The sequence below is a fragment of the Vombatus ursinus genome, unplaced genomic scaffold (assembly GCF_900497805.2).
Source record: "Vombatus ursinus unplaced genomic scaffold, bare-nosed wombat genome assembly UNPS02014775.1, whole genome shotgun sequence".
In the NCBI taxonomy this organism is placed as follows: domain Eukaryota; kingdom Metazoa; phylum Chordata; class Mammalia; order Diprotodontia; family Vombatidae; genus Vombatus; species Vombatus ursinus.
In genome coordinates this window covers 7,711,803-7,783,891 of record NW_020954553.1, presented here as the reverse complement: position 1 = coordinate 7,783,891, position 72,089 = coordinate 7,711,803, and the positions used below count along the sequence as shown (strand labels likewise).

Here is a 72,089-nt window from a genome sequence, read left to right as displayed (position 1 = left end):
TAAATTTTTTATTCATTTTGAACTTAAATACCAAAAGACCAAAAAAAGAGAACATTTCCATGTACACAGCAAAACATAAAACAAGAACTCAATATAAAACCATGAATTTTCATTTCACAGTTTACTTTTTTTTAAAAAAACTATGTAATAAATATGACTCATCATTTTCAAAGCTACCCTGCTCTTCGTGTTTCCTTCTAAGTTTTTTTTTGTTCTCTGTTGTGCACTTTTTTTTCCTCCCTCCCTCCGCACCCTACCCTAAAGAAGGCTACTATTAGACACAAATAAGTATATATATGTAAAACCATACTATACATACTTCTATTTATCATTTCTTTCTCTGGATGTAGATAGCATCTTCCTTCATAGGTCTTTTGCAGTTGATTTGAATATTTATTTATAATACTCGAAATGACTTAGTCATCTAAAGTTGTTCTTAGAACAATGTTGCTATTGCTGTGTACAATGTTCTCTTGGTTCTGCTCATTTCAATCTTCATTATTTCATGCAAGTCTTTCCAAGTTTTTTTTTAATCAACCTAGTTCATCATTTCTTATAGCACAGTAGTATTCCAATGATATATATATATATACATAATCACATACCACAACTTGTTTAGCCATTCCCCAAAGGACAGGCATCCCCTCAATGTCCAGTTCTTTGCCACTACAAAGAGAGCTGCTATAAATATTTTGGAACATATAAGTTCTTTTCATTTTCCCTAATCACCTTGGGAAACAGACATAATAGTGGTATTGCTGGGTCAAAGGATATACATGGTTTTATAACTCTGTGCATAATTCCAGATTGCTCTCCAAAATGGTTGGATTAGTTTATAGTTCCACTAACGGGTACATTAGTGTCCCAATTTTCCCACATCCCCTCCAACATCTGTCACTTTCCCTTTCTGTCATTTTAGCCTGACAGGTATAAGATGATACCTCAAACTAGTTTTAATTTCCATTTCTCTAATCAATAATAATTTAGAACATTTTTATATGACTATATATAGTTTTGATTTCTTCATCGAAAAACTGCCTGTTCATATCCTTTGACCATTTATCAATTGGAGAATGATTCATATTCTCATAAGTTTGACAAAGTTCTTTACACATTTGAGATATGAGACCTTTATCTGAGAAACTGTCTATAAACATTTTCTCCCCATTTTCTGTTTTCCTTCTAATCTTGGCTACATTGGTTTTATTTGCACAAAACATTTCTAATTTATGTAATCAAAATTATCCATTTATACCTCACAATGCATTCTATCTCTTGTTTATTCATAAGTTGTTCTCCTGTCCATAAGTCTGATAAGTAATATGTCCCATGTTCTTGTGATATTTTTCTTGTGATATTTCTCTTTAAATCTAGGTCACACATCCATTTTGACGTAATGTTGGTAAATGATGTAGGATATTAGCCTATGCCCAATTTTTTCCAGACTACTTTCTAGCTTTCCCAATAATTTTTACCAAATACTGAATTCTTATTCCAAAAGCTTAAAAAAGCTTCAAACACAAGGTTAATATAACCATTTACTGTGTATAGTAGTCTATGTCTACTTTGTTCCACTGATCTACCTTTCTATTTCTTAGCCAGTACCAGATAGTTTTGATAAATTATTGCCTTACAGTTTAAGATTTGATATTGCTAAACCTCCTTACTTTATATTTTTCATTAATTCCTTTGATATTCTTGACCTTTTGTTCTTTCAAATGAATTCTGTTAATATTTTTTCTAGCTCAGTAAAATTTTTTTTTGGTAATTTAATTGGGATGGCATTGAATAAAAGGGTTAGTTTAGGTAAAATTGTCATTTTTATTATATTGGTTCTACCTACCCAATTATTTAAATCTGACTTTATTTATATAAAAAGTTTTAAAAATTATGTTCATGTAGTTTCTGGGTTCATTTTGGTAGGCATATTAACAGGTATTTTATACTGTCCATAGTTATAAATGAGGCATCTCTTACTATCTCTTCTTGCAGGGTTTTGTTGGCGATTTTTGGAAATGTTGATGATTTATGTGAGCTTATTTCATATCCTTCTACTTTGCTAAAATTATTAACTATTTCCACTACCTTTTAGTTGACTCTTTAGGATTTTCCAAGTACATCATCATATCATTTGCAAAAAGATAGTTTTATTACCTCTTTGCCCACTCTGATTCCTTCAATTTCTTTTTCTTCTCTTATTACTATTGCTAGCATTTCTAATAGAATATTGAATAATATTGGTGACAATGGGCATCCTTGTTCCACGCCTGATCTTACTGGAAAAGCTTCTAGTTTATCCCCATTACAAAAAATGTTTGTTGATAGTTTTAGGTAGATGCTTCTTATCATTTTAAGGAAAAATCCCTTCATACCTATGTTTTCAAGTGTTTTTAATAGGTATTTTATCAAAAGCTTTTTCTGCATCTATTGATATAATCATATGATTTTTGTTACTTTTGTTATTGATATAAGCCATTACGTTAATAGTTTTCCTAATGTTAAACCATCCATGCAATAATTATTTTTGTAAATATGGGAGCTTTTTCTTTTTCTTTGATCTCTTTGGGGTATGTCAGACGTTGTTGTGATATTGCTGGGTCAAAGAGTATACGTGATTTTATAGTCCTTGTGCATAGTTTCAAATTGTTCTCCAACAGTGTATTAGTGTACCTATTTTCCCACATTCCCTCCAGCATTTGTCATTTTCTTTTCTGTTATCTTAGACAATATGACTTGGTGTGGGGTGGTACCCTAACAATTTGAGAGTTGTCTCAATTTTTTATTTCTCTATTAGTGATTTGGAGCACTTTTTCATTTGGCTATCGATAGTTTTGATGTCTTCTTTCGAAAACTGTTTGTTCATACACTTTGTACATATACAATTGAGGATTCACAGCCATAATTGTGAAGATACTTCCTTCTATTACCGTCTTTCATTCACTACCCAGGAGGAAACTTCTCTCATGGAGCCCTGCTGCTGTCCCAATTGATTGGTGACTGCCATTATATAGAAAAGTCCTAACTTTCATGCTCCAGTTCACTACTAGTCTCACCCTCCCAGCAAGACTTCTATTCCACAGCCCTTCCTCCCTCTAATTCTGATACTATGAATTAGGGTCAAATTTGTTCTGTTTTTACTTTCGAATGAGGTCTTGTCCATCTCCTCCATTAGAATATAAACTTTTTGAGGGGAGTCTTTCTGCTTTCGTTTTTGTATCCTTAACATTTAGCATTGTGTGGTGCATAGGTACTCAGTGAATGTTTTCCATTCATTTTTTCATGTAACCTTTTATATTAAGGTCACCTCTATTTGGAATTTATTGTAGTATGTATGCTACTAGCCTAATTCTTGTTTACTGCTGATGAGAGAATTTTCAGGGTCCTGACAGCAGAGGAGACAGATAGGTAAATTGCAGTTTATTTATCCACTCAAGAGTGGACATACCATCAGTCAGGTAATGGACATGTGTGTCCTACAACTCCACAGATGACTATATCTATACACATATGCATACATACATATTTATATATCTATTTTTTTCCTCTCTCTCCTTCAGAGTTAAGTGACCCAGAGAGAGTACTAGAAGAGAAGACTTTCTTATAAAGCATTTTGAGTAAGACAAGATTGGTTAAGTACTCTGGAAAAGATACTTATTAGAATGTTTAAATTGTTTCAGAGGAAAGAATATGTTCTTTAACATAGTTAACTATGGGGACCAAAGAAAATAGTATCTTCTTTATCAGTCAATTAGCATTTGTTAAGCTCCTACTACAACTTTATTGGATAGTATAAAAAGAAGATGGGGAATTCCTAGAACTATTCAAAGTCCTATGAGTTTTCTTTTGTAATGAGGGAAAAGGAGGTACCTAAGGAAATACTGTCAAAGAAGTGTCATGCTGCAAGGCAAAGAAATATAATAATAGCAAATAAAATACAAAATGGTATTACTTATGTTTTCCTCAAAATCCACTTTCAACACTGCCAAACTGCTTTTCTAGCTTTTTGTTTTGTTTTGTTTTGCAGCAGTTCTTGTAAACAGGGAATACTTCTCCCAGTAGTCTACGTTTTGGAGTTTATCAAACATTGAGTTCAATTGTTTCTTATTCTTGCTTATCTAGACTTGTCTTATTTTGCCTAGGGGACAGATAAGCTAGCCTAGCTGAAGCAGCAAAGCATCCGGAGAGAAAGGAAGTAGTATATGCCAGAGAGGTCAAACCAACTTTTCTCAAACCCTATTGGAGAAAGCTTAGGACTCCGAGTCAAAGGGAATAGTAGTTTCCCCCTCTACCTTTACCCCACCCCCTTCTGTTCCAGACTTCCCCTACAGCCAAATAACGTATACTGAAGCCAGAAAGCTTATGTTGGGGTCAAATCTGAAAAGCTTTAAAAGGTAAGCAGAGGAGTTTATGTTTTATCTGGGAGCTATTAGGGAACCACTATAATATACTGAGTAGAGGAGTGACAACAGATCTGTGCTTAAGGAAAATCACTTTGGCAGCAATGTGGAAGATGCACTCAAATAACGAGATGCTTGAGGTATGGGGACCAATTAGAAGGCCTTTGTTTATTAGGCAGGTGAAAAGTGATAAGGGCCTGAACTAAATTGGTAGAGAAAAGGGGTCAGATATGAGAGATGCTATGTAGAAACAGCCAGATTTGTCTACTGATTTGACATGTAGGGTCCAGGAGAGTGAATTGAGGATAATGTCAAGGTTATGAACATGGGATATGGGAAGAATGGTGGTGGCTTCATCAGAAACAGGGTCTTTAGAAAAGGGACAGGTTTTCAGGGAAAATTAATGAATCTTGTTTTGTACATGTTGAGTTTAAGATGTCTCTTGGACATCTGGTTTGAAATATTCAATTGGCAATTGGTAATGTGGGGAACTCAAGGAAAAGAGTGGGACTGAAGACATGTGAGTCTGTGAGTCATCTGCAGAGAGATGATAACTAAACCCATGGAAACTGATAAGGTCACCTACATAGCGTATAAAGAGGGCCCAGAACAGAGACTTAAGGAACATCCACAAGTAGAAGCAGCAAGAGTGATGTCTAAAAAACCCAGACAGGAAAGATTTAGGAAGAGAAAGTAGTTAATAGTGTCATTGCAGCAGATAAATTGAAAAAGATGAAGTCTGAGAAGAGGTCATCAGATTTGACAATTAAGTTGATAATAACTGAAAGGCAATTTTAGTTGAATGATGAGGTCAGAAGCCACATACAAAGGGTGGAGGAGTGAGAGGAGAGGAAGTGGAAGCAACAAGTGTAGACAGCTTTTTCCAGAAATCTGGCTGGGAAAGAAAGGAGAGATGTATGATAGCTTGAGAGGATGATAGGATCTAATGAAGACCTTTCAAGGCTAGGGGAGATTTAGGCTTGTTAGAAGGCAGTAAGTAATGATCGAACAGATTGGGAGAGCTTAAAGATGAGGGAAAGAGAAGGGAAATGATTGAAGTGGAAATCTTTTGAAGCAGGGAGGGAAGAGGCAAGGTCTTCAGTGGAGGGAGGTGAAGGGAAGGTGTGTGGAACCTTAGGAAAGAACAGGTTTGGAACGCCTTCCCTAAGGAGTGAGATAGAGTATCATTGAGAAGAATAAAAGGTTTGTCTTTCTGCACTGAGTGCCCTGTTGAAATTGGATAACATGCATTTATAATGTACCTAGTATGCATGGCTGTGTAACTTATTGCAATTCAACTTTGCATTATGTGCATAAGAGCAGAGGAAGGGTATGGGTGGGTATAATACAGGACTAAGTAGCAAAAGGACAAGGGAGCAAGGAATTTGTCAGTATAGCACAATAAAAAGTAGAACTGGCTAACTCTGAAGTTGAGACTGGAAAGGGTGTAAGGTGAATTCAGAAGGGTCCTAGGAAAGTACTGAGGAGTAGAAGGATTGAAAATTCTGAGTACCAAGAATAGGTTTAAGAGGCAGGAGGGCTGGTACATCACAACAACCAGCATGATCTGAATTAGGTAGAAAATGTTAATTGAGTGAACTTCAAAGGAAAAGAAATTGCTGAGTGATGGCAATAAAGGGAGAGTCTGGAAGTGGCAGTGGGTAGCAAAAAAAATTCATTCCACAGCTCTAGGGTTTTGGGGGTATTAGTAAAGTTCAACCAATGCTAGAGAGGATGCAATGTCACTGTGGTGGTCATTTTTGTGGGGGTAGCCAGGTGTCAGTGAAGACTAGTAGATGGAAGAAGTGTGAGAGAAAGATCCAGAACAAAGAGAAGTTTATGCACTATGTAATGGGAATTCCAGAGGCCCAGTGGAAGGGTGTCAGGGTTAGAGTGGAACAATAGTAGAGTATAATTAAGGAGGATGGAGATGAGAGAATACTAAAATTTTCGAAGAGTTTGCTTCTATAAGGCCAGTGACTGATTAATATTAGGATAGGGAGAGAAATAAATGATGGGAGATTATTAGACATAGGGGTAGTAGTAGGTAGGATTATAGTAGAACTATAAAAGTTCATAGTATCCAAGGGTTATCTGTTGTTGCCCAGAAAGGACCAAGGTTACAGGGCTTCAGTCATTCCTCCTGCTTCTCCAGTGTGGCTGGGGAGAGTGGTACAGACGGCAGTGCTATGTTGGCCCGGTGCTGGTAGAGTGGCTGAACAGGACTTCCACATTTTCCATATTCAAAATTCGTATCATGTACACATAATATACTACGTATATAAATCATCCCCATCTCATATCATGAATTCCACAAGGACAAGGACTAGATCTTTTACCAGCTTTGTATATGACCAGTGCATTGCACTTAATGTTTGTTAACTCAAGTAAGAAATTGATACATGACTATCAATCAATAAACATTTTATTAAGTGCCTATAATTTGCCAGGCACCGTACTATGTGCTGAAGATATAAAGAAAGACAAAAGACAATCTCTACTCTCAAGGAGCTCACAATCTAATGGGGGAGGCAAACAAATGCAAACTAGGTACAAATAAGATATATACAAGGATAAATCTGGGATAATCAACAGAAGAAAAGCACTAACATTAAGGAGAGTCAGAAAAGATTTCTGTAGAAGGTGAGATTTTAGCTGAGACTTGAAGGAAGCCAGGAGGTAAGGAAGAGGATGGAGAGTAGAGTATTCCAGGTATGGGAGACAGTCAGTCAAAATGCCCAGATGGAGTCAGAGAAGTTAAGTTAAAATCTCGTATCTGCTACCTACTACTCAAGTAGCATTGAGCAAGCCACTTACCATCACTGGGTCTCAGTTTCTTCATCTGTAAAATGAGAGGGTTGGAGTAAATGTCCTTTAAGCTCTTTCTAGCTCTAAATCCATGATCCAATGAATTATACGCTAATGGGGTTTCAATAAAGTTTCCACATTTATAATTTTTTAGAAAATTAGGATAAATAGCAACACACCTTTAGTGCAATTCAGTCAGTGCAATCCAAAGGAAAATGCCAATGTTCTTCCAAATTCTCACCAATTACAAAAAGAAGCCCTCAAGATAAACAGATAATAATCTATGTAACCAGGTTCACTGATCAAAACGTTTCCCCAAGTTATTTCCACTGAGTATCATGTACTGATGTTTTGAGAGTTTAACTGAGTGTTCTTAAGCACATAAGTTTCCCTTCGAATGCAACACTTTCAGAAATTAAGACAGGCAAAACAATCCAGAGTTCATCATTTCCTAGAGAGTGTATCTGCACAAAAGTTCAATTTCTTTGCCTATGGTGTCATTAGAAGGGACTTTTTGAAAGTTATACTAATAGAGCACAAACTTGTAGATTCTCCTAAATTAGAAAGATTTTAAGGATGATCTCAATGAAAGCTAGTCTACTGACCAAGGACTAGACTAAGTAAGTATGACTAAGATAGTGGTTAGGTTACATATTATGTTGGCACCTATAAGATGTTAAAAGAACCTAAGGAAGGCCTTCGTGGTGTTGGGTAGATCCTTTATGGAGGATCTGTGAAAAGACATAGCTGAGAAGTAATGGAGAGTTCTCGGACATTGCATCAGGCACTTATGGAATCAGAGCTCTATTGAAGTTGTTTCTGAAATAAATTAGTAATTCAGTAATTTTCACTTTGGCCAAATCACATCCAGATGTTCCCTCTTCTAACTTATAGATAGACATATAAGGTAGGGAAGATATCAAAGAATCTTGGAATTGTAAAAGAACGTGGACTATATAATCCAGCTGTCCTACTTTTTAAAAATGCAAAAATATATATTTCAAGTTATTATCTTTTTTTTTTACCTTTTCTTTGATTACGACGAATAACTATATTCTTGTATTTCAACCCATCCACTCTACAATCTTCAAATTTGTTCTATGTAGGTTTAGGAAAGGGTTACCCAAGACTGAGGGCTTGCTCCAATAAAGGGGAAAAAAAACTGTACTCTTTGGAAACCATTTGTATTTGATTTAGATAAACTTAAGTATAGTAATGTCAAATGTATGTGCACAGTAATCTTGTGTATGCCTAAGTCCCTCCCTCTTTTCTAAACCCAACTCCCCATATCCTAGAAACCCAGCCCCTTCTGCCCTCCGGAGGCGCCTCATGCTGTGCACAGGGGTATTTTAAATTAAAGTCTCCATTAAACAATGGTTCTGCAGGCAACTGCTCCGGAATCGGGGCCCCCCAGCTTCTACGAAGGGTGCATCAGGGTGTAGGGAGGGGTAGGGGAGTGGGCGAAGCTACTGGTTGGTGCCTGGAATCAGTGCGTTGCCCCTTTAATTGTGTCCCCGGCCCTCGGGCGTTTCTGTCCAACGCCCACGTCAGCAAATACCTTTTGTTTCTCTCACGTTGGGGCTACTAGTTTAAGGGCGGCAGGAAACGGGATTCCAAGGGGCAATTCCCCAGCTCAGCCGCCGGGACTCCCCCCAGTCCATAGCCCGCGGTACCCGGTAAGTGGTGGCGCTGGGAGTGGGCAGAGGGCGGGTGGGGCGTCGGGCTTTTCATCCTGCGCTGGCCCAGATGCGACTGATTGCGGGAGAGGGAGGAGGCGGCGGGGGCGGCCACCGAAGAGGCGGCACGAGCACCACGGCTCAAGGCAGCCCCGGGAGCGTGGCAGTGGGAGCCCTGCTTAGCCGTGGACCCGCGCTGCGGAGCTGGGGAGAAGCCTTTGCCCCTTGACGCTCCCGCTGCCGGGGGGCAGGGCAGGCGAGGAGCCGGGCACAGAGCCGGGCGGGCGGGCGCCATTTGCAGCCCTGGGCGCAGCAACGGCCACTCTGAGGGGCTGGAAATGGCCACAGAGCCAGGAGGGAAAGCTGGAGACCAGAGCGATGTTTCGGCGAGGAGGTGGCCGAGAGGCTCGGTCCCTGTCGCGGGATTGTAGAGAGGCGATGGGGCGAAGCGGCTCCCGCAGCCCCCCCAGGGGCGCCCCCTCCCCTATCGCCGGGCGGGGGAAGGGGAGCGCAGCTTGGCCCCCTCACAAGCGGGGCGGGGAGCTGCGGTCAGCCGCGCGGACAATAGCTGGCTCCCCTCCTCCCCAGCCCCTGCGGGCTCCCCGCTTCGCGCCCGACTGTCTGCACGCCCGCTAGTCAGCCCGCCCTGACAGCTGCCGCCCGCGCCCGTCTCGTCCTGCCCCGCCCCGTCGCGCCCAGTCCCAGCTTGCCACCACTGGAGGCGGGGGTAGGGAAGAGGCGGGAAGAGTTGAGAAGCCTAGGAGCCGGCGGCTGTTGTCGTAGCCGCCCTTCCTAGCGCGGTGCGGTGGAGGGTGCCGGGCGGGTCTGGAACCGTCGGGCGTCCCCAGATACGGAAAGGTCGACGAGCGTCTGCTCCGCACTGGCTACATCGCTGAATGACAGTGGTGATTGACCAATGGGGCGGCGTCCGACGGAGCCCGGTTAGATAGCGCTAGAGAGCTCCGAGGGCCCCGCGAAGCTCCTGCTCGCTCTCTGGGCACTGTAGCGAGGAAAAATTTATCAGCACACCACCACTAGCTGGTAGAGGCACGGCAAAGCCCCTAAACCCACTTAACTCTCTGCATGAAAGCTCCGGGTTAGATCTGGCAACAACAGTACTACAGTTATATAGGGATTGGATCCCACAGATTTAGACCTGGATTGCTTGCTGCTGCTTGCCTGCTGTTCTCGAAGAGGACCATGACATCAGGGAGGTGATGCCATGACATGCAAGTGAATTGGATTTAAGTGACGGAGGGTTGTGCAGAGTCGCCAGCCTCACTTTCTCCTCCGGAGCCATCTGGGTCCAGTGACCAGATATGGATCAGGAATACCTGGAAGGGACTAGTCCAACCCCCTCATTTTACGGATAAGAAAACTGAGACCCTGAGAGGTGATGAGACTCATCCAAGGTCGAATTAGGTGAAATGAACCCAGCTCCTCTGATATTAAATTAATTTTATTTGTTTTAATTATTACCAAAACAAATACATGAAGGGAACTTAAAGCCTACCTTTTACAAATCTATTAGAGGATTATTTGCATCATGTATTATTTTTACAAATGTCTGTAAAAATAATCAGGGGCTGTGACTTGAAGAGAAATCCCCAAAGACAGACAAACATCAGAATAATGTGTACAACTTAAGTACCACCAAATGGGTTTTAAAGAAAAAAACAAACCCTACAACACAAAAATATTCCAAACAATGTTTTACATAGAAGTCTGTAAAAGACCAGATTTTGATAAAAAGTTAGTAAACATGTTATCCCCAGGATTCACGGCACCCCAGATGAAGCTGCTGAGACCTACAGGCCGATACTAAAACCTCATTTCCAGGCCAGAAGCACAGTCTTCTGCCCTTGGCACTTAAGATCTTTCATTGCCCTTGAATGGGGGTCCAAAACGGAACTGCCAGACATCAAGTAGAATTACAGCAAAACTATAGTATAAATGTGCTACAGTAGGGTGACCAGAGCCTGTAATTTCTAAGAACCACAAGTACTGTTACTTTTGGCAAATGAAGTGGTATAAGGAAGGAGTCTATGTGATGGGAGTTGACCTGGAACCTACCCTCCAAAACAGTAAAACTTGGAAATTGTGAAATACTGACATAAAATGTCAAATCCTGTTACCAAAGATGTGCTCCTTTGAGGTGATAGTCCTTAACAAAGCAGCTTAAATTAAAACAATGACATTGTTGAGATTGTTTTCTTCATCTTAAACCAAAATGGATCAGTCATCCCTGAAGCTGACCTCTCGTCAATCAACAAGAAAATGGGATCACAAAGATCGGGGTGGTTTGAGACAACTAAACAACAACAAAAGTAGGTTTTCCCCAAAACCACAAATTAATACTTAATAGCCAAAAGAAGGCTGGACATAAATCAGATGATCTATGTTCAAATCATAGGTCTTCTGCTTACTAACCTTGGGGGAAGTCTCTTCCCTTCTCTTGGGCATTAGTTTTCTCATCTTATAAGATGAGGGGTTTCTTCCAGTAATAACATTCTGTGATTCTGTGACTTAATACAAGTGAAATAAAGAAATTGGTTGATGTTGACAAGTTAATGATACAGAAATAATGGATCTTTTGGATATTGCTGACAAGTCAAAAAACACTTATACTGACCGTGAAGATTATCTGGAGAGAGAGCTCATTCAATCTTTTAATTCAGTAATTTCACAGAAAGGCAGCATATAAGCTATGAGAATTTTTGTTCAAGAAAGCAGATGTACGAAACTTAGGATCAGTACCTATTTGATGCTCATCTGTCACCATAGTACTATAACTGTTCATAATAATGATCCTGAGTCTTTGCAAAAAGATTAGATTTTGTTCAGTAAAATAAGGGAGGGAATGTGCAATAATACATTTCAGAAATCCATCAGAAATAATTTAAAAATTTTAGCCCTTAGGGGCTTTAAGCTTAATTGGCTAGAAAATCTATTCCTCTAGAATATGCAAAAACCTTCCGTGTTGGATAAATGAGTCATCACTGTAGGGTATTTCCAAATATTTTCTTTAGGACTGGCTCTAGAAGGAACCTAAGGTCCATCTAATCTAAACCCATTTTTATTTTACAGATTTGCCCAAGGTCTTTCAAGCTGTAAGCATGAGGGGTGGGACTAGAACAAAGGTCCTCTCTTTCCAGAGCCTGTTGAAGACACTTAACAATAGACCACAATTTTCTGCAGTCCTTTTTACTGCATGAATTGTTACAGAATTCCAGCAATATTTGAAATTTTAGCTTTAATATTTGGAATTATAGGTCCTATATAAAGCCTGCGTAATCAACTAACTTGTAATGAAATATGTAATAATATTTAATGTTCTGAGTAATGTTTTAGTCTAAATACTGAATGAGGAAAGGCTGGAAATCACAAGATGATAAAAATATCAGACATATATATTTCTTCGTTGGGGTGAGTTCTATAATTGTCTAACAATAAACTTTTTGTTAGACTCAGATAAACTCATAATTCTAAAAAACTCATTCTAGGTGTCAAAATATGATGAAACCAGTTAAAAATTCGGTTCATGCTTTAGCTTTCACTCTGTGAACAAGAAGTAAATAGGAGACTACTTGTAAAGCTTTAGAAAGATTAAATTTTCCAATCAACAAAGCCTTTATTTTATCCAAGAATACAGTCAACACCCTCAGTCATATTGCTTAAATGCAATAATGCTTGATTTGTTAGTACCTGCTAGGGCAGAATTTAGCTAGTACTACAATAGATACTTAATTAGTATTGCAGAATTGTTCAGGGGACAGACCATATTGGAAACAAGTTAATTAAAAATGACAAAGAATTGTCTGTTTGCCGCTGTGTTGAAATGAAAGGCCCTGTGGTCTATGGCATTGCTTGGAATACCCACCTTTAAGGCAGATCTACCATAAATAAATATCATGTCTTATAATGATACTGAAGTAAACTGGATTTACCTTGTACCTTATGACTATTCTCCAGTCTGCAGAGCTATTCTAATTGGTGTGTCTTTGGTGTTTTTATAGGCTATTAAAATATATGCCAGTGTTTGCCCCTAAACTTTTTCTTTCTCCCTCTACCCCACCAGTACTCTAATAGATCTGTGTTCTTATCAATATAGATACTCCCTGTAAAATGGAGAATGCAACATAGCCTTGTCTGCTTTATGCTATGGTACTATTGTCCACCTCCTCCATAATTCCACCTTAGAGGGTCCATCCAACATACTTGTATTCTCCTAACATTGTATGGTTAGTAACGGAATACTATTGTTTACCCCTACTCTTGCTATATGACACTTTTTTTTATTCCTAGTTATATGTTTCTATGTCATCCTTTATGCCACTTGTCCTATATAATTCCTCATTTATAGTGTTTTACAGTCTACCTATGTTCATCCTGTGTCTCTCCTGCATCTTCATCTTCAGCTGCTTAGACATATCAAACCAGATGTCCTATAGATATCTTCAACTCAACATGTCCAAAATTAAAATCATTACCTGTGCCCAAAAAAACCCTACCCCTTTCCGAATTTCCCTATTACTATTCCCCCATTACCATCCTCCCAGTCCCCCAGCTTCAAAACCTAGATGTCATCCTCTACTTACTATCTCTCTCCCTCCATATCCAATCTGTTCTTAAGGCCTGTTGATTTCACCTTTGCAACATCTCTATGATACCATCTCTTTTTTCCCTTGAGGTCAGCATCAAGGACTGCACTCTAGTGCAGGCCCTCATCTCCTCATGCCTGGACCTCTTGCAATAACCTGCTGGTTAGTGTTGCTGTTTCAAATCTCTCCCAGTTCAGTCCATTCATTCCACACTTATCAAAATGATCTTTCTGAAGCACATGTCCAACCATGTCACCACCTATTCGATAAACTCCAGTGGCTCCCTAATCATCTCCAAGATGAAATACAAAATCCTGTTGGGCATTCAAAGCCTTCTATAACCTATCCCCCTTTACTCCCCCATCCCCCACCTTTTCAGTCTTCTTCAGTCTTCTTACCTCCCTCCCTTCTTCACACCCCCTTCCCCCAGTACTTTCTGATCCTGGAACAAGACACTCCATCTCTCAGCTCTGGGCATTTTCATTGGCTAACCCTTTGCATGGAATGCTCTCCCTCCTCATCTCTACCATTTTCTTCAAGTCCCAGCTAAAATCTTACCTTCTATAGGAAGCCTTCCTAATTCCTTTTAATTCTAGTGCCTTCCCTCTGTTGATTATTTCCTATTTATCCTGTATATAGCTTGTATGTACAGAGTTGTTTGCTTGTCTTGCCCATTAGACTATAAGCTCCAGGACAGCAGGGACTATCTTTTGCCTTTCTTTGTGTCCCTAGAGCTTATCACAGTGCCTGGCACATAGTAGGTGCTTAATAAATGCTTACCGACTGACTTTTTATTACATTGTCTATTGATCTTTGGGTCATCCTCAGTACAATTCTTTGGAGACTGTCATTTTATGATTCATAAACATACACAGTCACTAGAATGATACTGGTGTGGAAAAAGGTGAGCTTTTGTTTCAGGTACAGGAATTTTCTAAGGCAGTCCAGCCTCTTCAACTCCGTTCAATTCTGGGCCATGTTCATTGTCCATTTGCAGCGTATATCCAAAATATATGTACGGATATACAATCTCTAAAGGTTTTCCACATAACTGTATATTGTAATCTAGACAATAGACATTCTTAGTTTTTCTTGAAAGCTTTCTTAAGATTTTCTTTTTAGTTTATACTTTTTTTTGAAGTGAGACAGTTGGGGTTAAGTGACTTGCCCAGAATCACACAGCTAGTGAGTGTTATGTGTCTGACACTGGATTTGAACTCAGATCTTCCTGAATCCAGGGCTAGTGCTCTATCCACTGTGCTACCTAGCTGCCCCCTTTCTTAAGATTTTCTTGAGGCAGCTAGGAAGCACAGTGGATAGAATACTGGGCCTGGATAGAATACTGGGCCTTAAGTCAGAAAGACCCAAGTTCAGATTTGGCCTCAGACACCTAGTACCTGTGTTACGCTAGGCAAATTTGGCCTCAGACCCTAGTACCTGTGTTACCTGTCTGCCTCAGTTTCCTCAAATGTAAAATGAGGGGTGATAATAATAGTACCTATCTCACAGGGTTGTTGTGAGGATCAAATGAAATAATATTTGTAAAGCACTTAGTACAGTGCCTGGCACATAGCTGGTGCTTAACAAATGCTTATTCCCTGGTTTGGGGACTCTTGAAAGATTATATCTAATTTAGAAGATTTGCAAAGGCTCTGGATCTTGATGCAATCAATACAATATCACCCACAAAAGGAGCATCTGGAAGATCTGCTAGTCGAATGCGTTTTATTAGTCAAACAGTAAGCATGGTGGTTTTTTGTCTTCTCTCTACATATACTTTTTTAGTCAATTTTGGGATTGTAAAGTTGTGGTATACTGTGGCAATATACATATCATTGGTAGAAGCCTTCCTGTTTTCTCTCAAGGTCACACAGCTAGTAAATGTCAAGTGTCTGATGGGAGACCATATTTGAACTCGGGGCCTCCTGACTCCAAGGCCAGTGCTCTATCCACAGTTGCCCCTCTCTTCTCTTTCAAGATGCCACTCAGTGCATGTAAAAATTATGCTCATGAAAATTTTGTCTAGATGGGGAATCAGACATATGGACTAGTAGTTAATGATAGTTTCTAAATTGCCTTTCTTGTTGATAAAAATGTCTGAGCTATTTTCCCTCATCTTGATTCCATTCCTCCCTTTCAGATATCTTAAGAATTGATCCCTCATTGCTGTTTTCTTCTGCTATCCTCAATAAGATTTTACAAATGACTATCTTCTAAACCCATAGTGCCTTTAGCTGCCAAAGCACTCTACTTAGTAAGAAGATCAAATGTTTGCTAATGAGGTGGTTTTTAGGCTCTGCTATTCTCCTTGTTATGGCAATTTATATTTAGAAGTTAAATTTTTTAAGAAATAGTGATAGTGTAATTCATTTTGTCCAATTCTCAACTTCAACAGTAAGGTAGATTGGAGATGCCTCAATTGCATGGCATATTTGATTTTTATTCCTTCTTCTAGCTTGGCCTTAATTTTGATCTTTTTTCTAACAAGCTGATGATAATGACTACACAGATAAGTGATTCAAAAATTGCTTCTCCATTAGTAACGAATTATTTTTTTGTCAGTTAGAATATAATCAATTTCAATTTTTAAATTACATTTTTTGGTGCTTGCCACATACAGGACTTTCGTTCTTTTTGAAGATAGTATCCATGGTATATAGGCAAAGAGGCTTCTGCAATCTATAAGTCTTTGACATCTCATTTCTTACTTCAGAACCAGGTTTTCGAATTTTTTTTAACATTTGTACCTTTGCCCACCTTTTATTATCATCATGGAATATCAATATACATGTTGATTTATTTTGCAGTACTTGGGGTGGGGGAAGAAGCAATCAGGGTTAAGTGACTTGAACAAGGTCACACAGATAGTCTCTCACACAAAGAATTGTACTGAGGAGGATCCCAAATCTGTCTGAGGCTACATTTGAACTTGGGTCCTCCTGACTCCAGGGATGGTGCTTTATCCACTTCACCTCCTAGCTTCCCCCTTTGCAGCATCTTAACAAGTTTTTCATAAAACTTTTCTTCATTTGCAACATAGTTGTTGCACAAGCCGCACTTTTCCTGATGGTCTTTTTTTCAAATACTTAGGAGAATTGAAATATGAGATGACCAAATATCCTATGAAATGGTGTTTTTTTTTGTTTTCTGTGGACATGCAATAAAACTAACTCAGCCAAGTCTTTTATTTTTCTATTCAAGGATATCTAGCAGATTCTTCTATTTAGTTGCAACTTCCTTCTGTGTCTAGTTTGATTTATAATGGAATGCCAAAATTCACATGATTCAGTTCCTTCATGAATACACCTGCTGATCAAAGATCCCATATTTAGTGTGCTAGAAGCTAAGTGAATGTTCCTCTCTAGTTCAGTCCCCCACCCCTGACACCCCAAACAAGATGGAAACCCCACTGCAGAGCTATTCTTGTTTCCAACTTTTCTTATTGTGTTCTTCCTACAGCCAATAGGTATTCAGTTTTGCCCTTTCTTACTATTTTTGTTCAGAACACCTGCTGTTTTTCACCTTGACCACCATTTTGTTTGAACATTTTCCCTCTTTTTAAATTCCCTTATTTTTCAGCTTTGGGCATCAGTTTAATTTGAGTCTTATAATTCTGACCAAGAGCAGATTAATAATTTTCCTTCTGGTTGCCTAGTTAACCTATGATACGTACTATGTGTAAAAGCTGTGGCTTTCCCTGACTATTTCTCTTACCATTATAATAATTCTTTATAGTATTAATGGTAGTAATTGTTTTTTCCACAACCCTGTGACTTAAGTAGTACAAATATTATCTCCATTCCATAGAGAAGAAACTGAAGCCCAGAAAGATTATGTGACTTGCTCCAAGTCACAGAGCTAGTGAGTACAGGATCTGCAATTTAGGGCTCAAGTCTCCTAAGTCCAAGTTTGATACTCTTTCCACTATACTACACTATCGGGCTTGTTCAGTGCTGGTCAAAAGGATTTTTTTTCCCTTCAGGATTTAATAGTTAAAGTTGCATGATTTCTAACCTCTGGACTTTTTTTTTTTAAAGGAAAAGAAGGAAACAAGTGTTTATTAAACACCTACTATATGTGAGGCACTGTGCTAAGTGCTTTACAAATATCTTCTCACTTGATCCTCACAACAACCCTGAGAGGTAGGTGCTTTTATTATCTCCTTTTACAGTTGAGGAAACTGAGGTAAACAGAAGTTAAATTACTTGCCTGTATACAGCTAGTAAGTATCTAAGGCTGGGTTTAAACTCATGTTTTCCTGACTCCAAGCCCAGTGCTTTATCCACTGGATCACTTAGCTGCCTCTTGAGACTTGGTCTTCCTCAAGCTAAAGTACAGTGGTCACTCATGGCTGGATTCCATTATCGACTGGCTTGGGAACTTGGATTCTTCTCTTCTAGTCAGTCAGCCAGTAAACATTTATTGAATGAATGAATATTAAGCACCTATTATAAGCACTAGGGCACAACAAGACAGTCCCTGCCCTCAGGGAGCTCACAGTACAATGGGGGAGAAAACAAGTAAATAAATATGTACAAACAAGTTATATACAGAATAAGTAGGAAATTTTAAAAGTAAGGCATTAGAATTGAGAGGTTGTGAAAGACTTCCTCTAGAAAATGGGATTTTAGTTGGGACTTACAGGAAGCCAGGGAAGGTACTAATCAAGTGGAGGAGGGAGAACATTCCAGGCAAGAAGGACAGCCAGAGAAAATGCCTGGAGCCAAGAAATGGAGTGCCCTGTTTTTTGGACAGCAAGGAGGCTGGCAGCGTCAGTGGATCAGAGGTGGGGAGTAGGGTGTAAATACTGAAAAGCTAGGATGGGACAAGGTTATGAAGAACTTTGAACAACAAACAAATGATTTTGTATTGATCCTGGAGGCAATAAGGAGTCAGTGGAATTTACTGAGTAGGGGGTGACATGGTTGAACTTGTGCTTTAGGAAAATCACTAGGGCAGCTAGGTGGCACAGTGGATAGAGCACCGGCCCTGAAGTCAGGAGGACCTGAGTTCAAATTTGGCCTCAGACCACACACTTGATACTTACTAGCTGTGTGACCCTGGGCAAGTCACTTAACCCCAATTGCCTAAAGAAAAAAAGAAAATCACTTTGGTGGCTGAATGGATTGAGCAGTGAGGGGGAATATTCAAGAGAGATTGTCAAGTTGAAATCAATAGGCCTTGGCAACAGATTGGATATGGGAAATGAGAGATAGTAATGAGAGATAGTAAGGAAACCTAGGTTGTTAAGTCTGAAGCTTTGAAAGTATTGTGTTGCCCTTTACAGTAATAAGGAAGTTAAGAGGGAAGGGGGGAAGATAATGAGTTAAGTTTTGGACATGTTGCATTTAAGATTATCTTCTAGATATCAAGATCTAGATATCTGAAAGGTAATTGGAGATGTGACACTGTAGGTCAGCAGAGAGGTTGGGGCAGGATAGGTAAATTTAAGAATCATCAGCACAGAGATGGTAATTAAATCCATGGGAGCTGATGAGATCATCAAGTAGTATAGAGGGAGAAGAAGAAAAGACCCAAGACAGAAAGAACCCTTTTGGACACCTGTGGTTAAAAGGCCTTATATGGTTGAAGATCCAGCAAAGGAGACTGAGAAGTGATCAGATATGTAAAAGGAGAACCAGAGGAGTGCCCCAAAACCTAGAAAGGCAAAAGAAAAGAGGGTGATCAAGTGTCAGAAGTTGCAGAGAGGTCAAAGAAAATGAGGAATGAGAAAAGGCCATTGTTTTTGGCAAGTATGAGATTATCTTTAACTCTGGTGAGAGCAATTTCAGTTGAATGATAAGGTCAGAAGTCAGATTGTAGTAGGTTAAAAGAGGGTGAGAGGAGAGAAAGTGAAGGCATTTATTGTAGATGGCCTTTTTAAGGGGTTTAGCCACAAAGGGCAGAAGAGATATAGAACAATAGTGAGGATGGAAAGAACAAGTGAGGTATTTTTCTGAGGATAGGAGAGATATGAGCATGTTTGTAGAAGTAAAGAAGGAGCCAGTAGACAAGAAGAGATTAAAGATAAGTGATAGAGTGGAGATGACAGAGGGGGTAATCTGGGGCTCACCATACTGGTGCCAGATTTAATGTGGACACCTGATCAGCATGTTTTACTGCAATTCAGAACTGAGCTTAACTGGGGTTTTAAAATAATAGAATAAAAGATTTATTAATATATGAAGAGTACTCTGGTAGGCACTGAGATACAAAGTTTGCATAAGAAATGGTCCCTGCTTTTAAGGAGCTTGCAATCTATTAGCATAAAACACCAACACAGATTGTTATAATAATATATATTGTTGTTATAATAATATAATATTATGTGATATATATTAGAAATAAGCAAATAACATGTTATGTGAGGTCCAAGAAGACATTACCATTTGGAGGAGCTCAGACAAAGCCTTGTGGAAAAATTAGCATTTAAGTTTGTCTTTATTTATTTATTTTTTTAGTGAGGCAATCGGGGTTAAGTGACTTTCCCAAGGTCACACAGCTAGTACGTGTCAAGTGTTTGGTCTGAGGCCGGATTTGAACTCAGGTCCTCCAGATTTCAGGGCCGGTGCTCTATCCACTGCGCCACCTAGCTGCCCCCTAAGTTTGTCTTTAAAGGTGGGAAGAAGGGTAGGAATTGAACAAAGCTAAAAGGACAGGGAAGGGCACACATTCAAGGCATAAAGAACGCTTTAAGCAAAGGCACTGAGGAATGAGAATGAAGCATCTGTTAGAAAGGAAAAGAGTAGCATAGTTTGGCTGCAGTGTAGAATGTATGAAAGGATCTGATATAAGACAATTAGAAATGTAGGTGAAGCTAGATTATGAAGGACCTTAAATGACAGGCAAAAAAGTTTAAACTTCTAATTAGAGCAATAGATAGTAATTGGTTTTTGGTTTGTTTTTTTTTTTTTTTTACTTTAACAAAGGAGTAACACAGGATCATAGATGTAAAGCAAAACAAAGATGTAAAATATCAGAGGTCATTTAATTCCAGCCCCTTCATTTTACAGCTATAGAAAATGAGGTCCATGGGGGTTAAGTGACTTGTCCAAGCATGAGAAAGCAGGATCCTCTGACTCCACACTTAGGTGCGCTTTGCACTTTTCACAACAGCCCTCCCATGACCACAGAGCTATGCATTATAAAGTTTATTGTGGCACTGGCATGAAAGATGGATTAGGATAGGGGTGGAAAAGGGAGAGACTGAAGCAGTAAGATCTGAAAGGATGTTATCACAACTTTCTAATAATGAAGGTAATAATGAAGGCCCTTATAGGATACTGACTGGATGGAGAAAGAGAGGGGAAGGATGTGAAATGTGTTTCAGAAGTAGAATTGACAAAACTTAGTAACTAAATATGAGAATTGAGGGAAGATTAAAGACAAACCTAAGTTAACAAATGTGAGATAATGGAGGAATAGTGGTAGAAACACTCTCGGTTATTTTCAATCTCTCCCTTTCTACTGGCTCATTTCCTTCTGCCTGTCTCCTTTATCCTGAAAAAAATCTTTACTTGATTCTTCCATTTGCTAACTGTCAAACTATTTCTCTTTCCTCTTTGTAGCAAAACTCTCCAAAAAGGATGTCTACAATAGGTGCCTTCCTTCATGTTCTCTCCCCTCACTCCCTTCTTAACCTCTTTCAATATGGCTTCTAACCTTATTCCACCAAAACTGCTTTCTCCTAAGTTACCAACTATCTCTTAGTTACCAAATTGAATGGCCTTTTCTCAGTCCTCATTCTCCTTGACCTTTCTACAGCCTTTGACACTATTGATCACTCTCCTTGATACTCACTCTAAGTTTTCAAGACATCACTCTCCTGGTTTTTCTTCTACTCATCTGACTGCTCTTTCTGTCTCCTTTGCTGGATCCTCCTATGGATCATACCTTCTAATGGTAGATGTCCCTCTGAGTTCTGTCCTGGGTTCTCTTCTCTTCTCCATCTGTATTACTACACTAGGAGATTTCATGAGCCTCTCATGGACTTAATTACCACCTCTATGCTAATGATTTTCAAATCTACCTTTCCATTCTCTCTGTTGACCTCCAGTCTTGCATCTCCAGCTGCCTTTCAGACTTCTCTGTGAAGAGGTGGGAATTATGTTTTATCATTGATCCTTTGGAGTTATGCCATTAATCAGAGTTCTTAAATCTTTTAAAGTTGTTTTTCTTTACAATGTTGTAAGCATTGTATAAATTGTTCTGCTCACTGTACTCTGCATCAGTTCATAGAAGTCTCCCCAAATTTATCTGATTACATCCTTTTCATGATTTCTTACAGTAAAATAATATTCCATTACATTCATATATCAATCTTTTATATTCATATACCATTATTTGTTCAACCATTCCTCACTTAATAGACACTCCTTAAAAGCCTGTACCTGTTCTTGGATATAATAAAAAGTGCTGCTACTAATATTTTTGTACAAATGGTTTTTCCTTTCCTTCTTTCTTTGATCTCGTTAGGCTGCATACCTAGAAGTGGCACCACTGGGTCAAAGGGTACCCACAATTCAGTGAATTTTACCAATAGTGCAGTAATATGCAAAAGCACTCCCAAAGCACAATTGTCATTTCCTTTTTTGTTATCTTTGACAATCTAATAGGTATAAGATGGAACCTTAGAATTGTTTTCCAGTTTTTATTTTTCTCATTAGTGTTTTGGAGCACTTTTCATATAATTGTTGATATCTTGCTCTTTTCTTTTGAGAACTGCCTTGTTCACATCCTTTTGATTATTTATCTATTGGGGAATGACTCATTTTCTTATGCATTTGATCAGTTACCCCTTTATATCTTTGATATCCAGAACTTGCTGCAAAGATTTTTCTCACAGTTAACTATTTCCTTTGGAAATTTTAACTGAATTGATTTTCTTGGTACAAAAGCTTTTCAATTTTATGTAATCAAAATTGCCCATTTTATTTGCTCTTACAGTCTATATTCTAAGAACTCTTCCCCTATCCATAGTTGTGAATGGTATTTCTTTACTTGTGCTGTTCTTTCTTACTTTACTGACATTTTGAATGATTTCTCAATACACCTCCCCCCCAAAAATATAATTCTTCCTTGTATCAAACAAGTACAGTTAAGTAAAACAAACCAATATATGCTTCAAAATGAGTAGACAACTTTTCCAAGAAGTTTAGTATCCAAGGGGTGGAGCCAAGATGGTGGAGAGATAGGAAGCAGTGCAGTGAGCGTCTCTTCACGAACTCCTCCTCACAGATATAGAAACTGCATCAGACTCACTTATTCAGTGCCATACAAATCAGCTCTTTCTGTGATGGCAAAAAAGTGGAAATTGAGGGGATACCCATCAATTAGGGAATTACTGAACAAGTTGTGCTATATAGTTATAATGCAACACTATTGTGCTATAAGAAGTGACAAGCAGGATGATTTCAGAAAAACCTGGGAAGACTTACATGAACTGATACAAAGTGAAGTGAGCAGAACCAGAAGACCATTGTACACAGCGACAACAATATTGTAAGATGATCAACTTAGCTATTCTGAGCAATACAATAATGCAAGACAATTCCAAAGAACTCATAATGAAAAATCCTATCCACCTTCAAAGAAAGAACTTATGGAGTCAGAATGCAGATAAAAACATACTATTTTTCACTTTATTATTTTATTTCACTTATTTTCATGATTTTTTTGTCTGTGATTTCTTTCACATGACTAACATGAAAATGTTTTGCATCATCGCACATGTATAACCTATATCAAATTCCTTGCCATCTCAGGGAAGGTAGAGGGAAGGCAGGGAGGGAAAAAAGGAGAGAATTTGGAAACCCAATTTTTTTAAATGATAAAAACTGTTTTTGTATGCAATTGGGAAAAAATAAAATATTAATTAAAAAAAAACAACAAAGAAAAGAAAATGTACCAGACTGAAAATCCTGATGGGGAAATGCAAAAAAAAAAAAAAAAGTCACAGTGAGTCCATTGTCCATCCCATTTGGCATAAGGAGATAAACAAGGGAGTCTGTGGACACTAGAGATGGGGGTCCAGCCAGGAGCATGCTGCCTATGGAGCACACAGTCCAGCACCTATGGAGAGACTGCTAAAGGGCAAGAGGAGGTCTCAGATCCATAATGAGTTATCCCTAGACCTACACCTGGGCATGGCAGCTGAGACAGGTGCCAATTGGCAGCTTTGTTGTCCACTACCTAGTTCTGGGTCACAAATTCAGGGTAAACTGAGGAGACCTGTAGAAAGGAAGAAGGTCAGAAGCCAGCCCCAATGCTCTGGCTTAGACGTCAGGCACAAAGCAGGTCTCACTTCGAACATCTAGCCCAGTCTGCAGAGGAAAAACTAGGGTAGCAGTCCCATACCAAAGGGAAGCCTGTAATTCTAACACTGAGCAAACATAGCTTTCTAACTGACTGATAGACACAGAGTCCAAAAGTATTCCACTCTTCCTTAGACAAACACAGATCAAGAACTTGCAAGGCTCAGACCAGGAAGACAGCAATCAGATATTGCTCTGGATCAGGCCACTTTGAGAGCACTAAAAGCTTACAGGTCCCCGGCATGTCCCCGACATGTTCTGATAATACAACATTCAGTACTCCAAGAAAGCAGCAATAGGACCAGCCCAGACTGTCCCTCCAAAAGTATAGCAGAGCCCAGCCCCAGTATGAAATCTGAACTCAGAAACTGGACTGAAAGAATGAGCAAACAGAAAATGAGCTACTTAATAATGAGCTATCATGGTGGCAGGAATGTTTAAGACACAAACACAGAAGATAATGACTCCAAGATATTTACAAGCATTGCTTGTAAATAGAAGAAAAACACATCTTGCACTCAACTGGAGCCTCACAAACTCAACTTAATTCCTTAAACAGATGAAGCAAGCATTTAAAAAAAAGTTTTAAAATGTTTTTATAAATGAAATGAGAATGCTAGAGGAAAAAAAAAACAGAAATGAGAGCTATGGAAGAAAGAATTACAAAAGGAATTAACAGCTTGGCATAAGAAGTAAAAACCTTGCCCAAGCAACAAACTCCTTGAAAATCAGAATAGACCAATTAGAAGCCAATGACTCAATGAGACAACAAGAAATATTAAAACAGAGTCAAAAGGGTGAAAAAAAAAATAAAGATGTCTCATAGCAAAAACAACTAACCTAGAAAACAGATCAAGGAGTAAAAAAATTTAAGAATCATCGAACTATAACCAATCAGGAAAACAATTTGGAACTATGCCCTAGAAGCTATTAAAGTATATATATATACTTTGACAGAGCAATACCACTACTAGGCTTATACCACAAAGAGATCAAAGAAGAAAAGGACCATATGTACAAAAATATTCATAGCAGCTCTTTTGGTTGTAGTGGCATAGAATAAGAAGCTGAGGGGATGCACATCAATTGAGGAATGGCTAAACAAGTTATGGTATATGAATATGATAGAACACTATTGTACTGTAAGAAATGATGAAAGGGGTGGTTTCAGAAAAACCTGGGAAGACTTGTATGAACTGATACAAAGTGAAGGGAGCATAACAAGGAGAACAATTTATATAGTAACAGTAATATTGTTAAAAAAAATCAACTTTGAAAGTTGATTTGAAAGAGAAACTCTGCTCAACACAATGACAAACCTCAAATCCAAAGTACTCATAAGGAAACATGCTATCCACCTTCAGATAGAGAACTGATGGACTCATAGAGCAGACTGAAACATATTTTCTTCTATTTCTTTATTTTTCTTGTTTTTTTGGGGGGGGGGGGGGGACATGGCTAAAGTGGACAGTAGTTTTATGTAACTAAGCATATTTGTAATGGGTTTTATTTTTCTGGCCTTCTCAGTTGGTGGGGGAGACAGAGATGGGAGAGAGAGAATTTGGAATTGAAAAATAAAGAACAAGCAAAGTAAAACCATTCCTATCTCCTTAAAAAGCCAAAAAAACAATCAAGGGACTATCTGAACACCATGACCCAAAAAACGCTACACATCATATTTCAAGAAATCTTGAAATTAAACTATCCGGATCTTTTATAAGAAACCAGAGGGCAGAATGGAAAGAGAAAAAATCCAATGGTCACCTCTTAAAGGAAACCCCACAAGCTCTTTTTGAAGTGGCAAAGAATTAGAATTAGAGAGTGGGCCATCAACTGGGAAATGGATAAACAAATAATGGTATATAAATGTGAAGGAATATTATTGTCCTGAACTGTTATCAGCTTAATTACCAGGATTCCAGAGAACTATTGAAGAAATGTGCTATCTACCTGCTGGTAGAGAACTAAATAAAATACTTTCAGAAATATGTTGGACAATTCTTAACCAAATAATGGTGATCACAAGAGACAAAATAAAGAATTTAGTGTTAGGGAAAAATATGTACATCAAATTTTTCTGAAATGGGTCTGATATCCAAAGTATTTACAGAGTTGACACAAGACATAAGACCAAGATCCATTCCCCAATGGAATAGAATCATAAACTATTAACAACTATACAAAAGACTGCTCCAAATCACTATTGAGAGAAATAAAAATTAAAAGAACTTCTAAGTTTGATCTGACACTCAGAAAACTGTCAAGGGTGACAAAAGATAAAAATAGCTTATAATAGAGAAGACAAGCATGCTAATATATTGTTGGTGGAGCCATGAATTGGTCCAGCCATTCTGGAAAGCAGTTTGAAATTATGTTAAAGAAATTACTAAAATGTCATACCCTTTGTCCCACTGACCACAGTGTTAGGCGTATAATCCTGCATGCCCCACTCCATATCTTCCACACTCCTGAATAGATCAAAAGAAAGGTCCTAGATACACAAAAAATATTAGTAGGAGCACTTTTTGTAGTAGCAAAGGACTGGAAATAGATGCCCATTAACTGAGAAATAGGAAAACAAATCATGGTATATGAATGTAATGGAATATTACTATTCTGTAAGAAATAATGAATAGAATTCAGGGAAGCATGAGAAGACTTTATTGAACTGAAACAGATTGAAATAAGCAGGACCAACAAAACAATATACACAATTTCAACAGTATGTAAATGGAAAACCAAAAATGAACACTGTTTAATTATAATGACCAAGTTTGGCTCTGGAGAAGAGTTGAGAAATTCACCTTCCTTTCTTTGCAGAAGGTTGAGTACTATGGTTATGAAATGTTGCATTTACTGTCAGATACAGTTGATGTGTTTGTTGTTAGTCTTGCTGAACTGCTTTTAATTTTTTTTTGTCATAAAGAATAGAAAGTAGAGGGAAAAAGGGAAATAGAAATGAATATGTTAAAAAGATATTAATAAAAATAAAAGTTATTCCATAAACGAATGTAAAAGTATTTTGGTGGAGGGTTCTTGGCCTAGCTAAATGCTATGACTCTATTGTGACCTGTGACTTTTCACAGAAAAGTAAAATTTAAACTTCATGACTATTAATAGATTTTTCATTTTCACTTTAAAAAGATACCTGCTAATTCTAATATTTTAAGTATTTTTCTCAGCACCTGTATCATCTATAGTAAAAGCATATTAAAAGTACTTATATTTTCTCTTTACAGGAAGTATAAGATAACCAAAATTGACAGATTTGGACAATCCCCTGTTTTGAATCTATTTCGCCTAACTGGTTTTTCAGGAGTGGTACCCATTAATTTATAGGTATGATTCTGTGTAATTACTGATACTACAGTTACTTAAATGTACAAAAAACCAGCAGATTTATGTAATGATAAGTCAGAGCATATATTCATTACTTAAAAGATTCACTTTATGAAGTCTTTAATATATGGGACATGTTGGCCAGGTCTTCCAATAAATGGTTTTGTTCCTTTGATATTCCCCTAGTTTGTTAACTTGTTATTGCATTTCTTACCATTGTATGTTTTGTTCTTTTGTCTTCTCTTAAACTCAGAACACTGACTTTGTTTTTCACTATTGGGATTCCTGCCCTCTTTTCTTGAAATTCTTTTCCTTCTTTGGTTCAGAATTTCAGAATCTGAAGGAACCTCTGTCCATTTAGTCCAACCCTTATCTAATCGTAAAATCCTTTTTACAACATCCCCAATAATACGGTCATCTACCCTCCATTATTCTTTTCTACTGACATTCCACTCTCCCAGTTTTTCTCCTATCTTTCCTGCAACTCTTTCTTCATCTTTTTACATCTTTCAATCCCCTAAACATGAATTCTTACCATAGCTTTTAGCTCTTCTCATGGTAGTCTATAGAGAACTCATCTACTTCCAGCTCCCCAGCTGTATGTAAATGACTTTAGAAATTATCTCTTCAGCTTTTGTATCTATTCCTACATTTCAAATCTGCCTACTGAACACTTCTACTTGGATATTGTCATTTCCTCAAATTAAATTCAACATGTCTGAAACTGATTCTCTCCCCTCCCCCACCAAAGCCAGTATCTGTCCTTGACTTCCCTATGTCTGTTAATGATGCCACCAGTCACCTAGACTCAAAACTTCAAAATCATCATAGACTCATCCAATATCATATCAATCAGATCCTTCTGATGATTTATTCATTGTATTTCTCTAATCTATCCCTTCCATTCAATTCACCCTGATTCCTACCTTACCAGAACTGTTAAAATCAGCTAAGTTATCTTCCTGTTTCCATCATTTTTCTTATCCAATCTATCATCATCTTAATCTTCTTAAACCATTTCAAAATCAGAGAATTCCAGACTTTGAAGGAAACAAAAAAAGTCATCTATTCCACTTGTAAATGAACAGAAATTCTCTCTAAAATATACCATAGTATTCCCCCATAATACAGAACTTGTACTTAAAGATGTATCTAACATCTTACACCATTTTACTTTTGGACAGCTCTAATTGTTAGGAAGCTTTTCCTTACATTGAACAGACAGCTTTGCAACTTCAACCTATTACTCCTAGCTCTAGCATCTAGGGCAAAGCAATACAAGTAAATTCCTTTTTACATATGACAGCTCTTCCAGATTCTGTACTTTGAAACACCATCATGTTCCTCTCCCTCTCCCCACCAAGTATTCTTTGTTCTAGGATAAACATCCCCCAGTTTCTTCAACTGAACTTCATATGGCATGGTATCCAAGCGCCTTCACTATTCTCCTGTATGCTCCCCACCTGTCAATGTCATTCCCAAATGTGGTACCCAGAACTGAACACAATAATTCAGATATGGTCTGACCATGGCATAGTACAGCAGGACTATGACCGCCCTAAATCTGGCAACTGTGTTTCTTAATGCAGCCTAAGATTGTTTTAGTAGCTTTGTCTGCTATTGTTTATTGAAACTGAGCTTGAAGTCTTAAAAACTCTCAGATTTTCTCACATCAGTGTTGTCCAACTATATCTCCCCTATCCTCTACTTAGGCAGTTGATTTTTAAAATCCAAGTGTAGAACTTTACACTTACTCCTATCGAATTCCATCTTATATTTGACCTATATCATTATTGAGGTTTTTTTGGTGCCTGATTCTGTCATCCATTAACTATCTGTCCCAACTTTTTATTATCTATTGAGTTTGAAAAATGTATTTATAAGCCTTTTTTTATACTTGTACTTATATTTGTACTTACAAAACTCTAAATATACAGATGTGATGAATGTGCCTTCATCCAAATCATTGACAAAAAAAGGTTAAACAGAATAGGGCCAAGGACAAGCTCCTTGAGGTGTACTCCATTGGAGATCTCTGTCAAAATTGATATTGATATTCAATAATGGCAATCTCTAACTATATTATCATCAATCCCACGTCTCCATCTAGTTGACAGTAATAAGAAAAGTCAGTGTTGTTTTCCAGATCTACTTCTCTAGTAATTCTGTCAAGGAGAGGAAATGTGTTTAGCCTGTATGACCTACTCTTGATGGAACTAAGTTGACTCTTGGTATGCTGCCCTTTCTAAATGCTCAGAAACTACCCATTTAAAACAAATTGTTTTTAGAATTTCGATAAGAATCTTAAGTCAAGATTACTAATCTATAGTTGTAGATCCCACCCGCTTCCTTATTTTGAAAACTGGGATATTTCCTCATCTCTAATCCCATAGTACCTCTTTCTCTAAAAATTTTATGATTGTTAGCAGCTCAGCAGTGATAACCACTAAGCTATCCTTTGCCTTCTGAAATATCATATACCAGCTTCTCCAGTCCTTTACATGATAAGTGCTAAATCATGTGTGATCCTCACTGTGACTCCTCAGTACTTGATTTTTTCTTTCTGCATGCTTGCATTGTCTTTTCTTAGCTCTGGATTTTAGGGTATCATATTCTTAGAAGTTTTCATTTAAGGGTTTCTTTCAGGATGTAACTGGTAGATTCCTTCTATTTCTACTTTAACCTTTAGTTCCTTAATAGATCTGGGCAGTTTTATTTTAAGATTTGTATGGGATGTCTAGGGTCATTTTTTGGTCATGGCTTTCAGGTAGTCCGATGATGCTTGAATTTTTTCTTCTTAGATCATTTTATTTTCCCAGTCACTTATTTTTGCTAGGAGATACTTTACATTTTTTTACTATTTCAGTCTTTTGATTTTGTTTTATTATTTCTTGTTTTCTTATGAAATCATTGGCTTCTACTTAGTCCATTCTAATTTTCAGAGAATTTGTTGTTTGTGTAAGGTTTTGTACCTCTTGTGCCAAGCTATTAATTCCTTTTCTAATTCTTCTATAGCTCTCATTATTTCCCAGTTTTTTCCTGTAGCACTTTCATTTAATTTATAAAAACATTTTCAATTAAAAGAAAACTTATTTCATCTCTTCTAGAAATTCTACTTCAGGTTGTGTCCAAGCTGCGTTTTTCTCTGAGGTTTTGCTTGTAGATGTTTTGTAGTCATTGTATCTTGAGTGTCCTTATCACTACAATAGCTTTTTATGATGTCAGTTTTCTTTAAAGAATTTTGTTATTTATTTATTTTTAACTTAAAAAATTTTTTTTGAGTTCCAAACTCTCTCCCCTCCCTCTGAGCCTTCCCCTACCCACTGAAAAGGTAAGCAATATGATATCAATTACACATATGAAATCATGTAAAACATATTTGCATATTAGCCATATTAGGATGAAATTCTTTATTTCTTTCCTCATTCTTCCTATTTCCTGGCTTTGGGCTTGATGTTTGAACTGGGCTTTGCACACTTTTAGAGGGAGGGTGTGGGCAGATCCTGTTGTTACTTTCTTGAGGTGTTGAATGTTGTATTATCCCAGTGTTTCCATAACATTGACAGCTCATACTGAGGACCTGCAAGCTTTCAGCGCTTACAAAGTGGTTTAATCCAGAGCACAGTCCAATTGCTGCACTCCTGATCTGACCTGGGTTTGGTTCTGAGTAATAGTAGACTACTGCTGGACTCAGCTACTATCTATCAGCTGAGAAGCTCTGCTGGGTCAGAGTGACAGAATGTAGGTTCCCTTGTGGTCTCGTATTCTTCCTGTGGTTATTCCTCTGCAGGCTTCAGACTAGCCTGGAGGTTAGAACCAAGACCTCACTTTCTTCCTGGACTCTGAGCCTCACTGTTGCTGCTTGCATCTGAACTTATTCCTCTTACTACACTTACTACACTGTGTAAGGCATGCAACTGCTTCTTTATGCTCCAGAATAGAATGGAATGCCACTCTTAAGCACAGGTCCTCTCCTCAGTATGGCCTCAGTCTGACCTGGAACTGGGTAGTGGGTGACACACCTGCCATTTGGCACCTTTTCCTGCACCCTACCAGGTCACAGTGGCCTAGTGTGATTTTGGGACCTCTTCTTGGGATGGAGCACAGCCTCTTCCTAGGATTCCTGACCAGACCTTGTGCCCAGTATTCACAAACCTGTCTGTTTCCCTAAGATATCCTGGGCTGGAAAAATGACTCACTGCATTGTGTTTTCCCTCTTGGATTTCAGTCTGGTATATTTTTTATATCTTTTTGGTAGAGTGGGGGGTGGAGAATCTTACTTTACTTTTTCCTGCTATTCCAACATTTTGGCTCAGCCTCACCAATCTGGCTTTAACCCACATTCTTTCAAAACTCAACCCAGCTGCTACTTTCTCATGAAACTTTTCCTGATATCCCATTTTCCTTCTCCCTTAATTCAATTCCACAGGAATATATTAAATGATTGTACTGTGATAGGCATTGGGGATATGGAGATAAAAATGAAAAACAGACCCTGTCCTCAAGACAGTCAGCCAACAAACAAGGAACTCCCTTTTAATATGAGACATCATATAAAGAGATAAATAAATGTAAGATAATTTGAAGAAGGGGCAGGAAATCAGAGGAGACTTCACGGAATAAGTGGCACCTAAACTGATCCTTGAAGGAAACTAAAGACTATAAGAAATGGAGGTAAAGAGGGTGTTCATTCTAGATATGAGAAACCATCTTGAAAATGAAGGTAGGAGCTAGAATACCAAGCTACTGTAATTTATATTTTATACTGCAGGTATTAGGGTACCACTGAAGATGCTTGGGCAGAGAAATGACCTAGTAAGATCATTTGTGCTTTAGGAAAATTATTTTTGGTAGTTATGTGGAGGATAGATTGGAAAGAAGAGAGCTTAGAAAGCAGAGAGACCAATTAAAAGCTAGCATAACACTAATAGCACTAATCCTAGCATTTATTTTGTGCTAAGGCACCAAATTTGCAAAGATTTGCAAATACTATCTCATTTTATTCCTACAATAGCCCTGTGAGGTGGGTGCTTTTATTATGCCCCTTTTTAGAGGTGAGGAAAATGAGGCAGATAGCAGTTAAGTGATTTGCCCATCATAGAGCTAGTAAGTATATGAGGCAGGTCTTTCTAACTTCACGCCCAGTTCTCTAATCCTCTGCACCATATAGCTGCTTATAAAGGTTTCTGAGAAAGACAGAATACAGGTATAAAATGAGGAGACACTGGCTGTATTGGTTTGTTTTGTTTCCCTTATACTTCTTTGTTACGAGGGAAGGGCACAATAAAGCATTTATTAAAAAGGAGTTTAACAGTTAAAGAGTAGAGAGATGAGTCAATAACTGGATAGGATAAAAGGATCAAGGGAAGGGTTTTTGGATTTTTTTTTTTAAGATTGAGGAGAACTGAGAGTGTTTATGAAGATGGGAAGGAAATACTCACAGAGGAGATATTGAAAATGTATAAAAATTTGCTAGGATGGAAATTAGATCAGAAATAAGAACTCTAAAAAAAAAGAAACATAACAAAGTATATAGCTTAGAATATATAATGAAGTATCTCTCCAAACTAGTAGAAGCTCTTAAAGACAGGATATGCAAAGATAATTTAAGGATTATAGGTCTTCCAGGAAAACATGATAAATTAAAAAAGGCTTTATTGCTATATTTCAAGAAACAATATAAGAAAAACCTGCCTGTAAGTTTTGAAAAAGACAGCAATGATTGCAGATTGCTGATAATGAATTTCAAAACAACAATACCAAGCAACAAATTTTGCAAGCAGCCAAGAAATAGGCCTTCAGCTATGAAGAAAAGCCAATTTGAATAACACAGAATTACTCCATCTACAAGAAATCAGAAGAAAGACTGGACTAGGTTATTCTAAAAAGCAAAGGAGATCAGGATGTTCCACCAGTAAGATATTCTATAAAGCTGAATCTAATAATCAAAAAAGATATATGCAAGCTCAATAGAAGAGAGATGTTTGAATTAAATTGCCTCTTAAAATTTAAGGATGACAGAATTCTGGCTAGAGAGTGAGCACAACTGATTAAAAAACTGGTAAGAATGTATTTACAACTCCAATAAGAAATTTAAAACTAAAGTGAACAGGGGAAGGAAGATACTATGTATATCCTTCAAGTTAATACCGTAGGGAGTATATCTACAGTGAAGCAAGAATAGCAATTGAGGTCCACCTCCCCCAGAAGAGAACGTCAAACAAAATCCAGGGGAGAAGACTAGAAGTAAAATCCATGGTCTAAAATGTCTATAAATAAATGTCCAAAGTTTAGGCAATAAATAAGAAAGTAGAAGTCCTAATGCAAAGAGGAAAATTTGATGTCACTGATATAATTAAGATTTGGTGGGATAAAACATATAACTAGACCATTTGTTCTATATGGGTATATATTATTCAGAGAAATAGCACAGGTAAAAAGTATGGGGTGAGATAACATTATATAAGGTGGTGCAGTGGATAGAGTGCCAGGCCTCGGGTCAGAAAGACTCATCTTCCCACGCTCAAATCTGGCCTTAGACACTTACTAACTATGTGACCCTGGGCAAGTCACTTAACTTTGTTGGCCTCCATTTCCTCATCTGTAAAATAAGCCAGAGCAGGAAATGGTAAACCACTCTAGGATCTTTTCGAAGTAAACCCCAAATGGGGTCACGAAGAGTCAGACACAACTGAACACCACCACCACCACCACCACCACCAAATATTTATATAAAGAAATCTAGAAACCAGAGCAGGGAAGCATGTTGGAGAATATTTAGGTGAGGTCAATGGAGGAAGAAAAAGTGATTTTTGTCAGTGGAGTGTACTATAGATCACCTGGACAAAAAGATGAAATTGATGAGAAATCTGGGAGATAGATCACAAGTGTAATAGAAAGGCATAATATAGTAGTGATAGAGGACCTCAGTTATCCAGACCCTCTGCTGACAAAAGCAAAGCAAGTACATTTTTTATTTGCCTTAATAATTTTATCCTTCAAAAGATGGGGAATTTGACATGGAGAGATTCAATTATGAATCTGATTCTGAAGCAACTGATTCTGGAGTAAAAATGATGGGAACCCTGGGAGAGGGACGAGAGAAGAATGATGAGTCTCTCCTAGAGTTTGTGAAAGAGAAGGATAGGAAATCCAGGAACAATGTGATATGTACCCTACATTTTGGCAAAGCAGATTTTAGAGGGTTAGATAGGGAGATATTCAAGAATGAAATTATAAAGACACAAAAGGCAAAAGAGGAGCAAAACAGGATTTGTCTGAAAAGACCTATGTGGTTGAACAGGGAACTTACCAGACAACTTAGATTTAAATGTACAAAAGAAGGAAATTTACAAAAGATGGAAGCCAGGCCAGTTAACAGAAGATAAATATAAAAGTGACAGTCCTTGAAAAATAGTATCAGGAGTTTTAAATATCAGAATAAGCTGAGGCTCTTGAGGGAAGGGTACTTTGGGTGGTTTGGTTTTGTTTAAAAGCTATATTAGGAGGAAAAGGAGAATCAAGAAACGGATAGGACTTTTGTTTGGGGTCAGTGGGATGCTGATTACTGACAGTAGATAGGAGAACTACTCAATTATTTTGCTTTTTTTTCTACCAAGAAGAATGACCTTAGCACTGTAAATGAGAAAGCAAAAATGACTAACAGAATTAATACCAAGATAAGTAAGTAAGGAGATACTAAGAGAGCTAGTTCTTAGTTGCTCTTTGATGAATTTAAGTTACCTGGCCCAGATGAACTACATCCTCAGGTTCTTAAAGAGCTGGCAGATGTAATTGCTGAGCCACCATGATATTTGAAAGATTATAGAAAATAGGAGAGCTATCACAAAGTTAAAGACTGGCAAATATTCCAATTTCTGAAGAAACGAAAAGAACATCTTCAGCAAGGTATAGCCAGTGTACTTGGACTTCAATGAATGGACTTAAGTTTCTGGAAAATTCTAGAGCAGATCATTAAAGAGATTGTTGGAGAACATCTAGAATGGAAAGAGAGAATTACAAAGAGCCAGCATGGCTTCATCAAGAACAAATTGTTATAGACTAACCACATTTTCTTTTTGGACAAGATAACTAAACTAGTTGATGAAGGAAATGTTAGGATTTAGTTTACCTAGATTTTAGCTAAGCTTTTAATAAAGTACCTTATGTTATTCTGGTAGAAAAGATGGAGTTATATGAACTAGATGATAAAACAATTAGATACATTCAGAAATGGTTGGATAGATAACCAGTTAAAGAGAGTTGTTGTTAATGATTTAAGGTCAAAGCGACAAGATGTCTTCAATAGAGTTCCCTAGAGAGCTATGCTTGGCCCTATGCTGTTTAACATTTTTATCAATAACTTGGATAACAGCAAAGATGACATGTTCATCAAATTTGCAGATAACACAAAATTGGGAGGGATATCTAACAGGTTCCAAAAAGATATTGACAGGCTTGAGCACTGGACTGTAGTAAGATGAAATACAGTAGGAATAAATGCTTCATATTTATCTTCTTTATGGCAATATAAGCTACAGCAAGCAAGACTCCTTACCTTCAAGGAGCTTATATTGGGAGGTAGGGTAGAGAATACACAAAGAGGAGTTGGAGGGGGAAGGAGATACTGAGCGGGGCAGCATGATTTGAAGCTGGTGGCCTACAACTGAGGTGGAAACTTGGTTCCAAAGAAGATAAATCCAAAGCAAACTTATTAGATAGGGCCTGGAATAAAGTCCAGATTTCCAGTAAGGAGAATAAAAGATTGAGAGAATGGATAAGAAAACAAAACCCTAAAACCTTGCTAACAAGAAACATATTTCAATGTCCTCTTTTTTGGAGGAAGAGAGGGATCCTATAACTAGGTCCCCTTTTCCTTTCATTCTATGCCATCTCCCCACCCCTCCACTGAAAAAGAAAAAAGAACCCCTCTAACAAATATCCATAGTAGAGCAAAACAGATCCCCACACTGGCCATGTCTGAAAATGTACATCTTTTATTTGATATACCCCCATTTTACATTATATCTTATTCTAATGAAATGATTTTGTTCATGGAAAATTTTTTAAATATTATGTAGTCAAAATTATCCATTTTGGCTTTTATGATCATTTCTATCTCTAGCCATAATTGTGAAAAATTGTTGTTCACTTGTTTCTCACTCTGTGACCCCATTTGGGATTTTATTGGCAAAGATACTGGAGTGATTTGCTATTGCCTTCTCCAGCTCATTTGACAGATGAGGAAACTAAGGCAAACAAGGTTAAATGGCTTGCCCTGGGTCATATAGCTAGTGTCTGAGGCTGGATTTGAATTCAGGAGGATAAGTCTTCCTAACTCCAGGACCAATGTTCTGTCTTCTGCAGCATCTTGCTGCCCCAGCTGCTGTTAAAAGTACCTACTTCTATTCTCATATGTATTTTTTCATACATATTGGCTTAAAGAAAATATCTAGAATTGAAGCATCTATTTTTGTTGATAAATGATTATCCTTGCAATTAAGTTTGGCAAAGACACAGCCATCAAAATATTCATGATTAAACTTTTGAATAAATGATGGTTTACTTTCTATTGACTTCCTAAGTATAATACTTCAGTTCAGACTCAGCATCATTAAAATAATCATAATTAAAGCTTCTGTAAAATTGACTTTTTAAAAGCTAGAATATTTTTATGGTACTTGTGTGTGTGTAGCCTCTAAAATTAAAATCTGTGAATGAGGAAGATTATTACCAAACAAAATATGGTTTTGTGGGAAGAAGAAAAGTTTAAACAGAATCCACTGATTATGATTTAAATTAAATCACTCTTTAAAAAGGCAGTCTCATTTATTTTTAGATAACTGTGTTTTCCATTTCCTCAGGGATGGAGATTGCCTCTCATCAGTCTCACCTGTTGCAACAACTTAATGAGCAGCGAAGGCAAGATGTGTTTTGTGACTGCAGTATTCTAGTTGAAGGGAAGGTCTTCAAAGCACATAGAAATGTGCTATTTGCAAGTAGTGGCTACTTTAAAATGCTTCTTTCTCAGAGCTCAAAGGAGACTAGTCAGCCAACCACAGCTACATTTCAAGCATTCTCACCTGATACTTTTACTGTTATTCTGGACTTTGTATATTCAGGCAAACTTTCTCTCACTGGTCAAAATGTCATAGAAGTGATGTCAGCTGCTAGTTTCCTTCAGATGACTGATGTCATTAGTGTATGTAAGACCTTCATTAAGTCTTCACTTGATATAAGTGAGAAAGAGAAGGATCGCTATTTCAGTCTCTCAGATAAAGATGCCAATTCCAATGGTGTAGCAGAACGTTCTTCTTCTTATAATGCAGGGTGGTGTGGAGAAAGCAGCCCTCCACAATCTCATGTAAGTCCAGACCAAGGAACATGTACTATGAGTGGAAAAACTTGGAGTAATTACAACTACTATCCAGCTTCCCAAAGGAGCACTCAGCAACACCCACCCAAACATGAACAAAGACAAGATTCTGTTAAAAAGTCCAGGCATTTGGGATTACCACAGTCTACAGATGTTCCTCATTACAAGTCAAGCAAGCTTGAAGAGCGAACTTCTGAGCCTCCTAATCACACTCCTCCATCTGAAGAAAAGGTACAAAATGATGCTGAAATTGACTTCCCTCGTGTGGGGCATAAGTATGGCAAAGTATCTGATGTTACACCCAGAAGCCTACCAGGCTCCCAACAAGAACAAGAATCCTCTCGATCTACATCCAAGTCACCTAAAACTGATGAACCATATTCCAATATGCCTTTAATTTTAGGTGTTATGGGCAGCTGGAATGAAGGTAAGAAGTGATTACTTATAAAATCTATACCCATGATTTTCTAATAACACCATACTTTACAATTAATTACCAAGTTAAAGAAATCATAAATAAAGGGAACATAGTTATTGAATACATTTACTGACAGCCAAGAAATTAAAAAGACAAGAGACAGTGAAAAATATACTTTTCTATTACTACACTAGAGAGATCGCTGTTAAATGTTCTATCGTAATTTCTAAACAGTTCAGTCTTTTAAAACTGATATAAATGTTTTATTCTTTCCAAATAATTATAGTCATCCAAAAAGACCTGAATATAAAATTTTGATAAAGGAGAAGGAAAATAAAATGATCATGTAAGTTGACATACATTCTCACAGGCTCAATAACTAAGAAATTAGATTAGCTCTAAGTCCATCAAGTTATAACTGAACATTGAATAAAAATTGTGCATACCTCCTGCCATACTCCTTTTTTCCTGGTACTAATACTATACTTTTTCATGTGATTAATATATGCCTCATTGACAAGGTACTGGTAAGTGTACAAGGGGGAAAGTGGCAAAAATTTTCCACATTGATAGTTTAAAAAAAAAAATCACAAGCCCCAAATAGTCACGTCAAGGATTATCTATTAAGCTCCTCTTATGTGCTACGCACTGTACTAATAAAGCACTAGATATACCAAAAAAAAAGGGTTATAAAAAAGAGTTCTTGCTTTCAAGGAGTTCATAGTCTAATTAAAGAAAGCTACTCAAATAACTATGTTCAGACAAGATATATACAGGATGAGTAAGAAAGAATCAATAGAAGGAAGGCATTAACATTAAAGAAGATCAGGAAAGGTTTCTTGGAAAAGATGGGATTCTAGCTGGGACCTGAAGGAAGTCAAGGAATGTAGGAGATAGAGAATTCCAGGCATTAGGGACAGCCAGTAAAAATGCATTGAGCTAGGAGGTGGAGTGTCTTGTGCAAGGAAGCCAGTATACCTGGGTTACAGAGAATGTGGATGGGAGTAAGGTATAAGAAAACTGGAAAGTAGGAAGGGACCAGGTTATAAAGGTCTTTTAAAGACAAAGGATTTTTTGTGTTGGTCATGGAGGTAAGCTGTTTAGGAATTTTCTAGGTATTTAAAAATCGTTGGTCTTTTACAGGAGAGCAAAAAGTCACCTCCTCTCTTTTCCACCTCCAGTTTGGATAGTACTGGAATTATAACATACTGATAACATGACTAATTTGTTAATTTTTGTTAATTATAGGTTAATTGCCCCAATAATATAGACAATCTATTTTAAAAGGCTATTAAACTGATGCAGTTTGCTTTTGTGACAAATTCTCTCTTTTTTTTTTTGTTAACACTTTTAGTCTTTTATAGAGACAGTATGGCATATAATGGATAGAGTGCTGGGCTTGGAGTCAGGAAGACCTGGATTCAAATCCTGCCTCTGACACTTACCAGCTGTGTAACCATGGGCAAGTCAGTTAACTCTGAGCCTCAGTTTTCTTATCTATAAAATAGAGATAATGATCTATATAGTACCTAATTCACATAGCTGTTGTTAAAACCCATTCAAGATAATGCATATTATCTTTGCAAATTTTAAAGTTACAGTATGTCAGGTTTTTTTGTAATACAGTGGACAATAACTGAAATTGCATATTTCCCTATAAATAGCAATTATTAGCTCTACTTTTAATGAACTTAGACCACCAAAATAGAGCTAATAATATACATTTGTATATATTATATATTTAACACATAAAGCCTACTTAAAAGATTAAATTTATCTAGTAGTAGTGATTTGCCTATTTTGATCCTTCTAGTTTCAAAATGCAGTATTTTTCAAAAATATAGTAAATTAGGGGAATGTACTTAACAAATATAGCCAAATTCATTTGGTTATTAAATACATAGCCTTAATAAAACTTCCCTTAAGTTTAAAAAAAGTCTCTGCAAATCTTTTGGATTTTTATATGCTATTAGAATCATTGTATAAACTCACTATTTATTTAATGAGATTGTTTTATAACAGATGAACTGCCTAGAATGAGATTCAAATGCCCATTCTGCACACATGTGGTGAAACGGAAAGCAGACCTAAAGCGCCACCTTCGCTGCCATACAGGAGAACGGCCTTACCCTTGTGAGGCCTGTGGGAAGAGATTCAGCAGGCTAGACCATCTAAGTAGCCATTTTCGAACAGTACGTATTTGAAAAATCTCAACGTTTATTTTTTAGTAATATGTATCTGTGGATATTAGGACAATAATATAGGGCAGCTATTTTATAAACAGCACATAAAGAGCCAGTGCTACCATAAGGCAGCCAGGATATTGCCCAAGGTACAAACAAACATGAAGGCATGCTTCCCCAAACCTAAGGCTGCTATCCCATAGGGTCATAAGGCCTTCAAGTCCCTTTCCTAGTACCTACTTACTTTCTTTTTTAAAAGGTTCTACTGATGTGTTTTGTTTTTACATTACAAGCATTTACAGATTACTTCTACTTTGGGGTTTCTTATAACAAAGTAAAATCAGTAAGTAAAATTAATAATATAGTGACCTCATCTGAAAGTTCATGCAACATTTCATATCTGTAGCATCTCCTCATTTATTTTTAAAAAATTAACAAATCTATTTTCTCCCTCACACTTTCCACTTTATTGGGTAAAAAAACAAATTTCTTGTAATAGACATACATAGACAAACAAAATAAATCCCCTCAATGGCTGTATACATGTGTGTGGGTGTGGGTGTGGGTGTTTGTGGGTGTTTATATACCCTAAAGTCATAACCTCTATGTATGTAATAGATGTCATTATTGGTCCTCGTGGAATCAAGAATGATCATTAAATTTACCATAGTTCTTACAGCTTTTAAAATTATTGTATAAATTTTTCTGGTTCTGCTTATTTCATTCATCAGTCTATGAAAGTCCTCAAAACAGGTCATTTTCATAATATTAAAGTTAAGAGTATAAATTTTACTTCACTCACCATCTGTACACATAAATCTTTACATATCTTTTTGAAATTGAAATCATCCATTTCCTCATTTCTTACAGTACAACAATATTTCATCACATTCATATACCATAACTTATTCAGCCATTCCTCAATTGTTGGACATTTTCTTAGTTTCCAGTCTTTTAGCATTACAAAAAGACTGACCTGAGGACCAATGAAACACAGAACACCTACAGTCATCAAGGGGAATCAGTGTTGATACTGGACACTGTCCTCTCACATCCCCCATTCCCTGCCCCCAACCCCAGTAAATTCAGCCCTCAACCTCCCCAGTTCTTATCTACCTCTGCCCTTCCTTAAACTGCATTTTATTCCCAGATTTCTTCCTCTCATTTTGCTTCCATTTTCTGATGCTCATTAAAACTTAGCTTCATCATGAAAACCTGTTTTGACACTTTCTTCAAGACTAATAGATTTTTAATTTCATACCCATTGACACACTAGGGCTAGGAGAAGTTGGTATAATACTTTCACCTACTGCCATTTTCAGACCATTTCTCTGCCACCATCTTTCTGTAAACATCACTTCATCTTGTTATCCTTGTTGCTTTTAATTATGGAACTCCAGATCAGGCTTCCTCTTCTGCACCAAGTTCAATACCTGGCTCAGTTGTGTTCTCCAGCCATCTTTGAATATCTTGGTCTCCTGGTTCTTCATGTCCCCAGCATTCAAGACTTGTGTTTCCAGGTTATCTCAGCTGCTCAAGAGAAGGTCCTACCTACCCCTTCATCTCAATTTGCCTCTAATACTAGAATTCTTGCTTGTTTTTTTTTTTGTTTTTGTTTTGTTTTTGGAGATAACTGGGGTTAAATGACTTGCCCAGGGTCACACAGCTAGTAAGTATCTAAGGCCAGGTTTGAACTCAGGTTCTTCTGACTCCAGGGTTGATGCCCTATCCGCTGTGCCACCTAGCTGGAATTCTTAATTATGGCTCTGGTTTCCTTTGGACTTAAGAAATTATCAACTTAAAATTACCCTACATACTTCAAATACATAAAGGATCTGTGATGTTATTGATATATATACTTTTTCCACTAGTACAGATAGTCTTTTTTTTTTTTTTAAGAATTTCTGAGGCCAAAAAAGTCATCAGTTAGTACCCAGGCCTCTGGTGGCCTAGATAGTATCACTTTAGACCACTCAGCCTGATTTCAATTTCTGACAAAGTCCTGGAAGGCATTATTAAAAGGAAAGTTAGTGACTATCAGAGATCACAGAGAGTTTCATCAGGTTTCATCAGGAAGAGGTCTTGCCGGACTAATTTCACTTCCCTTTTTTGACAGAGGCACTGGACTCACAGATCAGAGGAATAATGATAATAGTTTGCCTAAATTTTAGCAAAGTATTTGATAAATTTTCCAGTTCTTTTCTTTTGGATGTAGATAGATGGGCTAGATGATGGCACAGTCCAGTGCATTTTGAACTGAATAAATGACTAGACCTAAAGCGTAATTGTTAATGAGTTAATGCCAGCTTGTAAGAAGGTCTCTAGTTAGGCACCTCACAGGTATGTGCCTAGTCTTGTGTTGTTTAACATTTTAGCAACAGCTTGAATAAAGACAGAAATTGTATTCTTATCCAGTTTACCAGTGACCAAAGCTGGGAGGAATAGCTAACACACTGGATGGCAAAGAAAGGATTCTAAAAAAATCTTGACTGGGTTGAAGCAAAAAAAAAGCAGAAATTTAATAGGGAAAATATAAATTCTTACACTTGAGTTCAAAAAAATTAACTTCACAACCACAAAATGGAGCTTCACAGCAATTTGTCTGAAAAAGATATTTTTCATAGACTAAATGTTCAATGAGACAACAGTGATGTGGCAACTAAAAAGAGCCTTTGAACTGCATTAGAAGAGGTTCAAGTATCCAGGAATAGGGAATTGAGGGTCTATCATTATTTTGGCTTACATCTTATCCAGAACACGATATTCGGTTCTGGGTGCCACATTCTAGAAAGAATACACATGAGCTGGAGATTGTCTACAAGAGGATAACCGGAGTGGTAAGGGGCCTTAAGATCATGCCATATTCCTACTGAATGAAGGAATTAGAAACGTTGAACCAAAAGAAGAGAAAACTCAATAGTTATTTTTAGTATAATAAAATACTATATTGAAGAAAGATTAGCCTTGCTCTACTTGGTCTCAGAAGATAGAACTAGGAATAATGTATGGAAATTGCAAAAAGGCAAATTTAGATTTTACTTAAGGAAAAATTTCCCAACAATTAGTTATCTAAGAGTAGAGTAAGTTGTATCATAAGGTTAAGGGTTCCCGGTCCCTCAGTGGAGGACCTTAAGCAAAGGCAGGATGACCCCTGGTTTAGTATGTTGTGGAAGAGATTCCTGTTCAGCTACAGGTTACGCTACATGGTCTCCAAGATGCCTCTCCAACTCTCTGATTCTATAAATAAGGTTCCCTGAACATAGCTACACTGATTCCCAGAAAACATATATAGTTCTTGCCACCTGCTTTTCCTCTCATTTCTTAATTCTATGTATTATGTAATACTTAATGCCATGTACTAAGTTCACAGTGGTTCTAAGACCTAATGACAGATTTAAATTAACTGCTAAATAACATAGAGGATAATACACATTCATATGAAACCCATTAAATTCTTATGTATCATTCTTCCACAAAGGAAAAATAATTTTTTAAATAAATACTTAGGTCGGTTCCATGTGGTCAAACTGAAGCAGCATAAGACACTATAAGATGGCCTCATACTTTGAATGTCTGTGCCTAGTCTCCCATTAGTATCTCTAGAAGGCTTACCTTCCAAAAATGTTGGAGACCCTGGCCTAATAAATCAAAGAACCTAGTGATTTGAAGCAATGTCACTATTAGAACTGACTATTCACACTACAATGCTGATTTATTTCCAAACCTGATTCCGTTTATGTTCTATACATAAATTAATACTGTCCTAAAGAATATTGTCATGGCAGGCCCACTTCAATTGGGACAGAAGAGTCAGGTTACATGTTTGGGGGTTTTTTTGTGTGTGGGGGGGGTTGTTTTCTTTTTTCTTTTTTTTTTTTTTTTTTGGTGAGGCATTTGGGATTAAGTGACTTGCCCAGGGTCACACAGCTAATAAGTATCTGAGGCCAGATTTGAATTCAGGTCCTCCTAACTCCAAGGCCAGTGCTCTATCACTATGCTACCTACCTGCCCCTGAGTCAGGTTACTATTAACATAGAATTGAATTCTATGTAATTAAGCATTTTGACAACCCTTTAGGTTTTCAGATTCTGTTAATCAGAAAGATGATTTCTAAGTAAACAGGTTACAGCATAATTATTACTAGCCCTAATTGTGTTGTTGTCAAATTTTAGAAAATCTACAATTTGATTTGTTTTCAGGGTTTTACAACTAAAACTAAAACTTCTGCATATTCCACTCAGTAAGCTGTCATCTAAAGAGAAAGAGAAAAGAGTTTTCTTTCATTTGCCAATTGATCTATCACCCACTAATGCAAAGTAAAAGGGTATAACAGCACTCTTCCTTCAACTAAATTGCTGTGTAGTCTGTGTCTCTACTTTTCCTAGAATGAACTATCCTGGCAGTATTACTGCTGCCACTGCTATTTATTTAGACATTCTTGTTCTGCCCTTCTGACTCATCTATAAGAATGTGCCATACACATGAATTATACACATTAAGTAAAAGATTTTTAATCCTTTTGTGACTAGAATCCATGACTCTCCTCTGAATCAGAATTAGAGAACAAATCTATCTTAATAAAAAGAACTGTACATAAGACAAATTGTAGTCCATCAGTAATATACCACTATACATATGTATGACACTTTTTAGTTTTTGAAAGCACTTTCATATATATTATCTTCTTTTATCCTTCAACAACCTTGTGATATAGATATAGAGCAATAGATATAATGGAATGGAAAGGTTAAGTGACTTACCTAAGATCACATGGCTAGTAAAATGATAGAGCTAGAACTAGAGAAACCAGGCCTCATTTCTATTCCAGTATTATAGGATATGATACTGCTTTTAAGAAACAATGGCAGGTAATCCTTTCCCCATCAAGAAAAACTTATTTTGGTAAATTATAATTTTGGGAGAAATGTTTTCTCTAACATGACAGTGAAAGCCAAATAAAACAAGGTAGGATTTGGGTTCAGATTGTGTTACAGTGAAGATTTTAACTTTCCCAGGCTCATACTATTATAATTGGAAGGACCCTCAAAAGCATCTAGTCCAACCCATACTTACAAAATGGATCACTCTACTACCTGCAGCTTCTTCTAACCATTCCCCCTGGTACTGCCTTCTGGGACCAAGCAGGGGAAAAAAAATTGAACCCCTCTTCTACACCAATGGTTCTATCATATCCTTCCCAACTCCCACTAAATTTTATGTTTTGCCATGTTATACCTAAATATTGCTTGATTAGAGGAAAAACCAAAAACCAAAATAGGAAGGTTAAAGATTATGATATTAAAGATTTATACTTTACTTCAAAAGATTTTATTAGTGTAGATACTCCTTTCACTGGTAAAGACTGTAAAACCCCTCCATGCCAACTCGGTAGTTGCTTTTTGATGATTTACTATGGCCAGAAAAATTTATCACCCAGTGGTCAGCCTCCTTCTGGTAATTAATTAGCTACCCTCTCTGTACTCAGCTGATCTTTGTATAATAGTCCATCTACCAGGCCCATACTTGGTCTTTTCAGCTTGGTATGAAATGCCAGAGTTTGTGCTGCCATCACATCATGTTCCTTCATGCCATAAGACATCAGATAAACACTCTGCTGGAAGAATAATTTTATAGTTAACACATTTTAGAAAAATTCTATCAAGTGAAATATTCTGGAACTCAAGGATTAAATGTGATTTTACTTTAGAAATTTCAGGCTTGGCCTGAAATTATCATCTTAAGTTTACAAACTGGCATGCCTTTCTGTTTTGTAATGTGTCTTGCTTCTGAGAAGTCAATGTTTTTGTATCAATTTAATTATTCACACAGATTCATCAGGCATGCAAGCTAATCTGCCGAAAATGCAAGCGTCATGTGACTGATCTAACTGGACAAGTGGTACAGGAGGGAACAAGGCGCTACAGACTGTGCAATGAGTGCCTTGCTGAAGCTGGCATAGACAGCATCCCCATTGATTTGGGTGCTGAACAACCACTTGCATCCCCTTCAGATGGAGATAAGAAGTCAAAATGGCAACTGAGTGAAGGACAAAAAAAGTCTTATGTGGAGATTGTAGAGGATGGGTCTGCTGATCTGGTCATACAACAGGTTGATGATAGTGAAGATGAAGAAGAAGAAAAGGAAATAAAGCCCAACATTAGGTAGTTGTGAAACAACTGACCTAGCATGTCTTATATTTGAATTCTTATATTTCTCTCTTCCCCTGACAAGAGTCTGGTTAACACATCTATCATATTGGCTTTTTTAAATGACCTGATCTAATTTGCATGCATTTATGGACAAACCATTAAGTTCACATTCTGAACTATATTACTGTGGGGTACCAGTATGTTGCTGCATTGGAAAAGAGGACATAGCTTGAGTTGGCATGACGGATGAACAACTGATCTCTGAACTATAATATAGTAATACTTTTTATATATTAGAAGATCAACTTGAGAAATTTTTCAGTGATAAACATTTAAGATAAATTAACTATAGCCAAACATGAAACTTTATAAGACTTTCCAGATGCTTTTTTATAAAATAGATAAGCTATCACATATTGCATATTCCTGGGGAAAAAAGGTAAGAGCACATTTCAGAGTCTTGCTGCCCACCTCAATGCACTAATAAAAAATCTTTTATGATGATTTCATATCTGGAACAACTGGTTTGTTATTATTCCAAAATGTATAAAATGGCTTAGGAGTTATAACAGAAAACTACAGTTTTAAGATGAACATTGGAAGTTAGAAATTCATATGAAGTGCCATGGTGAAGTACCAAAAGCTGTCAGAGGTGTAAAACTTGCAAAGTGCAGCTGGAATCAGATTAAAACGTAAATGGGAAATGAACAAAATAAATAAAAACCTTTCTATTTGAGTTTGACACCACTGAGTTAAATTGGTGATTGACAAAAAGTGAGAAACAAGACAACATTTTGTTTATTATAACTTTCTAAAAGCAAGAAACCAATACTAAAATTTAGGCTGAAGTATATGAAATCTTGCTACTTCAGTTTTTCTTAGGGAAAATGTAAGAGTTTATATTGTTCTTATTGATTTTCTTCTGAAACTACTAAGAATAAAGGCAAAACCTCACTAAAATGAGAGGCTATTTAAATACAGTAGTTACTAGGCTATTAGAGTGTTGCTTAGTAAAACATTCATTTCTAATAGATTAAAATAATTAGCAATACCAATTGTTTTATATAAATTAATGCTTCTAAAACTATGAAAAGTTTCTATTAAAAAAAGTTTAAAAAATTTTTATTTTTATTACTTAGCATGCTTTAATTTTTTTTAACTTAAGCAAGCAAGTAAATTTCAGTTCTGCCAAAATTATAATTCCAAAATAAGAGTCAAAATTTGTGAGGAATAGCTATGGTGCTAAAATTGAAAACTAGATAGTAGTATTAAAGAACCTAAGCCATTCTGCATTTTAAAAAGTCAATGCAAGTGTTGTCACTTTTAAGTTAGAAATTAATTTTTTTGAGGTTAAAGGCTGCATACTCTTAAAAAATACAAAAACACCATATCACACATCAAGATGGTACCTCTTATTTATTATTTTGTATCCTTTCTAACCATTATCCTTGATACTGATTTGTGGGCATAAAATTATTAATGTATATAAGCACTAATGAAAGACCACTGTCTTTAATGGTATTCTTAGAACTTCATCAGGATTACCCTTACTGAAATTACCTAAAGAATCAAAGCAAGGGGCAGCTAGATGGTGCAGTGAGTAGAGCTCTGGCCTTGCAGTCAAGAGGACCTGAGTTTAAATCTGGCTTCACTAGCTGTGTGACCCTGGGCAAGTCACTTAACTCCGATTGCCTCACCAAAAAAAGAGGGAAAAAAAAAGCAGAGAAATCTAGCTAATGTTCTAGGGTTCTCTAACATAAACATCTCTGAATCAGGGTGCTTAAAGTTGTTCTCTGCTCATTCTCTAATGCAATTGGGAGTAATTCTGACACCTTTCCGGAATTAACAGATTTTAATTAAGAATCTATAAGAAAATAGCTAATTTGAAATTCACTCATCTGAATGAAGTAGTGTCTCCTATATGTACTCGTATTTTACACATTTATGTGCATTTACATATACATATGCACTCTCAAAGTTTATGTTTTGAATTTGCTTTTATACTATTACCCTCTCGCATGGGAATGTAAATACTGGCAGCATGAGTGTTAATATTTCTTCTCAACATATTACCATACCAGGGCACATAGAGTAATTGTATCTTTTCAGAACTGATGCTACCCCTTGACAGTAAAAAGACATTAACCAAGGGTATCATTCCCTACACCATCAATACCCAGATACTTATTAAGTGGGTCCAAACTACTGGGCGCTTCTATTATATTATAGCAAGATATAATTTAAAAATATGACAAATAACAACCTTGCAAATTTCTGATTAAATTATAAAAGATAGGTGTAATTAACTTACAAAAGGATTTCTAATAAGGAAACCTTCTAAATTGTGATTCCATACAAAGTGACTCTTTTCTACATTGATATATTCTATACAGGGGATGCTTAATAAATATTGAATTGAATTTAAGGGGACTGAAAGCTTTGAATATTATATATGAAAAAATGTTTTATGGGACAGTAATTGCTTAAGTAAGTCTTATACTAAGGATTTTTAAATTTTTTAACACAGGAAACTGGTTTAATTTGGAGTGAAGATTACAGTAGTAGACATTTTGTTCCAATCACCAACTTCTGAACTCTGTCACAACTGTCAATGGAAGAGTGTTAACTGATGAGCTTGGATCCTTGCAGAAACAATGTGGAACATAAATTCTCCATTTAAATGCAGTTCTGCCTGGAGGCAGCAAAATGAACAAATAACTTCTTGAATTCTCTGAATTCTATCATCTTAAGGTCTCCTGCCCTACATCACTTAATTGTTTATGTAAGCAAATGAACATATAACAAAGAAGCTGGCTTTTGGAATAGCAAGAGACATTCTTAATATACTCAGCTTTTCCTATAAATATGGCTAAGTTAGCTCTGAAGTTTTCAATGAAGGTCAAAACTTAAATATAGTATTTAGCAACATTAGCTCTGAGCAATTAAATTAAGTCACTTAACCTGAGTCTCCTTTTCCTCATCTATAAAATGGAGGTAGTATAATACAGTGATAAGAGCACAGGATTTAGAGTCAGACGACCTCAGTTTAAATTTGTCACTGCCACTTACTACCTGCATGACATTGGGCAAGTCACTTCACCTCTCTAGGCCTCAGTTTTCTCATCTATCAAATGAAAGGGTTGGACTACATGACCTCTAAGGTTCCTTCCAGCTCTAAATCTATGATCCTGTGATAAAGCATGGGGATGGCTTTAATATAAACCAATTAGAGTTTGATAATTTAGTTCCACAAATATTTATTATCTACTACATACAAGGCACCAATACTTACTTCTCTCAAGGAGGTTACATTCTACTGACAACTTAAGAGTTATCAGATGGTTGTTAGTTAAGTATTATTCATTAAAAATTATTTTTATAACTCATGTGGCCTGATGAATATGCCTTCCACTTATATTTTCAGCTTTTATATTTTTTTGACTATAAAACATTAAGAAACAGTATATTAAAAGTTTAATTGGTATATTATGTGGCACCATTTCCAGAGCTTTCTTGACATTCAACTATACATGAAACCTCAAATTATAAGCAAAAAATTATATGTTACATTTTGTTAAGATTTACTAGTATTCGTATTTAGCCTTTATACTGCATTTTATACTTGCAAAGTGCTGTAATCATTATCCTTCATATATCGATGAAATAGGGCAGTTATTTCACTTTAAAGATAAGGACTCTGAGGCACAAGACATTTAAGTAACCTATAAATAGCCAGTCAGTGGCAGTAATAGAAACTAAAACCATCAGATTCTTGGAATTCTAAAATATTATGTACTACTTGGCTCATTAAACTGTAATGTTTATCACTAGTTTTATAAGGTAACTTTTTACAAATAACATTCACCTGTTTTAAAGCATTGTATGGATATACCATATACAAAATAAATATTGTTCATATAAATCAGACTACTTTTAACTACAGGAGTTTTAAATGACATGGCATTTAGGTTTTCACAAAAATGGAATTAAAAGTACATTAAGACATTTTGTATGTTGTTAAATGTAATTCCTATTATTTCCAACTTTTTGTTTTGTTATTCAATCAATCTTAATTGAATTTTTGTGCTAATGAGAACAGAATAGGCTGGGAAAAGAAATTAGTAAGAATCCTCAAACCTCATTTTAGACATGTCAACATTCCCCCCTTCCCACAAACTTTTAAATCATATTTGTTGGCAAATAATCAAATAGTACACTTATATGTCATTTCTTTTCCTTCTATGGCCCATCCTCTAAGAAAAAATGCTAAGCAAATTAAGCTTTAAAACAGCTACTTATTCCTTTTTATTTGCTTTTCAGTTCTTTGTTCATATTTTTGTTCATTTGTAGAGCATTTGTGAAATAGCACATATTCATTTGTTCTTAGGACAGTGGTTTTTCATACTATAAGGAAGGTACCCTTAAGTGGACAACTGTGGTAAACTTAGGGAAAGATATGGACAGGAGTTGCACAGGATGGCTTCGTAAGAGTAGGGTTATGATCTGCATATTTGGAGGGAATAGCCATATTGATGACATTACAGATCGTTTAGGTATCACCCCAAAAACTTTAGCCATGAACCTAAATAGACAAGTGTGTGTGTGTGAGTGTATATATATATATATATATATATATATATATATATAAATGCGCCACCCTTTTGGGAAACAACTGAGAATTTACCACTTAGCTTCTACTTGACATCTCAGAGTTTGAGGGAGGCAATTTGATTTATATTTACCCCCTAAGAATGAGTACCTTTTAATTTGAGAAGGAAGAATTTGAGGTTTATTTATTCTCAGAAGGGAGTGTTATGGTCTGTTTATCTGAATTGGTCTACTTTTTTTGTTGGTTAAGAAGTCAGCTCCAGGAGGCTACAACTAGCTCCCTGAGGGCCAATCCTGTTTTCAAAATGCTGATTTTAAAATACTGTTTAAAACTATAAACTCCTGTTACTTTAATGAGATGCTATAAATTTATGCCCGAAATAAAAGTTATTCATTATCTGCACTGGAAAAATAGTTTCACTTTTCAATATCAACCATTGTTTACTTTGCTCCTTCAGAGGTGCAAATAGAGTAGTCTCTCATTTAACCCAATAACCCAGAAAGAAACTGGAAAGAAAAAAGGACATCTCTAATCTCCCAAGGAAGCTGTAAACTGCAAAGACAATTCTGCCTAGACTCAATCTGAGTGGTGCTTTTGTCTAAACCTAGTATGGAAAGAATGGAGCACAAAGTAGATTAGAATAGAAGATCAGGAAGGGGAAAGAGGACAACAATCCAATCAGGCTTTCATAATGTACCCTAGCTTCATATTTTTAAAGTGTTATGAGTTACAGAACACAAAAGACTTAGCCATATAATTAAAGCACCAAAAAAAAAAAAAGCATCCCAAAGTTTTTAAACTTAGTTTTCAATTACCTCCTATTTTGGATTTTCCATGCTATTACTCCTAATTATTACTTTTGTCAAAAGAAAAAAATACCAAAATTCTACTTTGTGTTAAGCATAATTATGCCAGAAACAATATTATTATTTTAACACTAAATCCAAGCATTTGTTGCTTAGAGAAAGATGGGTGTCCAAACTGTCAGAATTGCTTCAAGTCCTCAGTCATGTCTCTACCCTAAGACAATTTGAGGTGACATTTACAGGAATCTTGAACAAGAAAAAGCTGCAATATGTTAAAAATACAGTTTCTAGAACAGAGATTTTTTTAACCTGAGAACCATGAATTTGGACAGAAAAGAAAAAGTGTCTCTTTATTTTCATTGACCTCTAACTGATATTTAGCATTTTATTCAATTATTCTGTGAAGCCTACCCCAGACTGCTAAAAGGGGTCCTTGACAAAAAAAAGGTTAAGAACTCCCTGTTCCAGAACAAATCACTTAATCTTTCTTCCTTGACTGCTGTCCTTAAGGAAAGGGCTTCCTCTCTATGATTAATACCTTCATCTTTTCAGAACGGAAAACAGGGCACTGTCCTGAGGTGAGCTATTGTCTCGATCACTTTAGGGGATGAGAAAAGAAACTAAACAAGAAGCAATTTTTGTTCTGTTTAGTTATCACCCTTTTTTCATTTTTCAGAGGCCTTAATTTTTTGTTCCTGACCTTCTACACATTTTACTAAAGGGAGTTCCAAAAGGATTTCAGGCTGTAGAAATATTCATCTCTTAATATTTTCAGCTTAACTAAAAAGGTTTTTAATATGCTTCTACATTCCAAATAAGATAATTTACTAAAACCAGAAAACTGAAAAAACCTTAATGTTTTTATGACCAAAAAGTACTTAGCATTTACAACAGTGGGAAACAAATAGAAATATTGCTACATATTAGAACCCTTTATTTTGTTTTGTTGTTTAGTCATTTTAGTTGTGGTCTGATTCTCTGTAACCCCACTTGGGATTCTCTTGGCAAAGATACTGGGGTGGTTTACCATTTCCTTCTCCAGTTCATTTTACAGATGAGAAAACTGAGCCAAACAGGATTAAGTGACTGGCCCAAGGTCATACAGCTAATACAAGTCTAAGACCATATTTGTACACCAGAAGATGAGTCTTCCTGACTCAATGCCTGGCACCCTATCCACGGTACCACCTAGCTGCCCCAGAACCTTTTATAGGTAAGTTAAATTAGACCTTTTTTTAACTGTTTTCAATTAATTAATAGAAAAATAGTGTTCAGGACATTAACTACATCAGTTTGAAAAACCTTCAAGTAAGATTATGAACAAAAGGAAATTTATCTTTACTAAGTAAGATTGTATTATATACAATGTTAGACTTGGTGCCAAGTCACCTTGACTATTTCTGGCTGTACCATTTAAATACTATGTGACCTTGAGCAAAAACACTACGTCTCCAAGCTTCAGTTCCTTATCTGCAAAATTAGAGTATCATGCCATAGATAAGTAGGCTCCAAGATTCCTTCCAGACTAAGTATTGTAGCTGATGAGTTATAACTTAAGTAAAATAACCATTTTCAATTCCTAAATTTAGCATTAAGTATCCTATGCAATCCATACCTTTGAAGTATTCCTGCTTCTAAAAGGTAGCTCAGATTGCAGCAAAGCAAGGATGACAATTATCTCCATCATTATTAGCTACGGTGCTAGAAATTTTCTGATAGCTGTAGCAAAAAGATAAGAAAAAAAAGTGAGGGAATAAGCATAGACAAAGGAAGACAATATTATCTCTTCAGAGGATGTGATAGACCTCCAGAAAATAAAAATTTTATTGAAAAAATAGCTTTTGTAAAGTAATAATACAAAATAAATTCCTCCAAAGCACAAGCATTTCTCTGTTACTAACAACCTAGGAGGACGAAAGAAATTCCATTTAAAACAACAACAAAGTACACTAACTATCTGGGAGTTAACCCATCAACATACACACAGGAGATATAAATACCACTACAAAACAATGTTCACAGCAATAAACAGACCTAAATGCCTAAAAGAAATTCAATATTTGCTATTGTATATCATATAAAATACTGGACTAACTTTTCTTCTTAAAACCTCATCAAGTCAATGAACATTTATTAAGCACCAGCTCTGTGTCAGGCACTGTACTAAGGGCTAAGGCCAAAAGAAAGGCAAAAAACAAACCCGGCATTCAAGGAGCTCACAAATTAATGGGGGAGACAATATGCAAACAACAAATGTATAAACAAGCTATAGGAAAAATTGGAAATAAGCACTGGAGGGAAAGCACTAGCATTGAGGAGGATCAGGAAAAGATTCCTGCAGAAGGTAAGATTTTAGTTGGGACCTGAAAGAAATCAGGGAAGCTAGGACATAGAAATAAGAAGGGAAAGAATTCCAGGCATGGGTATAGCCATTGAAAATGAACAGAGTAGGGTGGTGGGAGTATCTTCTGCTAGGAAGAGCAAGGAGGCCAAAGTAGCAAAACCATTAAGTCTGTAGAAGAATAAGAAGATAACTGGAAAAAATATAAGGTTATGAAGGCTTTAAAAACTAAACAAAGGATTTTATATTTGATCCCAGACATCACCCCAGAGCCAAAAGAGTTTACTGAATTGTTGGGGGGTAGGGGGGAGAGGAAAGGTGCACACTCATTGTATACAGTCAGATCACCATTTTAGAAGGATCACGTTGGTAGCTGAATGTAGGATAGACTGGGGTAGGAAGAAACTTGAGGCAGTAAGACCAATCAGTAGACTACTGCAATAGTCTAGGTGTGAGGTGATGAGAGCCCACACCAGGGTGCTGGCAGTGTCAGAGAAGGGAGTATATATGAGATGTTTCAAAGGTAGAATTAATAGAACTTGGCAACATATTCCAGGGGCTACAGACAAAGAACCAGCATTGCAAAGCTCTGAACTGCTGGTGCAAAAAGCAGGCTCTGAACTACCAGGGCTGGGCCAGAGAATTAAAAAATAGAGGGAGGAGGACAAGTCACTAGGACACGACACCCTGCATGTGGGGAGTTGTACAGCACTCTACTAAGCCTGAGGAAAAGAGCATCTAACTGGGGCCATTTCTGACGGTTCAAAAGTCAGTTGGGGCAGAGATCTAGGGTAGTGAATCATGAATTGCCCAGTGTGGTAGAAAGCTGAGATGTTTGGAGATCCAGCCTCTAAAGAAATCATAATCAGAGAGTTCGGAATTAAGTTATAAGAAAAATAATTAGCAGTGGGGGGGTGGGGCAGGGGGGATGAAAGTACCAAAAGTACCAAAGATTTCAGGGAGAAGAAATCTCAAAGACCTTGAACATAAGCAGATAAGTCAACAGGAAAAACAGTAGCAGAAGGAAATATAGCTTCCAGATCTAGTAAATGAGTCCAAGTATCTATGAATAAATACTGCAAAATGAGGGAAAATGATCCAACACTTGATGAAACAACAGACCCTGTGGAATGTGAGGAGATATGAGTGGTTTAAAACAAATGAGATTTATGAGAGAGACTTTATGTCCTTCATAGCAAAAATAATGAATAGACTAGAAAAACTTGAATCTGTAAAACTTTGAAACTGAGGGAAAAAAAAAGCCTCACCAAAGAAAACAAAAGAGAGAACAATAGATTGGGAATGTAAATACACAGAAGTAAAGGACAATCTAGAAGATGAACAGCAAAAACCAAAAACAAAGACAGAATGCCTAGAAACCACTTAAGGATCATAGGTCTCCCAGAAGAATATGACAGGACAAAAAATTTTACACCCAAATGAAAGAAATCATAGAAGAGAATTGCCCAGAACTTCTAATGAAATCCCAACTGAAGGAATTGACAGAATGCCTCAAGAAAAAAACTCATTCCAGACTGTAAATTGTTAAATTTAACAATTCAATTCAGAAACAAGAAGTTCTTCAAGCCATAAGGAAAAAACAAATGTAATGGAAAGGATATTTCAATAATGCAAGACTATTCTGCACCTACTAGAAAAAGGAGGAGGGAGGCTCTGATTCTTATAATCTAGCCACTGCTCAGATTTTTGCAATCTAGTCAATAGCTCACAGATGCTCAGATTCCTTAAGAGTCTGGCTAATATAGTGGATCTTTAATAAACTTTGTTTTTGGCTGAAAGAAGGCTTGGGTTGAATTCTCTCTGGCAGGACCGCGTGTTGTGATTTTGGAATTCCAGCACCCCTATACTCTAGAGCTTGTCATATGGTTCCCAGCACTGGGAAAAACTGTCTAATACTAAGCTCTTCACCAGCCATGAATGAAAGATTTGTGTCTTGCAGACTACAGGCCATTCACTTACAGTTGGTAGCAAATAGTGGGTACCAGCCAATGTCCCCCCATCATTCCTTGGATGCAGCTTGTACTTGGTTCCAGTCAACCTCCTCTTTGGGACCCCCTCAAGGCAAGGACAGCTCTACACCCCTTGCCAGCAGGAAGAAGTTTCAGAAGCCAAGAACTTCGTCCCTTACCCCAAAAGAATTTGGGTCCCATTTGTTTGAGGGGGGAATGATGAGGATGGGATCTGGACCCCAAAAAGGAAAAACCCTGAACTTTCCCACTTGGCCAAATCTCTGGAGTTCTCCTGAGGCTATAATCCCATCAACTGGCCTTTCTTTTTGGTTATACTCAATCTCCCAATTCTCCTTACCCTTAACCTAGCCTAGACCTCCCTATGTCCCCAGGCCACTACTCACCCTTAATCCTATCTAGGCTCCATTCTCCGTTGGCCACCCCTGGAGTTCTATTACCTCATAGACTACTTGGCCACTCCTAGATCCCTCCCATAGTCTTTCTGTATATAAGGTCCACCTTGTCTCCATTAAGATGTTCTGATTCTTATAATCTCAGATTTTTACAATCTAGCCAATAGCTCACAGATGCTCAGATTCCTTAAGAGTCTGGCTAATATGACAGATCTTTAATAAACCTTGTTTTTGGCTGGAAAAAAAAAAGAAAAAGGAGGAGGGAGTAGAATAATGTGTTCCAAAGAGCATTGCAGCTTGGGATGCAGCTCAGGGTGACCTATCCTATAAAACTGAACTTAACCACACAGGACAAAAGATGGGCATCCAATAATAAAGAAGAGTTTGAAACATTTTTCAGAAAGAAAAGCAAAACTGAAGAAATTATTTACTTCTTGAACACCCTTAAAAAAAGAACTGCAAGAGAATAAATACAGACAGCAATAGCAACAGAGTGACAACAGAAAGAGCATTAAGAGACTTCCTTTTAAAGATATACAAGGAAACGATGAAGGCAGAAATCTGGTAGAGGAGATAGACAGGAGCATTATGGACAGAACCTGGTGATACCCTGCCTACAAATGAATACTCCTTTTGTGGGACTAAATCAAACTATGGGAGAGTACTTCAAAAAAGATGTGAAAGGGGAGCAGGGAGATAGAGAGGAGTAAGTGAGGCACCAGAGTCCAAGCAAGAGCTAGCAATGAGAGGAAGGTGACCACTGTGGTCTCAGAAAGAGAAGAGCCTACAGTGGAGTGGGCAAGGAGGAGGGAGAAAAGACTGGTGGGGGGCAGGGGGAGAGAAGGGTAAAGTGAGGAAGTCTTACTTTGGAGGTGGGAAGGGGTTCCACTGATGAATGTTCTCATGGGTAAGGGGAGACAAAGACCTTATCGTGGATGAGGTCTAGAAGATTTGATGCCTAAAAAGTCTACTTGTACTGGTTGGTGAGGTGAAACCCCTGGGGGCAACTGGCACTTGGAGGAGTACAGTGGGAAAGCATGGACATAGGGAGGAGATTTCCAGACAAATGTGGGGGAGGGGGAAAGGAAAGGTCAGCAAGAGAAGGTATAGATCAATAAGGGAAGGAGGGTACCATATGACAATGTCCTGTCTCTGACATTTGCAATAACTGGCATTGTTCAGAGAGTGAGACATAATGGAAAAAGGGGATCCATGAGATAAGTAATCCCTTCAAGTCAGTGGAAGCATCTAAATTGGCTAGCCTAGAAAAGATACCTTGGAAGTTTTGATTGTATAAAGAATACAGAGAAAACAAAGAGACTAGATAATTATAAGGGTCATAAATCAGAGAATGAAGGTCTAGAGTAAACAGAAAGAGAAGATGGATAATGGAGTGAGTGAGAAAAATTCTTTTTGGAAAGGGGCACACAAGAAAGAAATTAAGAAACTAATGAATATGGTTAGCTGAAGGGGAAGAGAAGAAGGGGGAATCTACATGACTAGAGAGGAAAAAGAGGAAAAAAGGAGATGTATGTAATAAGATAAAAACAAGAGAGAGTAACAAATAAACAAAACCCTAAAATGAAAAGGGTAACAAACAAGAAGAACAGATCAAATGCAAGGGGAGAGACCCAGTGGAAACAGGACCACCTTAAAAAAAATAAAAAGGTAAAATAATTGAAGGAACATGATACTGTGTTTGCTACAAAAAAGAAGGAAATTCATAACTTAAAAAAAAAACTTGAGAGACAGAGGAAAATATAAACTCAACTCATAACTTTAGATGTTAATGGAATAAACAATCCAATAAAATGAAAAAGAGTGACAGACTGGCTAAGAACAAAACCCTACAACCTGTTGCATATGCATAAAAAAAAAAAGACATCCACAAAATAAAACTGAGAGGATGGAAAAAAATTTACTAGGTATGAAGTGAATTCAAAAAATCAGGAATTGCCATCATGCTATCAAAGCAAAAACAAACATTCAGAAATAAAAAGGGACAAACAAGGAAACTGTATTAGGCTAAAAGGGATCATAGACAAGAAACAAAGCAATCATCAGTAATAAACTTATATGCTCCAAATGCCTTAGCATCCAAATTCATAAAGGAAACATCTGAGCTTCAAGAAGACATAGATAGTAACACAACAGTGACAGGATACTTCTATATCCCTCTCTCAGTTTTGGATGTCTAACAGAATATAAACAAAAGGGAAAATATGGAGCTGAAAAAATTGCTGGGGAAACTAGAGTTAAAAGACTTATGGCATTTTCTGAATGTGACAGCAAAAGGATATACACATTTCTCTGCACCACATGGGACTTTTATAAAAACTGACCATATACTAAGGCACAGAGATATTACAAATCAATGTAAGAAGGCAGAAATAGTCAGTACATCCTTTACAAATCATAAATGCAATAAAAACAGAAACTGGTTCAGGCACCACAAATAAATATACAAACCCAAATGGAGCTATTACAGTAAAATCTTAAATAATGAGTGGGTCAAAGAAAAAAAATCCTCAATTAATAACTATGTAAAAATATTACTGAACTGAACGCATTTTAAAAATTAGAAAGTAAACTTAAGCACAAAAAGAGGAGATGTTAAAAATTAGAGGGGAAATAGGCAAATTGGAAACAAAAAAACTCATAGAAATGATAAATAAAAACTAAAAGTTGGTTCTTCAAAAAGACTAATAAAGTTGATTAACCCTTAGCTAATCTGATTAAAAAGAAGAGAGCAGAAAACCAAATCAACAAAATAGCAAATGAGCAAGGTGAAATGACAGCAAAAACAGAAGAAGTAAAAAGAATTACCAATGCATATTATGCATAGTTATATGCTAACAAAATTGACACCACAAAAGAAATAGAGGAGTACCTTCAAAAATATAAAATACCCAAACGGTCAGAAGACCAGCTAGAGATCTTAAATAACCAGATCTCAGAAAAGGAAATAGATATAGCTGTAAAGGAACTACCAGAGGAAAAAATTCCTGGAACTGATATATTCACAGGAGAATCCTATCAAGCATTTAAGGAACAGTAGTGCTGATACCTCACAAATTGCTCAAAAATTGAGAAAATACACTACCAGAATCCTTTTTATCAAATAATCCTATTTAGTCCTAATTCCTAAACCAGAGAAAGATAAAACATGGAGAGAAAACTGCAGGTCAATATCATTAATGAACACTGATTCAAAAATATTAAATAAATCCTATCAAACAGATTTCAGCAATATATTCAAGAAATCATATGTTCTGATCAAGGGAGATTTATACCAGGGATGCAAAGATGGTTCAACATAATTGAAAACAATCAACATAATTAATCATATTAAAAACTAAAACATTCCAAACCACATGATCATCTCAGTAGATCATGCAGAAAAAGTCTTTGACAAATGCTAAAAACCCTACAAAGTCTAGGCATAGAGGGACCTTTTTTAATATCATAAAAAGCATCTATTTAAAACCCAAAGCAGGCATCATATGCAATGGGGATACACTAGAACCTTTTCTAATAAATATAGGCATGAAATAAGGAGGTCTACTTTTCCCACTATTATTTGATATAATTCTGGAAATGCTAGCAATAGCAATGAGATAAAAGAAAAGAATTAAAAGCATAATGGTAGGTAAAGAGGAAATAAAACTCTCCCGTTTGCTGATGATATAATGATTTACTTGGAAAACCCCAGGGAATCAGCAAATATACTAACTGAAACAATTAATAGGTTCAACAAAGTTGCAGGCTACAAAATAAATCCTCAAAAATTATCAATTTCTATATAATAACAAAACGCAAGAATCAATTAAAGAAGGGAAGATCCCATTCCAGAAAACTACAAAACATATAAAATGTCTGAAGATCAACTTCCCAAAGCATACAAAAGCCTTGTATAGATTCAATTATAAAGCACACTTTAAAGAAATAAAGAACAACCTAAATAGCTGTAGAAAGCCAATCAGATTACCAAGGGAATACCTTACAGAGTTTCATAAAATGACAAAATTCATTTGGAAAAACAAAAGATCTAGGATACCAAGGGAAGTGATGAAAAGAAGTAAGGACAAAATAGGAATAGCACTTCCAGACCTCAAACTATATTATAAAGCAGTATCAAAACCATATGATACTGGATAAAGAAAAGAGACATTGATCAAAAGAACAGACTAGACAAGCAAGATTCAGAAACAACAGAACTCAATCACCCAATGTTTGAATAACTGGAAAACATAAGTTACCCAAGAAAAAACTTCTTATTCTATAAAAACTGCTGGCAAAACTGGAAAGCAGTCAGGCAGAAATTATTAGACCAACACCATACACCACATACCACAATACATTCTAAATGAGTATGTGACTTTAATATTAAAAATTAAACTATTAAAAAGTTGGAAGAAAAACATCTTATATGTTTCACAGTTATGAGTAAGAGATATATTCTACCAACCTAGAGATAGAAGTAAAAAAGATAAAATAGATAATTTTGATTACTTGAAATGGAAAAGCTTCTGCACAGGCAACATTAATGCATCTAGGAAATGAAGGGAAGTGATCAAATGGGAAAAAAATTTGTGTAAAATTTCTCTGATAAGGGTTTGGTATCCAAGATACATAAATAATTAATAAATATGTACAAGACTAATAGTCATTCTCCAATAGATAAATGGTCAAAAAATATGAACAAACAGTACTCAAAAAAAAATGGCAAAAGTACTCACAACCACATAAAAAAAATTCCAAATCACTAAAAATAAGAGACATACAAATCAAAACAAGCCTGAGGTTGTACCTTACAATCTGCAAATTGGCAAAAAATGATAATAAATGGCAACCATAACTGTTGGAGAGGGGGGAAGATATGCACACTAATGCATCATTAGTGGAGCTGTGAAATGGTATAACCATTTTGGAAAGCTATTTGGACATATGCAAATAAAGTAACTAAAGTTTCCAAACACTTTGAACCAAAGATTTCATTATTAGGCGTAAACCCCAAGGAAACCGTCGATAATCTTTAAAAGTCTCCATCTACTTCAAAACATTTATAGCAGCAGATTTTTTTGAGAGCTAAAAACTGGACACAGTAGATGCTTATCAATTAAGGAATGTCTAAGTAAATTGTGATATATGAATGTAATGGAATAATACTGTGCTGTAAGAAATGATGTGTGTGATAAATACAAAGAAGCATGGAAAAATCTGTATGAACTGAAGCACAGTGGAGTGAGCAAAGCCAAGAAAACAATATACATAGTAACTACAACAATGTACATGAAAAGAAAGACAAAAAAAATCAAAAGTAAACGTAACGAAATTATAAAGGTCAAGTGGGACTCAAATGAAGTGTTATGAAAAGACAGTCCCCCATCTATCTTTCTGTGGAAGTGGGAGATCCACCGGTATTGCACATTGCACATATTTTTAGACTTTTCTATGGTAATTTTAAGAAACAGAAAATATCAATAAAAACTTTTTTTAAAAAAGAAGTAGATGCATACAAGATACATGCAGAATAGATGAAAGGTAATCCTAGAGGGAATGGCTCTAGCAACTTGGGGGGATTAGGAAAAGTCTCTTATAGAATGTGGCATTTGAGCAGAATCTTAAAGGAAGCTTGAGATTCTAAGAGGGATGGAGGGATCATTCAGGGAGATTTCAGAAGGGAAAATTTCAGAAAGAATATCATTCAGGCTTGAGGACAGCAGTGCAAAAAAGGCATGAAAATGGAAGATAATGTGCTTTGTTCCAAGGATCTGTGTAGCTGGATTATAAAGTATATGAAGCAGAATAAAGTATAAGAATACTGGAAAGGTATGGGGCCTTCAAATGCAAGAAATTTTTCTATTTGATCTGGAGCTAACAGGGAGACTCTGGAGTTTACTTAGTGAGGTGAGGAGAGGTACAACATAGTCAAATCTATGCTTTAGGAAAATCACTTTGGTAGCTGAGTGGAGAATGAATTGGAATAGGGAGAAATTTGAGGCAAGGAAACCAATTAGAAGGTTACTGCAACAGTAACAAGTGAGAGATGACAAGGAGGCCTGAATCAGAATAGTAGCTATGGAAATAGAGAGAACAGAATGTATAAAAGAGATGTAGTGAATGTAGAAACTGTTACATTAGGTAACTGATTTGATATATATAAATTGAGTAAAATGACACTGAAGTTGTGAACCTGAATGTCTGTAGGAATGGTAGTGACAACTATAATAACTGGGAAACAGAGGGAGAGGGGGAGGGAAATAAAGAGAGAAATAATGAAAAAGTACAGGGGTGAGAATTGACATTAGCAAAACTACTTAGCACGGGATAAATAAGTAGATCTGTGAAATAGATTGGATAAGCATAACAAATGTACACAAGCAGTCTAGTGTGTGTTAACCCAAAAACACAAACGACTATCTAAGAGAAATTGTGAAAGGAATTGCCAGGAAAACTAAAAGCAGAAGGGTATTTTCAGGATTATGCCTCTAGAACTGGAAGGAACCTCAAAGGTCAACCCTCTCATTTTACAGATGACGAAACTGAGGCCCAGGGAGGTGAAATGACTTGCCCAAAAATGTATTGGGGTGGAATTCGAATTCATCTCCTCAGATTTAAGAGCCAATACTCTTTTCACTAAGGTGGAAAAAAAAGTTTTATTATAGCATCTTATACCATCTACTACAGCAAAACAAAGAAGTAAATGATTTAAATGTAAAAGTCATATCATAAAAAAGTTTATAAAGGAATAGAAGGCAATATGTCGCAGCTATTGAAATGGGATTGAAGAGACAGATGAAAGATTATGAGATGATAGGAAGCCATGCAGTGAGCTCCTCTCCACAAACTCCTCCTCACAGACATAGAAATACCCCAAGAAGGCATGAACAAGACCAGTTCAGACCTTCCCTCCAGAAGCACTGCATAGCCTAGCCCTAACATCAAGTCTGAAGTCAAGAAGTAGGAAGAATGGGCAAACAAAAAAAAAGAATCCCACCTATTATGGTGGCAGGTATGCTCAAGACACAAATGCAAAAGAGAAGGACTCCAAAACACCTGTAAGTATTGTCTCAGTGTAAAACATATCTTAGGCACAAACTCAACTAGAATTCCTGGAAAAGATGAAGCAAGAGTTAAAACATATTTTTATAAATTAAATGAGAGCACTCGAGGGGGGAAAAATGGAAGAGAAATGAGCCATGGAAGAAGTGGAAATGGAATTAACAGCCTGGCAGAAGAAATACAAAACCTTGCCCAAGCAACAAACTGTCTCCAAATTAGATTGGACCAGATAGAAGCCAATAACTTCATAAGACTACAAGAAATATTAAAACAAAAACAACACAGGCTGGAAAAATAGAAGACAATGTAAGGTACCTCAAAGCAAAAAGTGGCCTGAGAAACAGATCAAGTTAAAAATATTTAAGAATCATTGGACTATCTGAATACCATGATCCCCACAGACATCAAATTTTAAGAAATGTAAAACAGCCCAGATTTCTTATGAGGAACCAGAAGGCAAAATGGAAATAGAAAGAAACCACCAATCACCTCCCACTACCCCTGCCCCCCCAGAAAATCCAAATGAAAACTCCCAGGAACACCAAAGCCAAAATCCAGAACTTCCAGGTCAAAGAAAAAATAGGGTAAACAACCAAAAAGAAAGAATTAAAGTACTGAAAAGTCACGGTCAGGATCACATAATTAAGCAACTACCACTATAAAGAAGCAGAGAACTGGAATAAGATATTCTAGAAAGCAAAGGATATGGACTTTCAGTCAAGAATAACTTACCCAGCAAAACTAAGTAAAATGCTACGGGCGAAAAATGGATCTTTAATTAAATAGAGGACTTCCAGTCATTCCTAATGAAAAGACCAGCGATGTAGAGAAACTGTGAAGTACATAGGAACGAAGTGAAACATTAAAAGGTAAACATGACTGAGCAATGAGTATTGAAGAAAGATAAACTGTTTACATTCAAATATGAGGAGACAATACATGTGTCTCCTCTGATCCCTCATCATCAGGGTTCATAAAGGGAGTCCAATTGGACAAGGGCTGGGTATGGTTCTATTATATGATGTTGACCTTAAGAAAACAATAAGGTAGAGTCAAAATGGCAGAATTTTTGCTAGCTCACACAATACACCTCCTCCAGAACAACCTAGAAAATGCACCAGGTTAAATTCTGATTGAAAATGCCCCAAAAAAGTCAATATGAGTTATTTTTAAAGCTCAGGGCAGCTTAAGGAGACAGAGAGGTCTGCCAGCTCTGAGGCAAAGGCACCACTTGGGGAGTATTTCAGCACCCAAAGCCATAAAGGGAACTGAGACAGAGCACCAGGGTAGGAAACACTGAGGTAGAAAGAGATCCCAGAAGATCCCTGAACTAGTGCTAAGCACAGGAATGAGGACCATCTGGCAGCTTTGTCTCCCATTACCCACTTACTGGACACAGATCTAGATTAGATAGAATCAGTTCCAAACAAATGCTGGCCTACCTGAATACCCAGTATGGAACAAGTTCCAGAAACGTAGCTGTGTGGCTCTAAGCCCAGAAGCCACACAGCAGGGAGTCAGTTCTAATCTTTAGTTCAGTGTCCAAGCCTGCAATGGAATAACTAGGGCTGAAGTGCCATACAAAAGGAGAACCAGCAGTTCAATCACTCTGAACCTACCAGAAGACTAACAGTAACTGCAGTCTATTAAAATTTATATAATTTTTATTTTTATAATAAAATATGTATAAAATTTATACAATTTATAGACTCAAACTCAGGAACTTGCAGAACTCAGACCAGGAGGGCATTGAACAGATCTTACAGACCATATCACTCCACTTTGGGAGTCCTGAAAACTTGCAGGCACCCAACCAGAGCTATGAAAGAAGCTGGACATAAAAGCACCGAAGCTCAGGCCAGACATCCCTCCCACCTCCTAAGATACACAGCCAAAACTAACATAAAATCCAAAGGTAAGAAGTAGGCTGGAAGAATAAGCAAACAAAAAAAGGACCTAACTATAAGGAGCTACTATGGTTATAGGGAAGCTCAAGACACAAATACAAAAGACAATGACTTGAAAACATATACAAGCAAAACCTCAAAGGAAAATGCTCACTGTATACAAGTCCAACAAGGATAACTAGAAGAGTTAAAGAGTTAACAAAAAGAGAGAGAGAGAAAATGAATGATTTTTAAAACCAAATGAGAGTAGTAAGGGAAAAATATGAGGAAAGAAATGAGAGCTATGCAAAAAAGTTATAAAAAAAGAATTAACTTAATTCTTAATAAAATAGGTACAAAACCCTACAGAAGGAAAAAAACTCCCTAAAAATTAGAATTGGCCAAATGGAAGCTAATGACTCCATATGACATTAAGAAATGTTTAAAAACTCAAGACTTGAAAAAATTGAGAATTTGAAATATCTCATCAAATAAACAACTGACTTGAAAAATAAATTGAGGAGTGACAATTTTTAAATCATTGGACTACTTGGAAGCAATAAACAAAAAAGTGTCTGGACATATTTCAAAAAATCCTTTAAAAAATAAATATGCCAAATATCTTAGAACCAGAGGGCAAAGTAGAAATTTAAAGAATCCACCAATCACCTTCTAAAAGAAATTCCAAAAGGTAAACTCTCAGGAATATTATGGTCAAAATCCAGAGGTCCTAGGTTAAAGAAAAAATATTGCAGGTAGCCAAAAAGAAAGAATTCAAGAACCAAGGAGCCACAGACAAGATCTTCTAAGATTTAGCAGTTACCACCATAAAGAAACAGAGAAATTGAAACAGGATGTTGCAGAAGGCAAAAGATCTAGGGTTACAACCAAATATAACCAACTCAGCAAGACTGAGTATAATACTACAGGTGGAGAAAATGGGTCTTTAATGAAAGAGTTAGTATTTTCAAGCATTCCTTAAGAAAAGACCAGAGTCAAGCAGAAAATCTGACATTCAAACATAATACTGAAGAGAAATATAAAAAAATAAACACAAGTAAGAGATCATAAGGAACTAAACAAGGTTAAAACTATTTATATTTACATATGGGGAGATGGTACCTTCAGAGTTTATCATCATCAGAGGTCTTAGAGGCCTCAGTTTGATTCTATTATATTTGGATGATCTCAAAAAAGGAATAGATGGTTGAGGTAGAAGAATGCACTGGGGTGAGGGGAGGAAGAAGGGAGGGAAAGAATAGTGAAAATTATCTCACATAAATGGGGTATACAATGTAGAGTTTATACAATGGAGGGGGCTGTGGTAGGGGAGGAAGGCACTTGAACTTTATTTCCATCTGAACTGGTTAAAGGAGAAAATAATACACATACATGTACAGTTGGGCCCAGAAATTCATCTTAACCAACAGAGAAGAAAGGCAGAAAGGTGTTAAGATGACAAGAGCAGGAGGAAGGGGCAGAATAAGAGGGAGGGTAGATTAAGGAAGGCAGTTGTCAGAATCAAAACAGACTCTTAAAAAGGGAACAAGAAGGAAAAGTATAAGAGAAAAAAAATGGAAGGAAATATAGAGTTAGCAATCAAAACTATGAATATGAATGGGATGAACTCACCTATAAAATGGAAGAGGAGAAACGACTGGACTAGAAATGAGAATCAAACAACATGTTATTTACAAGAAGCACACTTGAAACAGAAAGATACATACAGTTAAAATAAAATATTGGAATGGAATCTATTATTCTTTAGCTGAAGGAAAAAAAAAACAGGGGTAGCAATCATGATCTTGACAAAGCAAAAGCAAAAACAGAACTAATTAAGAGATAATCAGAGAAATTACATTTTGCCAAAAGGTACCAGAGATAGCAAATTAATATCAATACTAAATATATGTGCACCAAATGATAAAGCATCTAAATTCTTAATGAGTTACACGGAAAAATGGACAGGAAAACTTACAATAGTAGGGAATCTCAATTTACCCCTCTTAGACCTAGAAAAATAACACAAAAAAAATTCTGTATATATGTATGTGTGGGTATATATGTATGTATGTATGTAGATATGTAAATAAACAAGAAAGGACCTGAATAGAATTTTGGAGAAGTTAGATATAGTAGAACTCTGAAGAATACTGAAGGGGAATAGGAAGGAGTATACCTATTTCTAAGGTATATATGGCACCTCCATGAAAACTGACCATGTATTAGGATATAAAAACCTCACAAATAAATGCAGAAAAGCAGAAATATTTAAATGCATCTTTTACCAACCATAATGTAACAAAATTTACATTCAATAAAGGACTTTTGTAACAAAGATTAAAAATTAATTGGAAACTAAATAAATTAATCTTAAAGAATGGGTGGGTCAAAGAACAAATAATAGAAACAATAATTTCATCAAAGATAATAACAACAATGAAACAACAGGACAAAATTTGTGGGTTGCAGCCGAAGCAATAATTAGGGGAAGTTTTCTATCTCTAAACTCTTTCATCAATAAAAGAGAGAAAGAGCAGATCAATGTATTGGGCATGCAACTAAAATAAACTAGAAAATCAACAAGTTAACAACCCCCAAATAAAAATCTTAAAAATCAAAAACAAAGTTAACAAAATTAAAAGTTTATGAATAGATAAATAAATAAAACTAGGAATTAATTCTTAAAAATAGATAAGCCATTAGATAATTTGATTAAAAGAAAGTACAAAACAAAAAAAACTGTAAAAAATGAAAAAGGTTAATTCCTAATCAATGAGGAAGAAGTAAAAACAATTATTATGAGCTACTTCACTCAACTATATGACAAGAAACTGGCAATCTCAATAAAACAGCTGAATATCTATAAAAGTATAAATTGTTCATATTAACAGAATGAAAACAGAATACTTAAATAACCCTATCTTAGAAAAGAGAAATTAAACAAGCCATAAATCAACTCCCAATAAAAAAATAATTATGGACAATATAAAATACTTGGGAGTGTACATGTCAAGACACATACAGGAACTCTATGAACACAATTAGACATTTATCTTCACACAAATATAGATTGAAATAATTGGTGAAATATTACTTACTAATGAGTAGGATGAGACAATGCAATAAAAATAACAATACTACCTAAATTAATTTCATTATTATGTGTCACACCAATCAAAATACCAAAGGATATAGAACTAGAAAAAATAATGACAACTCATCTGCAGGAACAAAAGGTCAAGAATATCAAGAGAATCAATTTTTTCAAAATGGAATGGAAAGGGGCCTGGCAATAGCAGATCTAAAATATACTACAAAGCTGTAGTCATCAAAACAATTTGGTAGTGGGTAAGAAATAGAAAGGTTGATCAATAGAACAGATTATGTACACGATATACAGAAACAAATGAACACAGTAACTAATGTTTGATAAACCCAAAGGTTTTAGTTTTGGGGGAAAAAACTCACTATTCAACAAAAACTGTTGGGAAAACTAGAAACTAGTCTGGCAGAAATTAGGTGTAGATCAACATCTCACGCTGTATAGAAACACAAGCTCAAAATGGGTATATGATTTAGACATAAAGATCCAGGTTAGTGAAGCATGGAAGAAAATATCTGTCAACTTTCTGGATAGGGGAAGAGTTCATGACCAAACAGGAGACAGAGAGGTTCAGAAGATGTAAAATGTATAATTCTCATTGTATACAATTTAAAAATTTTTGTATAAACAAAACTAATGCAGATAAAATTAGAAGGAAAAAAATCTTTGTGGCAACTTTCTCTGATAAAAGTCTCATTTCTAAGATATATAGGTAACTCAGTCAAATTTACAAAAAAATAAAAAAGAGTCATTCCCTAATTGATAAATGCTCAAAAGATGTAACAGGCAATTCTCAGGGGAAGAAATACAAGCTATCAATAAACACATGAAATAATGCTCTAAATCACTAACAATTAAAGAAATGCAAATTAAAACAACTCTGAGGTATCCCCTCACACCCATTAGATTGGCTAAGATGACAAAAAAAATAAAAGGAAAATGACAAATGTTAGAGGGTATGTGGGAAAATAGGAACACTAACACTGTTGGTAGAGCTGCAAACTAGTCCAACCATTCTGGAAACCAATTTGGAACTACACTCAAAAAACTATTAAACTGTGCATGCCATTTGACTCTACAATACTTCTACTAGATATATATCCCAAAAAGGTCAAGAAGAGGAAAAGGATCCATATGTACAAAAATATTTATAGCAGCTCTTCTTCTGGTGGCAAAGAATTACAAATTGAGGGGGCCCATCAGTTGGGGAAAGGCTAAACAAGTCATGGTATATGAATGTGATGGAATACTATTATACTGTAAAAAATCATGAAGGAGATGGTTTCAGAAAAACCTGGGAAGACTTGTGTGAACTGATGGAAGGTGAAGTGAGTGGAATCAGGAGAATAATTTATGCAATAATAGTAATATTATAAAGATAATTAACTTCAAAACTAGTAGTTTTAGTAACTGATTAACACACAGTGACCAACCACAAATTCAAAGGACTTATGATGAAACATACTACCCACTCCCAAATAGAGAATTGATGGAATAAGAGTGCAGAATGAAGCATATCTTTTTCTTTCTTTTTTTTTTTTTTTTGACATGGCTAAAGTATTTGTAATGGGTTTTGTTTGTCTTGCCATCTCTATAGGTGGAGGAAGGGGAGATCATTCAGAACTAAAAATAAAATTGATTTTTAAAAATATTAAATAAAATTCTGTACTTTTTGTTCAGTATGTGATTTCAATGAAAATAGAATTCTGCATGTGATTTCTTTCTTTGGGACAGGATGCTGATGGGGTATTAAAACCAGCAACAAAAAGTTGCACCAGTGGCATACAACAGGAAGATTCTCTAATGCCTCCTTTGCTCTTTTGGGACCATTTCAACGAAAAGAAAAGAAAGTCGAACATCTCTCTGATATTTTTTGGTGTTTTAGTAGATGGTCCATATAATATTCTTTTCTCCCACCACCCCCAGGATTATACCAGACATTAGGAAAGAACACAGCCTGAAGTTCCTTTCAATGTTCCCCATCCCCACTTCCCACTACAGCATGCAGTACTCTGTCTCCACGCTTTGGGCTAGTCAAATTCACAAAGGTATCCATGAAGCACAACAAATTCCTGAGGACAGATTTAGATTAGACCCAGAAAGCACCTTAAAGAGTACCTAATACAACTCTTCATTTCATAGAAGAAGAAGCCCACAGAGGGCAAACATCTTGATCAAAATCACAGAATGGCGAAGCTTGATTGAAATACTGATCCAGTGTTCTCCCCATTACACCACACTTTCCTCTAAGAATGAGATCTTTAACTTAAAGTGTTTTAAGGTTTATAAGGTAGTCAGTCAGTCAATAAATATTTACTGATACTATGTCTACGATGTGCCAAGCACTACACTAAACCCTGGAGACACAAAAAAAGAAAAAAGCCCTAGTTCTCAAGAAGGTCACAGTTCAGACTGGAAAAAACATGCAAGCAACTGTGTATAAACAAGCTATCTACAGGATAATATGGAAATAATCATCAAAGGGAAGGCACTAGCATTAGGTGGGATTAGGAAAGACTTTTTGTAGAAGGTGGATTTTGGCTGAGGGTTGAATGAAGGCAGGGAAGCCAGGAGGGAGAGCATTTCAAGCATGTAGAACAACCAGTAAAAATGCCCAGGGTCAAGAGATAAAGTGCCTTGTTCAAGGAACAGCAAGGAGGACAGTGTCACTGGATCACAGTGTACATGGAGGGGGTGGGATGGTTATAAGGTGTAAGAAGACTGAAAAAGTAGCAGGGAACCAGGTTATAAAGTCCTTCGAATGCCAGAGAATTTATATTTGATCCTGGAAGCAATAGGAAGCCCCTGGAGTTTATTGAAATGAGAATGACAGGAGGGACTGGTGGCAGGACACTTGAACAGGCAGGGACACCAACCAACAGGCTATTGCAATAGCCTAGGAGAGATGTAATGAAGACCAAGGTTGTGACAGTGTCAGAGAAGAAATGGGAATATGTTCAAGAGATATTATGATAAAATCAAAGTCCTTGGCAACAGACTGGATGATGTGAGGGATGAACGAGTTAAAAGTTTAAGATGACATCCAGTAGTTAATGATTTGATATCTATGTGGCCAGAGGTCTCTAGTGAAATGCCCCAGTGATCTATACTTAGCCCTCTCTTGTTTAGCATTTTTAATGACTTGGATAAAGGTTCAAATAGCATGCTCATTAAATCTACGGATGACCCAGAAGTGGGAGGAATAGCTAACACTTTGGATAAGAGAGTCAAGATCCAAAAAGATTTTGACAGGCTAGCTACTTGACATGATAAGGTAAAATTCAATAGGGATAAATGAAAAGTCTTATACCTGGGTTAAAAAAATCAATTTCACAAGTACAAGATGGAGACGTGGTTAGACAGCAGTTTGAAAAAGACTTGAGTATTTATGAGTTGAGGCAGCAAAGTAATGTGGCAGCCAAAAAGGGTAGTGTGAATTTTGAGCTACATTGAGTGGCACAGCTTTCTGGAATAAGAGGGTGATAGTTCTTTTATACTTAGTCACAGTCAGATTTTATCAGTTCTGGGAACCAGAGTAGTTTAGGAAGGATACTGACAAGTAGGAAAGCATCCAGAAAAGGGCAACCAGTATGGTGAAGGATTTTGAAGCCCTGTCAAATAAGACTGGTTGAAA

The 72,089-nt window shown here is 36.6% G+C and overlaps 1 protein-coding gene across 4 annotated transcripts; it reads left to right on the top strand.

Moving 5' to 3' along the window:
• Nucleotides 1–17,582: 17,582 nt before the first annotated feature.
• Nucleotides 17,583–49,351, top strand: ZBTB8A (zinc finger and BTB domain containing 8A). 4 transcript variants are annotated; one of them, XR_003569293.1, is made up of 6 exons: nucleotides 17,583–17,624; nucleotides 27,035–27,134; nucleotides 36,998–37,936; nucleotides 39,950–40,119; nucleotides 45,940–46,698; nucleotides 48,787–49,351. XR_003569293.1 is itself a non-coding variant. In XM_027864353.1 (6 exons), the coding sequence occupies exons 3-6, from the start codon at nucleotides 37,000–37,002 to the stop codon at nucleotides 48,797–48,799; spliced, it is 1,452 nt and encodes a 483-aa protein (XP_027720154.1). In that variant the 5' UTR covers nucleotides 17,583–17,624; nucleotides 27,035–27,134; nucleotides 36,998–36,999; the 3' UTR covers nucleotides 48,800–49,351. The 4 variants fall into 4 exon arrangements, 3 of the variants coding, with proteins under 3 accessions (XP_027720154.1, XP_027720156.1, XP_027720155.1); XM_027864353.1 differs by having other exon boundaries at nucleotides 45,940–46,271; XM_027864355.1 differs by having other exon boundaries at nucleotides 45,940–46,274.
• Nucleotides 49,352–72,089: the final 22,738 nt, after the last annotated feature.

What these genes read in the sequence shown, in the direction of transcription:
- ZBTB8A (XM_027864353.1), top strand. Translation starts at nt 37,000, where the DNA reads ATGGAGATTGCCTCTCATCAGTCTCACCTGTTGCAACAACTTAATGAG. An exon ending in TATGGGCAGCTGGAATGAAG is followed by an intron (nt 37,937 to 39,949) that starts GTAAGAAGTGAT and finishes GTTTTATAACAG; the next exon opens with ATGAACTGCCTAGAATGAGA. An exon ending in TAAGTAGCCATTTTCGAACA is followed by an intron (nt 40,120 to 45,939) that starts GTACGTATTTGA and finishes TTATTCACACAG; the next exon opens with ATTCATCAGGCATGCAAGCT.